The following is a 72089-nucleotide window of genomic DNA, read 5'->3' on the forward strand; positions in this document are numbered from 1 at the left end:
GTTGATTATAATGAAGGTGTTGAAGGTGATGATGATGAAAATAGCAGCAGCCAACAATGATGGCACTTACTATGCTCCAGTAATGGAACTAGATATGTTATCTCATCTGACCCTCCTAACAACTCTGTGAAGTAGGTATGTATTATCCCCATCTTGAAGATGGGAAAACTGGGACTTTGGAAGGTTAAGCTACTTCCTCAAGGTCTCAGAGCTAATAAGTTGAAGGCCACCATTGAAAGCCTGTTCTATCTATCTTGCAGTCCATGCCCTTAATCATTACATGACATGGACTTAACTGTTTTATGAGACAACATATGGGTGTGTAGTAAAATTCATATTTCTGCTGTGTATACTAGTGTGTATATTCTATATTTCTACAATGCTGTCATCTCAGTCACTGCCTTACTGATTTAGACAAGAGGCAAACTAGCTTTCCCAGGGTAAGAAGAATTACATAAAGTGAAAGTCTGGCTCTAAAGTCACGGAGAAAGTAGGCACTCAAGAGAATGTGGTCTTCTAGGTCAGTGTTCTCCAGCTAGAGGCTAAAAAACCCCAAGGCAATTAGCTCAGCAACTTAGGCACCCCTCTTCAAGTTTTAATTCCATATTTGAGTGAGGGGTAATTTTGTCCAAATATTGTTTCAATTATTCATTTTGATATGCTAGTAAAAGGAAGCAGACCTATTTCTAAAAATCTGATAACTAGATCATCCCACCACCCTACTGGGCTCTGAGATTTGGGGTCAGACTCCAAGGCCCAGTATGTATGTATGTGTGTGTGTCTGTGTGTGTGTGTGTGTGTATATATATATATATATATATTTTTTTTTTTTTTTTTGAGATGGAGTTTTGCTCTTGTTGCCCAGGCTGGAGTGCGATGACTCCATCTTGGCTCATTGCAATCTCCACCTCCTGGGTTCAAGCGGTTCTCCTGCCTCAGCCTCCCAAGTAGCTGGGATTATAGGCATGCGCCATCATATCCGGCTAATTTTTCTTTTCTTTCTTTTTTTTTTTTCTTTGTATTTAGTAGAGACAGGTTTTCGGTATGCTGGTCAGGCTGGTCTTGAACTCCTGACCTCAGGCGATCCATCTGCCTCGGCCTCCCAGAGTGCAGGGATTACAGGTGTGAGCCACCATGCCCGGCTGGCACCGTGTATTGTATAAGAACTCTAGAGTCAGGTTGTCTGCATTAAATTACCAGCATCATCACTTGCTAGTTGCGTGATCTTGGATAATTCTTAACGTTTCTTTATGTTTCAATTCCATTCTCTTAAAACAGGTAATAGTTGTAACTCCTCATAGAGTTGTTGGGTAGATTAAATTAATTCATACATGTAAAACACTTGAAAGAGTGCTTGACATACAGTGAGAGTCCTTAAGTACTAGCTGGCATCATCATTATTGTCAGCATCACCATCACCATCATCATCGCCATCACCATTGCAGGAATCTAAGTGTTTGACCCCTTTGTTTTCACTATGGAAAACTACATAGTCCCAAAGATCTTCATTTATAGTCCCAAATTCCTTAGGGAAGTTATAATTGGTATTAGGACTTTAGTAATTATTTATGTTTGTACTCAACAGCAATAATTTTCAGGATAATGTGATAGGCCCCAAATCTAATTTTTATGGAATTATCTTTTTGAAAAGTAATCAGTAAAGAAGTTTGTTTTTTAAGAAATTGCTTTTGGCTAAGGATAATGTTAATAAATCATACAGCACAGCAGCTGGCACATAATAGGCACTCAGCAAATGTCACTGTCACTGCGATTAATGTAGCATGTTCATGTCTGTTTTGTCTTCCTTATTAGTACTTTATCACATAGGTTACTTTTCTGTTGTGAATATAGTATTTGGTAGAATTTCTGAACACTGAAAATGCTGACTTTTTAAAATAGAGGAATCATCATTTCTCCTTCTCTAACTTTCTTGCTAAAATATCTCCCTTGTCCTCTTCTATAAGTCTAGAATTAGAGAAAGTGAACCTGGGTGTGAAAGAGTAAATCAATTAGAGCACATACACCCTCCACAATAGCGTTTTGTTGGGAGGTGCTTATACCAGAGCTTCCAATTTCAGATTCATCAACAGATCCTGTCTCCTATGTTATTGTGGACATTGTTCTATTAACATCAGCTCAAAGTAAGCAAGCACATAAAAGGATTCAAGTTTCAGCCCTTTTTTCATTATGAGAAATGGCAAGCTCTAGGAATAGGCCCACTGGGATAAATAACCTGCTATAAAGACATTTCTGGCCGGGCGCAGGGGCTCACGCCTGTAATCCTAGCACTTTGGGAGGCCAAGATGGGCAGATCACCTGAGGTTAGGGGTTTGAGACCAGCCTGGCCAATATGGCGAAACCCTGTCTCTTCTAGAAATACAAATATTAGCCGGGCATGGTGGCGCATGCCTGTAATCCTAGCTACTTGGTAGGCTGAGGTAGTAGAATCTCTCTGACCTAGGAGTTGGAGGTTGCAGTGAGTCAAACTCATGCCACTGCATTCCAGCCTGGGCAACACAGCGAGACTCCGCCTCAAAAAAAAAAAAAAAAAGAAAAAGAAAAAGAAAAAAGAAAAAAAAGACATTTCCTTTACATGAGCAAACGTATTTTATCTTCATATTTTACTGGAAAATACTGTTTCTATGGTGAGTCTTTTGACTGTTGCATTGCTCATTACTTTCAATGTAATTTAAAATAAGTTTGTTGCTAAGTATTGCATATTAGTTTCAAGAAAAAACAAGGAAATAAGAAAAAGAACAAAATTATAATCATGTGTAATACCACCATGAAAACAAACTACTGTTAACATTATTGTATATAGTCTTATAGATTATGTGTGCATGATCTTTTTATTTGTTTCCATTATGCATATTTTGGGACATTTTGAAGGTTTTAATTTTTATGTGATCACCCCACTTCTCCTTTATAGCCTCTCCATTTGTATCATACTTGTCCTTGCCCACGTTAAGATTGCAACACTATTCAGTTGTATTTTTATCTACTACTATTATGATTTTTTTCCTTTCATTAAAATTTTTAATCAATTTGAAATTAGTTTGGTTTATGAGCCATAAACCACATTTTAAGTTTATCCAAATGGCTGGCCTGTTGCTTAGGCACCACTTACTAAATAATCCATCGTGCCCTGTTGACTTGAGGTGCACCTTGATAGAATAGTAAGTTCATATGTAACCTAAGACTTGTTTTGGTACTTTGTATTTATTCCATTTTATTGATTCATCTGTCTGTTCCTGCATAGAAGCACATTTATTAATTATTATTAATTTAGTGGGTATTTTTATGAAAATTTGGCAATTATATTTATACAGGTTTAATCATGGGTATTCTACCTTTCCCTTGTTAGAAACATTAACTCACTTCAGTGTTTTCACAGGTAATATATGCACAGTGTATACATTCAAATGATACAAGAATGTAAAATGTGATAAGTGAGTCTTCTTCCTTTACTTTCTCTGCCAGTTACTTCCCCACTCTGGAAGCAATTGCTATTTTTCATATATCTTTCTAGTGCTATTCTATGTGTATGTAAGCATAGAAATAAGATATTAAGATGACACTTTCAGCTAAGACTCTAAGATGACAGATCTTAGATATTCAGATACCAATGTGAATGCCGTATAAAAATAGAAATACTCAATGGAAACACTCAGAAACCAGTTTCATGAGCCTTAAATTTCTTAGCCAGACTGAGGATATGCAATGGTAGGCTATCGGCAAAGAATAAAGTGAAATAGAGCTATGATTGTGAAGATAATTTCTCTGGATAAAACTGTGCTGTGTGTTGCATTTCCTACCAACGTCAGGCCTAGAGAGAAGAGCCTTCCACAGCAGTACTTTTGAGAGTTTGATTTGTGGCCTTGCTGAGTGGCGGACACCAAGAAGACTGTTTCACTATTGCCTGAGAACCAGGGGCAACAGATGGGCTGGCTACTGATAGTGAAGCCATGCGAGTGTGGGCCATGTGGGTTGGGTTTGCATGCTCAGAGCTTGTCAAGGCAAAATATGTGTGAGTGATTTTCCTGCAGCAGATGTGAGCCATGCAGGGGAGATAGAGATAGAGAAAGAGAAAGTTTTGTAAGGTCATTAGTCCATTTGTGCTGTCATAACACCAATACTTAAGACTGGGTCATTTATAAACAATATATTTTATTTCTCACAGTTCTGGAGGCTGAAAATCTAAGATCAAGGTGCTGGCAGGTTTGGTGTATGCTGAGCACCTGGTCTCTCTTCTTCCACTATGGTGCCTTTTTGCTGTGTCCTCACATGGTGGAAAAAGGAAGGGCAAGAGAGGCACACACTCTCTGAAACCTCTTTCTTTTCTTTGTTTAAGATGGAATTTTGCCCTTGTTGCCCAGACTGGAGTGTAATGGCGCGATCTTGGCTCACCGCAACCTCTACCTCCTGGATTCAAGTGATTCTCCTGACTTAGCCTCCTGAGTAGCTGGGACTACAGGTGCCACCACACCCGGCTAATTTTTTATTTTTAGTAGAGACAGGGTTTCTCCATGTTGGTCAGGCTGGTCTTGAACTCTTAACCTCAGGTGATCTGCCTGCCTCTACCTCCCAAAGTGCTGGGATTTGAAACCTCTTTTGAAAGGGTATTAACCCATTAGTTAGGGAGGAGATGTCATGATTGAATCACTTTACAAAAGACCCTACTTCTTAACACTACCATGCTGGAAATTAAGTTTCGACATTTATTTTGGAGGGATCACACATTCAAACCAGAGCAGTCATGCACATGCACAATAGTCTATCCAGATGGGCAAGAGACTTTAGCAGTTAAAAGCTGAGAGTGAACTGCAAGTTTCCCAGGAGGAAGAATAGGCAGTGCTCCTAAGAGTACATCATTGTATGCATCAAGGGAATGCAGGTGAAGTATCTCCATCAGTGAGGGAGATGCCTCCAAAAGGCAATAACAGTGTTCCTTGAGTAGGAAGACCAGCCATCCCGCATTGCCCAGAACTTAGGGTGTTTCAGAGACACAAGACTTTCAGTTTTAACACCAAGAAAGTCCTGGGAAACCCAGGGTAAGTTGGTCATCCTGCCACTAAGTAAAAATGTAAGCTTTAAATACTTGTCATACCTACAGAGTGTAAAGCTATCTTAAGACAGTAGAGTCAAGTTCTTACTTTCGGGCTCTCTTACTTCTTGTCATTTCACCCTCGAATGGTGAGAAAAGACTAGCAGAAATGTCCAGCTAGAAGAAGCAAACCTTACCTGGGGGAGGAGTGTAAGGGTAACTTCGAGTTGGCAGCTTTGACTATGACATGAGACTGGGCATTTTAATTTCTTAATTGAGATGAAGTTGATGATCTAAAGTGATACAAAAGTGTGTATTTCTCAAGTGATTAGAAAAGTTATAAAACTTTCTGAATTTTCATTCAGAATCAGGAGAACTTCCCCACTGAGTGTATTTGAGTGGGTCAATGGGACACAAAATAAAGTTGCTTTGTGATTTCACTCCATGAGTCATTCTTATTCAATATGTTAGTTTTATATTTGTGGGTTTAGAAAAACCCACCAAAGTGTAGCATTTTACACATCCTACTCCTCTTCACTTTTCCCACTTAACACAATATACTTCAGAGCTTATTCTACATCTGACAGATTGGGGGACTTCTTCTCTTTTAATGGTTACATGCTATTCCAAAGTTGGATGTTCCATGTTTTATTTAACTAGTTCCCTCATGATGGATATCCAGATTATTCCCATGTTTTCCTATTAAAATCAACTGTCAGTATCAATTTCACATGTCTAAACATAATCTAGATGTGAACATTCATTTCAATTTTTTTTTTTTTTTTTTTTTTTTTTGGAGATATGGTCTCACTCTGTTTGCCCAGGCTGGAGAGCAATAGCGGGATCTTGGCTCACTGCAACTTCTGCTTCCCAGCCTCATTTCAAATTTTGTTATTATTCATGAATTTCCATCCAAAGAAATTACGCTAATTTACCATTCCACCCAAAAATGTATGACAGACTGCATATTTCCCCACAAACTCACAACAGCCAATTTGATAGATGAAGAAAGGCATTTGATGGTTTAAATCTACATTTTCCTTGTTCTTTTTATTCATGTATTTATTTATTTTTCTTGAGATGGAGTCTCACTCACTCTGTAGCCCAGGCTGGAGTGCAGTGGTACAATCTCAGCCCACCACAACCTCTGCCTCCCAGGTTCAAGCAATTCTCCTGCCTCAGCCTCCCAAGTGATTGGGATTACAGGTTGCCACCACCATGCTCAGCTAATTTTTGCATTTTTAGCAGAGACGGGGTTTCACCATGTTGGCTAGGCTGGTCTCGAACTCCTGAACTCAGATGATCCCCTCCTCTTCAGCCTCCCAAAGTGCTGGGATTGCAGGGGTGAGCCACTGCCCCTGGCCTAAATCTACACTTTTCTCATTATGAATGGTATTTTGTGTGTTTAAGAGCCATGTGTATTTACTTCTTTGGAACTGTGTCTTTAGTTGTTTTTCTGATGGGTATTTGGATTTTTAAAAATTGATTTTTAGGAACTATTTAAATATTGATATTAAGGAAATTGGCCATTTGTTATGTTTCTACCAGTATTTTTACCTAGTTAATAATTTTTCTACTTATCTTGTTTATGGTCTATTTTTACAGGAAAATTTTGACTTTTATGTATTCTAATTTTTCAGTTAAAAATAGTTTCTAGGTTTTGTGTCATAGTGAAGCAATTAGTGCTCTGAGATTATAAAACCATTTTATAGGCTGGGCGCGGTGGCTCATGCCTGTAATCCTAACAGTTTGGGAGGCTGAGGCGGGCAGATCACCTGAGGTCAGGAAGTTTGAGACTGGCCTGACCAACATAGAGAAACCCCATCTCTACTAAAAACACAAAATTAGCCAGGCATGGTGGTGCATGCCTGTAATCCCAGCTACTTGGGAAGCTGAGGCAGGAGAATTGCTTGAACCCAGAAGGCGGAGGTTACAGTGAGCCATGCTCGCACCATTGCACTCCAGCCTGGGCAACAAGAGTGAAACTTCCAGCAGGTGGAGCTTGCAGTGAGCTGAGATCCGGCCACTGCACTCCAGCCTGGGCGACAGAGAGAGACTCCGTCTCAAAAAAGAAAAAAAAAAAAAAAAAAAGAGTGAAACTTCTTCTCAAAAACAAACAAACAAACAAAAACATTTTATAGTTTATTTTGATATTTTTATTTATTTTTTACATTTAAATCTTTGATTTCCCTTAAACATGTTTTTAATGTAACAAGCAAGGCATTGACTGAATTTTTTTTTCCTCAGGTGACTACCCAGTTCTCCTTACACCATTACATAAATAATCTTAATTTTTCCTCGCACTGATTTGTAATGCTACTTTAACCATAATTTGATTCCCTAAAGAATGTGATGTCCAAATTAGGTTTTATAGCTGATTTTTATGGAACTATTGTGGAATAGATAACCCCAATACTATTTAAACTCATCTGAATAGGAAAAAAAAAAATACCATAACAATAAAAGGATTTGTTTTTTTTTTTGTTTGTTTGTTTTTTTGGGGAGTGGAGTCTTGCTCTGTCACCCAGGCTGGAGTGCAATGGCGCGATCTTGGCTCACTGCAACCTCCTCCTCCTGGGTCCAAGCAATTCTCCTGGCTCAGTCTCCCGAGTAGCTGAAACTGCAGGCTCTCTCCACAACACCTGGCTAATTTTTCTATTTTTAGTAGAGATGGGGTTTCACCATATTGGCCAGGCTGCTTTCAAAATCCTGACCTTGTGATCCACCCGCCTTGGCCTCCCAAAGTGGTGGGATTACAGGTGTGAGCCACAGTGCCCGGCCACAGGATGATTTAGGGAGTAGCTCACAAGTATTCCTATTTCTCTTTTAGAAATTAGCCTATTTGATTTTTTTCCCCTTTCTTTGGGAGTCAACTCTAGAAAATGATACATTTTATCCAGATTTTTATTTCTACTTACCTTGGGTTGAGTTTATTATTTTTTGTATTGCCTTTGTAGTGGGATTATTTTTCATTCATTTGTTCTTGAATATATTTTCGCTTGCTTAATTTTGTTCTTTATTTTTATTTTACTTTTTCAACTTTTATTTTTGATTCAGGGGGTGCATGTCCAGGTTTGTCACCTGAATACAGTGCATAATGCTGAGGTTAGGGTACCAAGCATTGCAGCCAGTAGTTAGTTTTTCAACTTCTGCCCCTTTTGCCCCCACCTTGCACCTTTAGTAGTCCCCAGTTTCTATTGTCCCTGTCTATGTCCATGAGTATCCAATGTTTAGCTCTCACTTATAAGTGAGAACATGCAGTATTTGGTTTTCTGTTCCTGAGTTAATTCACTTAGGATAATGGCTTTTAGCTGCATCCATATTGCTGCAAAAAACATGATTTAGTTCTTTTTTATGACTGCATAGTATTCCATGGTGTATATGTATCACATTTTCTTTAATCCACCATTGATAGGCACCTAGATTGAGCCATGTCTTTGCTATTGTGAATAGTGCTGTGATGAACATATGTGTGCATATGTCTTTTTGGTAGAACAATTTATTTTCCTTTGGATATATACCCTGTAATGGAATTGCTGTGTCAAATGGTGGTTCTGTTTTCAGTTCTTTGAGAAACCTCCAAACTGTTTTTCAAGTGGATGAACTAAGTTACATTCTCACCAACAGTGTATAAACATTCCCTTTTCTCCACAGCCTCATCAACATCTGTTGTTTCTTGACTTTTTATTAAGTCATTATGAATGGTGTGAGACGGTATCTCATTGTGGTGATTTTGATTTGCATTTCTCTGATGATTAGTGATGTTGAGCATTTTTTCATATGTTTGTTAGCTGCTTCTATGTCTTCTCCTTCTTTTTTTTAGACAGAGTCTCGCTCTGTCACCCAGGTTGGAGTGCAATGGCACAATCTTGGTTCACTGCAACCTCCACCTTCCCGGGTTCAAGCGATTCTCCTGCCTCTGCCTCCCAAGTAGCTGGGACTACAGGCACTTGCCACCCACCTGGCTAATTTTTGTGTTTTTAATAGAGATGGGGTTTGACCATCATGGCCAGGCTGGTCTCAAACTCCTGACCTCAGGTGATCTGCCCACCTCGGCCTCCCAAAGTGCTGGGATTTCAGGTGTGAGCCACCACACTTGGCCATTTCTATGCCTTCCTTTGAGAAGTGTCTGTTCATGTCATTTGTCCGTTTTATTTATTTTTCTAATTTCTTATTATTATACTTTAAGTTCGGGGGTACATGTGCAGAACGTGCAGGTTTGTTACATAGGTATACACGTGCCGTGGTGGTTTGCTGCACCCATCAACCTGTCACCTACATTACATATTTCTCCTAATGCTATGCCTCCCCTAGCCCCCAACCCCCTGACAGGTCCCAGTGTGTGATGTTCCCCTCCCTGTGTCCATGTGTTCTCATTGTTCAACTCCCGCTTATGAGTAAGAACATGTGGTGTTTGGTTTTCTGTTCTTGGGTTAGTTTGCTGAGAGTGATGGTTTCCAGCTTCATCCATGTCCCTACAAAGGACATGAAGTAATTCTTTTTTACAGCTGCATAGTATTCCATGGTGTATATGTGCCACATTTTCTTTATCCAGTCATTGATGGGAATTTGGGTTGGTTCCAAGTCTGCTATTTTGAATAGTGTGGCCATAAACATAGGTGTGCATGTGTCTTTATAGTAGACGTTTGCCCATTTTTTAATCGGGTTATTTGGTTTTTGCTTATTCAGTTGTTTAAGTTCCTTATAGATTCTGGATATTAGGCCTTGGTCAGATGCTTAGTTTACAAATATTTTCTCCCATTCTGTAGGTTGTCTGCTCACTCTGTTGATAGTTTACTTTGCTGTGGAGAAGGTTTTTAGTTTAATTGGGTCCCACTTGTCAATTTTTGTTTTTGCTGCAATTGCCTTTGAGTAGTTAGTCATAAATTCTTTCCTAAGGCCAATGTCCAGAATGGTGTTTTTTAGGTTTTCTTCAAGGATTCTTATAGTTTGAGATCTTACATTTAAATCTTTAATCTATCTTGAGTTAATTTTTGTGTATGGTAAAATGTAGGAGTCTGATTTCATTCTTCTGCATATGGTTAGTCAGCTGTCCTAGCACTATTTACTGAATGGGGAGTCCTTTCCCCACTGCTTATTTTTGTTGCCTTTGTTGAAAATCAGATGGCTGTAGGTATGCTGCTTTCTTTCTGAGTTTTCTACTCTGTTGCATTGGTCTCTGTGTCTGTTTTTATACCAGTATCATGCTGTTTTGGTTACTGTAGCCCGGTAGTATAGTTTAAAGTCAGGTAGCACGGTGCCTCCAGCTTTGTTCTTTTTGCTTGGGATTGTGTTGGCTATTTGGGCTCTTTTTTGGTTTCATATTGATTTTAGAATAGTTTTTTCTAGTTCTGTGAAGAATGACATTGTTAGATTGACAGGAATAGCATTGAATCTGTAGATTGCTGTATGACTATTGTAATGATATTGATTCTTCCAAACCATGAACATGGAATATTTATCCATTTGTTTGTGTCATTTATGATTTCTTTCAGCAGTGTTTTGCAGTTCTCCTTGTGGGACTCTTTAACCTCCTTGGTTAGATATGTTCTGAGGCATTATTCTGTTTTTGTAGCTATTGTAAATGAATTTATGTTTTTTATTTGGCCCTCAGCTTGAATGTTATCGGTGTTTAGAAATACTACTGATTTTTGTTCATTGATTTTGTATCTGAAACTTTACTGAAGTCATTTATCAGTTCCAGGAGCCTTTTGACAGAGTTTTAAGGGTTTTCTAGATGTAGAATCATAACCTCCACAAAGAGAGATAATTTGACTTCTTTTCCTTTCTTTCTCGTATCTGATTGCTCTGGCTAGGACTTTTTTTTTTTCTTTTTACTTTTTCTTTTTTTTTGAGACTGAATCTCACTGTCACCCAGGCAATTGTGGCTCACTGCAACCTCCGCCTCCCAGGTTCAAGCGATTCTCCTGCCTTAGCCTCCCAAGTAGCTGGGACTACAGGCACTTGCCGCCACACCTGGCTAAATTTTTGTGTTTATAGAGACGGGGTTTCACTATCATGGCCAGGCTGGTCTCAAACGCCTGACCTCAGGTGATCTGCCTGCCTCGGCCTCCCAAAGTGCTGGGATTACAGGTGTGAGCCGTGGTACTCAGCCCCTATTTTGTTTTTGATAAGATTAGCTAATGGGGCTGTCTCAGGAAACAAAAACAAAAACAAACAAACAAAAAAAGACTAGCTAATGGGCTATCTCTTTTATTGTTTTTCTTGGCTTTATTGATTGATTTAATAATACTTTTTGTTTTATAATTAATTGACTCATGCTTTTATTTTCACTTAGTCTTTCCTTGGGTTTCTTTGATAGTTCATTTTCTAAATTTTTGAATTATGTACTTACTTCTTTCTTATTTATCAATATTGTTAAAACAATTAATTGGGAGGCCATTAGGCTGAGATGGTTCCAGCACCTTGGGTTCCCATTTAGACAAACCAAAACCCAATCCCATGTAAATAGTAAAATGAAAGTTATAATTAACCAATCAAAAACTGCCAACTGACCTCTAAGTAGGGACTTTCCACTGGATCAGACCCAAATAAGACAAATACCAAGCTATAGCCAATAGAGTAATTTGATTACTTTGCTTCCCAGTTCAGCCTATAAAGGCCTGCAGCTCACGCAGGTTCAGTGGAGTTCTCTCAACCTCTTCCGGTTCTGAGTGTTCCTGATTCATGAATCATTTAATGTGCAAATAAACTCTGTTAAATTTGTTTTGTCTAAACTTTTTCTTTTAACTATATAAATATAAAATTTCCTCTTAGCATTGCTTTAAGTATATTCCATTAGATTCTGCTATGTTGTGTTTTATTATCTGCATTTTTCAGTTTCTGATTTGACTTATTCTTTGTTACAAGAGCTAAAAAAGAATATTTCAGTTTCTGGAATGTAGGGTATTGTTTTTCTTGCTTTGTTTCATTTTCTAGTTTTTAACATTAAAATCTAGTTTATTTGTGATAAGGCAACTGAAAAAAGTGCTTAGCGGGAGAAACATCTTTAAATTTCTCTGAAGGCTAGATATCCCTGGAGTGAAAGTGTGTGTGTGTGTTTGCATGTATGTATGTGTGTACATGTGTGCAGGGGCAGAGTATGGTGGGGAAGAGATGCTGTATGAATTTTTTGTTCGGAATCACTTCCTTGACCCCTTTTCCTCCTCCTTGAGGAGAACATGAAGAGAAAAAGGAGGTTAGAAAAGGGGTGAGGCGTGTAGAGTGGTTGTTGGTGCAACAACAGTGGATTTAAGGGTTGACCAGGTAAGGCTTTTGCAGTGACAGGAACTGAATCTCTGGAGACAGGCTTAGTACTGTTCAGCTAACCACTAGGCTTTCATGTTGCTGGTGGGGAGTTGAAGGGGTGGTGGGCAAGGCCAGAGTTGAACTGCTTCACTAGAAAAGGTTGGTAGACATATGCAAGGCGAGGAAAAAACATGGAAGAATCAGCTAGAAGCGGGAGAAATCCTTCAGGACAGAATCAAAATGTTTCATGATTCTCGTGATGAGTTCTACTCTGTGGAGGGTGATTCTCTGGTTTTCTTCAGAGTCTTCAGTAAAAGATCGATTTTTTTTTTCATTGTTGTGTGGTGAGGTTGGACCTTTTGGAGGGACTTATCGAATAGCTGGGAATTATTTCAGATTGTCTTAGGGGTGAAAGTAGAGGCTTTTTTCAGAATCTTTGCCGGGGTGAGACTTTTAAGATTTTTTTTTTTTTCTCTGTATAAAATTTTTTTTTAAAATTTATTTATTATTATTATACTTTAAGTTGTAGGGTACATGGGCATAATGTGCAGGTTTGTTACATATAAGATCTTGATATAAAAAATGCGGACCTGTAGCCCAAGGCATGAGGGAAGCGCTCTTAGTGGAGTACTATGAGAACCTGAATCTGGCTGAGGTTTTCCCGCTTTCTGTGGGCTCCGGGGGAGACTGCTGACACCAATTGAAGCTCTCAATTCTTCAGGAAAAAAATGTATGTGATAATAGCTTACCCTCCATCTCTTTCTGAAATACCGCAAGAATTCAGAGCTCTGGATAGGGTTGATGCACCTGGGTTTGCTGCTGACTCTGCTATTTAATTTTGACCTTGGTCAAGTTACCTAATCCTTTTAAGAATCCATTTCCTCCCATGTTAAATTAGAATAATCATGTTGCTTGCTTCATTGAGTCGTGGTGATGATTAAGTGAGATAATCCAAATAAACTTATTTATCAGAGTGCCTGATAAGCAGAGTATGCACCCAACCACTGGTATCTTAAGCAAGCAAACAGCTAAATGAAGGAATAAATGAACAAGAATACAAAGAGAAATACAAGGAGACCTAGTCCAGGCTGAGTGAGCATGGCTTAGCCTTGTAGTTGTGGGCAGTTCATGGAATTGATCTTGTCTTCAACCTCCTCATTCAGTTCAACTCTTAATTACTCAGAAGGTGTTCTGAGAGACATCACAAGTCACAACACGTCTAGTCTTCAGTTTCCCCTTTGCACAATGATAGGGTTAACTAGCTGGTTTTTAACATCCCTTTAATCTCTAACTTTCCATTAGATCATTATAGTTATTACCCTCAACATCTGTGACCCTGGACTTAGTCATAAATTCTGCTCCTAATTATCCATGCTTCAGACCAGCAAACAAAAAACAACAACAACAACAACAAAAAAAAAACCCCACAAAAAACCCACTGCTTTTTCACTTGTGGATGTTAGGTAATATTCACATTAGCTCAAATAGTCAAACATAAATACACCTGTGATGGTTAATATTAAGTGTCAACTTGATTGGATTGGAGGATGCAAAGTATTGTTCCTGGGTGTGTCTGTTGAGGGTGTTGCCAAAGGAGATTAACATTTGAGTCAGTGGACTGGGAAAGGCAGACCCCTCCCCCCCTTAATCTTGGTGGGCACAATCTAATCAGCTGCCAGCCAGGCCAGAATAAAAGCAGGCAGAAGAACATGGAAAGACTGGACTGGCTGAGTCTTCCGGCCTCCATCTTTCTCCTGTGCTGGATCCCTCCTACCCTCGAACATTGGACTCCAAGTTCTTCAGCTTTGGGACTCGAAACTTCAACCACAGACTGAAGGCTGCTCTGTCGGTTTCCCTACTTTTGAGGTTTTGGGACTCAGACTGGCTTCCTTGCTCCTCAGCTTGCAGACGGCCTATTGTAGCACCTTACTTGTGATTGTGTGAGTCAACACTCCTTAATAAACTCCCCTTTCTATGTATGTCTATCCTATTAGTTCTGTCCCTCTAGATAACCCTGACTCATATAACACCCATGCACATTTCACTTTTCTGTATTTATTCCAAGTTTCCTTTTGAAACTGATACCACTGATATAATCACTTCAAGAGCTTATAAACTGGATGGCCCCTAAGATCCATAGTCACTGAAAAAAGGATAATATGCTTGCAAATAAATCAGGGTGGACTATAATGAAAACTGTCATATGTCCTGTCTTGAATTAGGAGGTAAAGGTATGGTACAAACTTTGGTGCCAGACAGACCTGAGCTTAAATGGTGGCTGATGATGCTTACCAGCTGCATGACCTTGGGCTAGTTACTTAATCTCTTCAAATTTTAGTTTTTCATCTGTGTAATGGAGCTCATGAGATCCCAGTATATTGTTGAGAAAATTGAATAAAATAGTGATATAAAAGGGCTCGGCAGGCACAGCACACATTGCTTTCTTCTGTCTTATATGGCAGGCATAGATTATAAGATGTGTGCATCCAGGGCCCCATGACCTTGAGTTTTTGATCTGATACTACAACCAAATGGCAACATTATGTTTATTGCTAAATTTGAAAAAAATCTTTAAATTAAAAAACAGAAAATTACTTCCATAAATGAGGTCTCGAGTGGTTATTCACTGCAGTGTTATTCAGCATTTTGAAATTCTTTGACCTGCCCTGAATTTCTAATTATCCCATGTCATGCTGCCTGAGGAGGAAGTGCTTGTGAGGTCTCCCGGGAAGGCTGTGTGTGTTGGGGAGAGGAGAAGAGGGCAGTGAGGCTCCGAGGACCTGTCCACATGCTGGCATGAAGGAGATGGTGGGAGAATATGATGGTAAAGAGGAAAAATGAGAAGGTGTGAATGAAGGAGGCCAAAATGCTGATAAATAGGAAGGTAAACCTTATTTGCTCTTCATTTGTCATTTTGCTGTATCCAACTGGTAGTAGATAGTCTAACAAACAGTAGAATCTTTCAAATACTGACTAGAGAGAGGTTATTTTCAGGCTTGAGGACGTGAAAAAGAGAAGCAAAACTAAATAACTGAAAACCGAACAACCAAGTGCTGATTAACCGAGAGCTGGCTCTAAAAAGAATGAAAACATCTGCTGGCTTTGTTGAAGGAAAATACCAATCCCGTTGGGTTTTTACTGCAACAAATCCTGTTCACAATTTTCTGTTTGGGAGTGATCCAGGAAAAAAATGACCTCTCCCTTTCTGGTAATGAATTTCTATTCCCTTTTGAACTTTAAATATGTTAATTTAATCCCCAGATGGTCACCAAAAATGTGTATTGACCAACTATAGATCCTGATATACAGCTTGAGGCCTTGCTTCTACCCTGCTACTCCAATTCTGCTGCTTCTAAACATAGCGCTCATGAAGAGGAAGATTGCCTGGCCAGGCCCAGCCCGGTTCAGGACTGTCTCTCCAGTGTTTATAAGAAGTTTGCCTTTTTGTCATAATGTCCCTTCACTGACTTGAAGCATTCCTGACACACCAACAATTTCACAGATTGGTTAGGAACAGAAAGTCAGTGGAATGGTATCAAAACCACATTACTGGGCTTGAAATCACCAACATTTGGAACACATTATCCTACAATATAGTAAATACCTCCCAACTGGGAATTTATTTATCTACTTATAAAATAATTCAAGTGTCTCCTCTCATAAGAAAAAGATACACAGTAGGTTAATCAATCTTTTTTTTTTTTTTTTTGGACAGGATCTCAGTGTTGCCCAGGCTGGAGTGCAGTGGCATGATCACAGTTCACTGCACTGTCTTCACTTCCCGGGTTCAAGGGATCCTTCCACCTCAGCCTCCCGAGCAGCTGGGACCACAGGCATGTGCCACAACACCCAGCTAATTTTTGTATTTTTTTGTAGAGACAGGGTTTTGTCATGTTGTCCGGGCTGGTCTTGAGCTCCTGAGCTGAAGCGATCCACCTACCTTGGCCTTCCAAAGTGTTGGGATTACAGGCTTGAGCCACTACTTCAGGCCCATGGTAGGTTAATCTTAAAACCAAAAAAAGCGTTGTCTGAGCTTGCCTCTGTGCGCAGTAGTACTGAAAATGCTTGGAAGAGTGTGCTCCTGGTAATACCGATCTTCATGCTTCTCGATGTCTAGTTGGTTAGAAGCAGAATCTGTGTAAGGTGGGGAGTCATCTTTCTAATCTTGGACTCATTGGCATTTATTAAGTTCTGAGCCCTTACTGGAGGCGGGGTGGGGGGGAGTCTAGAAGCTACAGGAGATCTTATCTGTCTTCAGCAGCATCCACACCTACTCTCTTCACCATCCGGAACCCTCCAAATATGCAAGTGGGCTAAAGCTGCACATGTAGAAATCATTATGTGAACATTTGAGCATTAATGTAAGTACTTATCAAAACAGTATGGCTGGGCCTGGTGGCTCATGCCTGTAATCCCAGCACTTTGAGAGGCTGAGGCTGGCAGATTGCTTGAGCCCAGGAGTTCAAGACCAGCCTGGACAACATAGGGAGATCATGTCTCTACAAAAATACAAAAATGAGCTAGGTGTGGTGGCTCATGCCTTTGGTCCCAGATACTCAGGAGGCTGAGGTGGGAGAATCACTTGAGCTTGAGAGGCAGATGTTGCAATGAACTGAGATCGTGCCATTGCACTCCAGTCTGGATGATAGAGCAAGACTCTGTTTCAAAAAAATAAATACATAAATAAAGTATGTGAACATCTAAGGATGCATTAGAACCATTTGCAAACTGTTAATTCCATGAACAAAGTTTTATTGAATAACAGCATAGTGTAGGCAGCTGTGCTCAGAACTGTAATAGGATGCACAGACGATAAGGCATAGACCTCCCTTCAATGAATCCATAGCCCAGAAGAGCAGATTTTTAAATCCCCAAAATATTAAGAAATTAAGATCCCTCAACTACCTAATTCACATAGTTTTGGGCACTTCCTATATCCAGTAATGACTTTTATATTTTGTTCATCTCTCTGGCTCTCTTTCTATTTTATTTGTTTTCTTCCTTGCTCCACAAGTTTTGGAAATGGCTTATAACAAGAAGGCATGCGATAAAATAATGATACAATATTACAAGAAAAAAGAAAACATTGTCATCATTTTACATGTCTTCAAATCCTGCTGGTCCACTTTTTCAACAAACTAGCCTGAAGATTCTGGCATCTTCAACAGTTTATGTTCTCTCTGCCTCAGTCACTCATTCTCCCTGATAGATCCAACCTTGGTCTTACCAACAGGAGCTCCACCTCCTCCAATATCTTAAGCTCTCCTTTATCAATTGTTAACCAACTTTCTATCCTTTCTGTTCTCTGCCTCTCATATCCCCAGTGTGTTTGTTATTCAACCTCGTTCCATTTCAGTATACCAGCCCTTTAAATGCTCCTTTCTCTTCCCATTGAATATCCTCACCTGTGGCTTGTTTCCTTCCTTATCCAAACTAAATATAGGCTGTGTCACTTGAACCACTGTCTTTCTGCTGCACCTGTCTCTCCAATTGCCAAAAGTGGATCATCCTGATTCTTGCTGTCTCTTATTTTGGTATATCACTCCACTACTTATAGCTGTCCCTGTATATTCAGGGTCTCCAAACCCAGACTGGTCCTCAGAGCGCTCTGTGTCCTTTAAAAAATTGCCGTTTTCAGATCCCTCTCTCCTTCTCTACAGGGGCCAGACTTCCACTGCTCTCTTCAAGCTACCCTCCCCATCTCTTCTGCCCCTTATTTCATAGAAAAAATTAGAGCCATCATGTATGATATCCCCAAAACCCAAGGACTCCTTTTTATGAAATATCTACCTTCTCACTATCCCTACCTCCACACCTTCAGCTGCAATAGAAAAGGTGTTCCTTCCCTGAATAAAGTTTATTCCACTGGGTTGCTGAAGCAGTTTTCATGAGGAAAAGGGAGGTTTCCATGTGTCAGCTGGAATCTGTGCTTCTGCAACTCTCCCTTTAAGGTCATCGCTTGGGTAACTGTGTCCTAATATCTATCCTTATAATTGGATCTCACTGTTAAATCTAGGATCTCCTTCAGGGGTTCATTATTTAAAAATTTAGGGGCAAGTGATAAGATTTGTATGATGAGATACAAATGTGCTAATTTCTTGAATACCTTATTCCATATTCTATTTCGGATTCTGCATTGCTAACCTACTCCGGACTTGCGCTTTTTATTTAATTTCTTTTTTTGTTTGTTTGTTTTCTGTTAGTTCTTATCAAATTAGGATTTAAGAGAGCAAGGTTCACATTTACCCATACATGGAACAATCAGGGCCAATATCAACAATCTGTTGACAGGAGAAGAGGAGGAGAGAAGGTGCTCATAAAAGTTAATAAAAACAGAGCTTCAGATGATCCTCAACAAAGGAAAATGATCTGTGGAAACAGGAAGCTCTTCATTCCAAATCAATTTATTTTGACAGTGTTAGATTATATACACAAACGGGCCTGACTTGGGGTTTTTTAGTGTACTTGCTAAGTCTTCCCTAGAGGAATGGCCTTTGAGGAAAGAGCACCCTGAGTCAAGCTAGCCTAGGTAAATCCCCACCTGGCTCAGTGCCAAGCCTGGCATTCAGCACTCTGAAGAGGATTACCCAAATCATCAGGTGCACAGAATTCCTATCATTCAAATGATGGTCACTAAGCCAAACTTCTCAACCATCTCAGGGAGAAAGCTGTAACTCTCAAGTGTACTAAGCCTGCACCACCAGCACTTATGTGGTGGATTGCTCAGCGGGGGTCCTGCCTCGCTTCACCAAGATGCTCCTGCATAGCTGCAGACCTTGCTCTTGCTCAGCCAGAAAGAACTGAAGCCTTGGGAAAGAGGAGTTTACCACTGAGAATCCATGTCGTGATCATTTGCTAAATCTCCTGCAAGACACTCCCGCAGACAGAAGCAGTGTGGTGTGATTCATGTTAGGGAGTCAGGCAATCCTGGGTTTGAATCAAACTTTAGATCATTCTTTAAGTTTTGATTTTGTTATCTGTAAACTGGGGATAATAGCAATATTTGCCTTAAGAAGTTGCTTTAAGGGTTAATTATAAAGCCCTCAGCTTTATAGATAACCCTAAATGTTTAGTGTATTGTTAGTATTTCTGTCATTACCTCTAAGACTCCACTCAGCCTTATTTTGGAAAGAATCTTTGCCATTGGAAAACACATTCAAGGATCATGCAATGTATGAGAGAGTAAGAGGAAACCAGAGCTGGTGGTCTAATGTACTGGCTTGAAATTAGCAGGCCTTGTTCCCTTTATCCCAGACATAACAGGAGCAGCCAGTTCTCTGTGGTAGGAAAATCTGAGGACTCCCTGGACTGGGTTACCCACAGCAGAGCTGGGTTCACTGGAGAGGCCACGGCTAAAGATGGATTCTAGCTGGGGAGGGCAAAGCTGGACTGGGAGTGGTGGGGAACAACCAAGAATCTAAAAAGAATTTAGGATTAAACAAAGTGTGTCTTAATTTGAATGAATGAAAAAGGCAGATTATGAGTCAAAATAAGCCCTATGCACCCAATAAAGTGCCTTTACCCTAAGCACCCTCTGTGGCTGCATGAGTTAGCCCTGCAAATGTACAGATATCTGTATCTATAAGCATAGCTATGTCTATATTTATAAATGTAATTATACCCATAAATACATCTATAGCTATTGCTATAATCTATTATTTAGATCTAGGTCTATACATATCTGTCTAGATCTTTACAAGAAAAACAAAGGCTATACAACAAAGAGTTTACATTGGATATCTTTGGGTGTATAGGATTATGGATGTTAGGAAATTTATTTTATTTTATTTTTGCTGTCTGTGTTTTCTGATGAGTATATCCCCATTTGTAATAAGATAAGACAATAATAGAATGTTAATTTTGAAAAAGACATTGGGGCCAGGCACGGTGGCTCACCCCTGTAATCCTAGTACTTTGGGAGGCTGAGTCTGGCAGATCACTTGAGGTCAGGAGTTTGAGACCAGCCTGGCCAACATGGTGAAACCTCGTCTCTACTAAAAATACAAAAATTAGCCAGGCGTGGTGGTGCACGCCTGTAATCCCAGCTACTGGGGAGGCTGAGGCACTTGAGCCTGGGAGGCAGAGGTTGCAGTGAGCCAAGACTGTGCCCCTGTACTCCAGTCTGGGTGACAGAGCGAGACTCTATCTCAAAATAAATAAATAAGTAAATAAAAATGAAAAAGACATTGGAAGGAAGGAAAACAATATTGGGGTAATCTCAACCTTGGTCAACTTCCTTTTGTCTCTCATGAGAGGGAGAACTGGGAAGACGAGGGAAGGGAGGTGCTGTCAGTGGGGAGGGTCCAGATTGGTTTAGACTATAGACAGATGGCTTAAGGAAAGTCCCTTCAGTCTGCTCATGGATTCACTTCTCAGCTTTTATGCATGGCATTTTAGTTCTGAGTTGTGCTCTACATAATCCAGTTCATTATTTAAGTAAAACCAAGAGTGTTTTGATTGGGCCACTTTGTTCACCTCACTAGCCCCACCTCCATACCTTCAGCTGCAGTGGTTCAGCAAGGTAATTCATTCATGTGGTTCCTCTGACTCTCGATAAGTAGAGAGAGTGGATTTTAAATGAGGTCTTTCAAAAAGAACTTAGGTATAGGACACCTAATAAAGAAACTTATTTTAATTTCTCAACTGTACTGTACACATAGGTAAAGTCACTAGCATCCTGATAGTCAATTTTTAGACTGTATGTCTCCTGGGTTTCTCAGGTTAATATTTTGGTCAGGATTCAAATCTAGAAGGCACGGAAACTTTATTATGGGAAGGTGGATTAATAGGTACAGATCTAGAAAGAAATACATTTTTCTTTCACTTTGATGTGTTGTGTAGAATCCTGGACTCTGATTATGAAAATGTTTGAGGCTCACACTGGAGACAGGACCAGCAGCAGGTGTGATGAAAAGAGCAGAAAACCAAGGGCTTCACTATTCTTCTTGTCCTTGGGTCTCCATCTGAAGCAATCTTCCTCCAGCTCCAATACAATTCTCTACCAGAGCATGACCTTGCTTTCCATACCCATATATTTAGCCCCAGTGGACATTTACACTTTGCTATGTCACTGGCCCCTCAGATTCAAAATAACTGAAACTGGAATGTTTGGAAAGATCGGTATGGAATTCTTTATCTTTGCATACAGATCTGCTTTCCCTCCCATGTTTCTTGCCATGAACAATGACATTACCATACATCCACTAATTGGGATCACTGAAGTCACTTTTGACCTCCTCCTTGTTTTGTTCTCTATGTCCAACCAGCACATTGAAGATTGCAAATTTCAGTACAGTTTTTACCACTTTCTCCATCTGTGCCTTCATTTTTTTCTTGGCCCACTTTCAGTCCTAACCAACCTGGCTTCAGTCTATTTCAACTCTGTTCAAGTCTTTCTGGTTACATTCAACTTAATGTTATTGCACACCTTTTCATTGCTCAAAAGAATGCTAAATACTGGATGTGCAAAGTTTATAAAAACAGACCAATAGCTAATAATCGTAGATCTTTACTCTGTAATAGATATATCCTTCACATGTCTATTATTTAATTTCCAGAAATACCTGGATGAGGTAGGTGTTAGTATTATGTCCATTTTATAGATGAGAAAATCAAGGATTAGAGAGATTAAATAAAATTGCTGAAAGGTACACAGTGCTTGTTGGTGTTAGGTGTGGAGCTGGGCTGTCTGTTTCCAGAGACTGAACTTTTCATTTTTAATAAGAGAGGTTTCTGGTTTCAAGGAGTTACAGACTAGTGGGAGAGGCAACATACAAACATGAACTGATATAATGGACCAGTGGGAACATGAAGCAGGGTGTGAGGTCAGAGAAGGCTTTACAGAAGTTACATTTGACCCAAGTCATCCATGATGAATAAGAGTTAACCAGAAGACAATAATTAGAATAGCTAATACTTAAACAGCATTTACCACATGCAAGATACTGTTTTAAATGCTTTACACATATTTCCTAATTTTATCTTTATAAATTTAGGTAGTTGATATGATCGCCATTGCACAAATGAGAAACCTGAGATTAGAAGGGTTGCATGATAAATTTGAAGTTACACGACAATTGAATGGCGGATCCTGGATTCAAAGCTGCAGTTTTGTTCTAGAGTTAGTGCTATTAACCATTACATGTTACTGCCTCTCAGCAAGGTGTGATAAGGGCTTGATAGGGTGTGTCTTGGGAAGTGTGAGTGGTGCTGACTCACAGTGAATGGCGTGAGTGTGGGCAATGGCAGGAGGTGAGCCTTGGTAGGGGCTAAATCATGCCCTACATCTTCCCGAATTCACATGTTGAAATCTTCACCCCCAATACCTCAGAATGTGACTGTATTTGGAGATGGGGTCTTCAAGAGGTCATTAAGTTAAAATGAGGTCATTAGGGTGGACCCTAATCTGATATGACTGGTATCCTTATAAGAAGAAGAAATTAGATCACAGGGAGAAGAGGCAATCTACAGCCTAGGAGAAAGGTCTGGAATAGATTTTCCCCTCCCCACTTTCAGAAGAAGGCAACCTTGTTGATACCTTGATCTTGGGCTTCTTCTAGCCTCAGGAACTGAGAAACAATATACTTCTACTGTTTAAGCCACTCAGTCTTACTCTGGTACTTTGTTTTGCCAGCTCTAGCAAACAAATACAAGCCTATAGAGATTTGGTAGGGCCAGGTCAAATTGAGCCTGGATCCAAGAGGCATTAGGAATGGACTGATGGGCTTTCAACTGCACAGTCATATGATCTGACAATTGTTTTATAAAGCTTGTTCCAGTGGCAGTGTGGAAAGACTTGAGGCTTGTTGGGATTGATGTGGAGGTCCAGGCAGAGGATAGTGAAGGTCTCATCTGAGTCAGAAATGGAGTGGAAGGGACTGATGCAGAGACCATCAGGAAAGAGATGGCTACCCACTTCCCCTCCCCACCCTTTGAACCTGCATCTGAAGCCAGCTGGAATTTTCTGTCAGTTCCTGAATATGTCATGACCTTTTTACCCGCTTTGTGCTTCCACATCTTTGTACGTACTGTTGCACCTGCGGGAGAACCTTTAGCTGCCTCTCGTTGAATGATGCTTTGAGACTCAATGTGTCTTCTGTGATACCATCTCCACTTCTGTTTGCCACTCCTCATTGTTTCATGGCACTGTGAGCATGTCTTTGGTATGACTCTCACCCTCCAGCTCTGTGATTTTTATGTTCCCTGCCTGTTTCTCTCACTAGATGGTGAGCTCCTCAAGAGATAAGTACATGCCTTGTTTGTTCTAAGGTCTAGCTCACTGACTAACAAATAGAAGCCCACGACACATGTTGAATAAATGAACAAAACAAAGCCTTATGAAAAGATACAAAGGACCATAGGAATTTAAAGGAGAGGTGAATTCTGGTTCCACATGTTTGTATAAGCAACTATGTCATAAATCAGGCTTTGGAAGATATGGACTCTAGAGATATCACACGCACCTGCCTGCCAGATAGCCTTGCTCATTTCTGTGTATTAAGAAACGCTAGGAAAACATGAAACACATCTGATTACTCTAGTGGACTTTAGAGGAAACTATGCTTGGGGACAGCACAGGTGATTCAAAATGCTTACTTAAAGGGTGATAAGTGGATTGAATCATCCTAATGCTCAGTGGCCCCTTATAGATCTCATTCCCCTCACTTGTGAAAGTCAGCTGTTTCAGATTTGGTTTTTAAACTCACTTTTAGTTAAGGATCTAGAATTTGAAAAATGGCTATTGCCTCAGTAGCCTTCAAATTCATCAAAAAGTGTCATGGTTCTAGCTCTTACATTTGACTTAGAGTTGAGGAGTTAAGAACAGCTATCATTGGTCAGGATGAAGATGTGATTATGCTCCTATCTATACTGTCTCTTAGGTGCAGATAGTGAGTGGCCCAGATGCATTGGGTTTTTAATGCATCTCTCTCCTAAATGATACTCGTCTCTGAAGTTTAATTTTCCCCATGAGTTATATAATTTTTTTTGTTTGTTTTTGAGACAGAGTCTCGCTCTATCACCCAGGCTGGAGTGCAGTGGTGTAATCTCAGCTCACTGCAACCTCCACCTCCCAAATTCAGGTGATTCTCCTGCCTCAGCCTCCTGAGTAGCTGGGACTACGGGCGTGTGCCACCACACCCGGCTAATTTTTGTATTTTTAGTGGAGACAGGGTTTCACCATATTGGCCAGGCTGGTCTTGAACTCCTGACCTTGTGATCCGCCTGCCTTGGCCTCCCAAAGTGCTGGGATTACAGGTGTGAGCCACCGTGCCCAGTCTATAAACACTTTGTTTTAGGTTTGATGTCATGAATCCTTAAGAGGAGAAGTTGATTTTTATTTTTTGGCACAAATTCTTGATAAAATAGCTATCCTCAGAGGAATCTTTGGATATCAGATGGTGGAGGTGATGCTTATAGACTATTTATAAAGACAATGTTACTGACCTGTAGTAGTTCCCTAGCAGTGCCATAACAAATTACCAAAAGCTTGGTGACTTAAAACAGAAATGTATTCTCACAGTTCTGGAGGCCAGGAGTACAAAATCACGGTGTCAGCAGCATTACCCAATACCTTTTTCTAGGGACACATAAGAGGGGGAATTCTCTTTTCAGCAAAAGTGGTTTTAAGAGGCATCCACTGCTTTGGCATCTGCTCTTGAAGTCTAGATCATTCAGAGTCGAGAACAACCTTGAGATACAGAGATATATGGAGACCTTCAACATATAAGACTAATCTATTATTTGCAATCAGACTGACATTTGGCAGTGAATAACTAAGGAAACACTGACCTTGCTAGTGTTCCAACAGAAATATTTTCTCTGGGATTAACTGTTCTTGCACAATTTTCCCCCATGCCATCCTCAATCAATAAATACATAAATAAATAAAATAAAATAAAATAAAAGGCATGACTTCTGTCTGTAGCAGGGAGATATATTTTCATGCGTACTATTTTGTGAACAAAATTAGATTTCCTCCATATATTTTGTGCTTTAAAAAAATACACTCCCATCTAATAAAGATTTCTTTTTTTAATTACACACACATATACACTCACATTTCAATAGGTCAAACCTGCGACATCTTTGCACATCAAATTGATTTAATTTAACAGAGACTATGGTGATTTATTAAGTGGCAAGTTGGACACATACAAAAGCAACACTGGGGGTGTAATATATATAAAGCCATGACTATTTAAAACCTCCACCAAAGTACAGCCTACAGAAGTAGGGGTGTGAATGGCAAAAGACTGGATTCTAGCCTATTAAAAAGCCACCTGCTTTGGTGTTTCACTGAAGACAATTACTTTTTACTATGTAAGATACAGAAAGAAACAATCATTTTATGAATGATTAAATAGCAAGTCTTAAAAGGGACATCTCACTGTGTATGTCATTAATGATGCAACAGGGAGCTTAGCTGCCCGCTTACGTAACTCAAAGAGCACTGTTACCTGTTTCATTGATAATACCTTGGAAAAATTCTTCTAACTTAAGCAAAGCAAGTAAACTTACTTTTGATATTTTATTTGAAAGAGCTGAATGGTAGAGGTTGTTTGTGATTTTCTGAACACTGCCTTCAGATTTCTTTCTCTGTTAAGACTTACTATGAATAACGCTTACCTAAGATCATGGAGATCGGGCATAAATTGAGCAACAGGCAAGCGGGAGAAAGGAAACACTGATTAGTGAGGCCTGCTGGGCTGTAACCCTCTATCCTTGACATCTGTCACTGGTTTTTGTGAATAATGAATTCAGTTCCCGTAAATTACTTTGAAACAGTTACAAAGTCAGAAGTGTAATTAGTGGTGATAAATGGTATATCTGAAGATACTGCAGCTCAATCAATCTTCATTTTTCAAATCATTACTTCTTAGTAGAGTTAATAGACTTGCCATTAACTACTGGGAAGATGAGGTTGACTAAGCATAGATTGACAATGAAATGATTTACGAAATGTATATTTCATTACATATGGGCCATCGGCTTGTGGGTTCTTTTAAATTTATGTCTCCTAATAACAAGATAATCTTGAGCCATAAACTCTAGTGTCTGAAAACTGTTTCACTGAGAATATCAGATTTTAATAGCAAAATAAGTTGATTGGTTTTTAAAATGTCCTAATTAGTAATTTTTTCATTCTTTCAGCTACAATAACAAATGTTACAACCTCCAGTGACATAACATGTATTTAATAATTGTCTAATGAATACATGCTACTTAGAGAGATCAGGAAAGAAGAAGATTAACTAATATGACATGATCTCAGCCCCTAGGTAGCCTGGGATCTGGTGAAGATGGTGTAACATGCCAACAAAGCACCATTTAAATAGCAACATTTTAGTGTGTCTGAACTAAGTAGCAGAAAGACAATCACAGTGAATATCAGGAGAAGCTGGGAGGAGGAGATGCTGGTATACACAGAAATGGGGAAAGCACCTTAAAGAAGTGGGATACAGGTCCAAGAAATTTAGCAATAAAACAGAGTTGATGAAGAGCACAGTTGTTGGCCATGTGAACTCTGGAAAGCATTCTGCTTGGGAAAGTAATGTAACATCTCCAAGCATCAGTTTGCTGATATATAAACTGGACATAAAGATAGTCACTCTCTCCGAGGGCTGTTCTGAGGACTGAATGAGACAGCAAACATACAGTAATTAGCCTAGAGTCTATGCCACAAAGGCAATTATTATTATATTACTAATTATATGTTCCCCAGGTTTAGCAATAGTACCAAAATGTCCTCCATTACAAAAAAGTAACTATTTACTTTACAATACATGTTATAAATAAGTGCCAGATGGAATATGGTTAGGTGCTAACTCCTCCCCCAATTGTAGCATAAAATGCCTACATAGACCCTTTTGAAGTTTTCTCTTTTTTTTGAGACGGAGCTTCACTCTTGCTGCCCAGGCTGGAGTACAATGGCACGATCTCGGCTCACTGAAATCTCTGCCTCCCAGGTTCAAGCGATTCTCCTGCCTTAGCCTCCCAAGTAGCTGGGCTCACAGATACCCACCACCACACCCTGCTATTTTTTTTTTGTATTTTTAGTAGAGATGGGATTTCACCATGTTGGCCAGGCTGGTCTTGCACTCCTGACCTCAGGTGATCCACCCACCTCAGTCTCCCAAAGTGCTGGGATTATAGGCGTGAGCCACCACGCCAGCCGATGCCTTTGAATTTTTGTAAGTTGAAATTCTATAAGGGCCCTCTTATGAATCATTACAGATGGATATGTCTTTTTAATTTGGGTGCATACTGGATTTGATAGCTACCAAATTTGGCCTGGCTCCAGATTTGCAGATTCATAAACTAACAGCTTCTCAGTTCCTTCTCAGCTTCTGGCTCCCCCATCCCTCTAACCCCTATCCCTTTACTATTTTTTCCATGAGATTTGAAGGCTCATAATGTGAGCAGTTTTCCAAACTTATGGCATCTTTCCAACACAAATCATTGCTCCTGAGGGCTAGTAACAGGCCTCTGTTGTTACATGGAAATTCCTCTAATGCCACCACCTTTCTGAAGTGACAGCACACAAAGTGGTTATGACTTCGGCACAGATGACACACTCAGCTATTCCTCTCCCTTCTCGCCTCTTCTTGCCCCACTCCTCCGGTGGTTTTGGTCAAGTGGGTAGTTTGAGGCCCAGGGAGAGGTGGAGCCTTTTAGGAAGCCCAGAAGCAATGAACATAAAATAATACGGGGACTGTCTGATAAATGGGAGGGCAGGTTTGTGGTCTTCACAGCTTTCCACCTCTGTGAACTGTTTTAGTACCTTGCAGGTATTATTATTGTCTTTCCTCTTCCCCTGCTGTAGTACACAGGTGAAACTCTCCTTCTGGTCTGTTTGCTTCTTTGGACATGATTCTATTATATTATAACACTGGGCTTACGTGTGAGCTTTGGCTCAGATTGTCTCATGAGCTCGTCAGGTGCTAGCACACCTGCTCAGATGTAGCTTCCTTTCCTGGTTCCCAAACTTTGTCTGCTTTTAAGATTCAGCTGTTCAACATGCAGATTCTTTTTTTTTTTTTTTTTTTTTGAGACAGAGTCTCGTTCTGTCACCCAGGCTGGAGTGCAGTGGCATAATCTCGGCTCACTGCAACCTCCACCTCCTGGGTTCAAGCAATTTTCCTGGCTCAGTCTCCTGAGTAGCTGAGATTACAGGCACATGCCACAACTCTCGGCGAATCATTACATTTTTAGTAGAGACGGGATTTTACCATGTTGGCTGGCTGGTCTTGAACTCCTGACCTTAGGTGATCTGCTCACCTCAGCCTCCCAAAGTGCTAGGATTACAGGCGTGAGCCATGATGACTGGCCAACACACAGGTTCCGAGGCCCCTTCCCTGAAGATTCTGATTTCACAGTTCTGAAGTGGAGCTAGGGATCTGGCTTTTGTACACGTTCTGAGTGACTCTTATGAGCCAGAAATTTTAGAAAATACTACAGTCTTCTTGGGAGTGGTGTGTGTGTTTGTATGTGTGTGTGTGTGAGAGAGAGAGAGAAATAGAGAGAGAGACAGAGACAGAGAGAGAAATAAGTGAGAGAGTTACAACAAGCATCGGTGTCCTTTTTGGAAAAGTATCCGTTCATGTGCTTTGCCCACTTTTTATGTTTTTTTCTTGTAAATTTGTTTACATTCCTTATAGATTCTAGATTTTAGACATTTGTCAGATGCATAGTTTGCAAAAATTTTCTCCTGTTCTGTACATTGTCTGTTTACTCTGTTGATAGTTTCCTTTGCTGTGCAGAAGCTCTTTACTTTAATTCTATTCCGTTTGTCAATTTTTTGCTTTTGTTGCAATTGCTTTTGGCATCTTTGTCATGAAATCTTCTCCTATTCCTATGTCCAGAATGGTATTGCCTGAGGTTGTCATCCAGGGTTTTTTATAATTTTGGGTTTTACATTTAAGTCTTTAATCCATCTTGAGTTAATTTTTGTATATGGCGAAGAAAGGGGTCCAGTTTCAGTCTTCTGAATATGGCTAGCCATAGGGAATCCTTTTCCCATTGGTTTTGTCAGGTTTGTCAAAGATCAGATAGTTGTAGGTGTGTGCCTTGTTTCTGGGTTCTCTATTTGGTTTCATTGGTCTATGTGTCTGTTTTTGTACCAGTACCATGCTGTGTTGGTTGCTGTAACCCTGTAATACAGTTTGAAATCAGATAGTGTGATGCCTCCAGCTTTGTTCTTTTTGCTTAGGAATGCCTTGGCTACTCAGGCTCTTTTTTGGTTCCATAAGAATTTTAAAATAGTTTTGTATTAGTCCATTTTCATATTGTCATAAAGAAATACCTGAGACTGGGTAATTTATAAAGAAAAAGAGGTTTAATGGGCTCACAGTTCCATATGGCTGGGTAGGCCTCACAATCGTGGCAGAAGGCAAAGTAGGAGAAAGCCATGTCTTACATGGTGGCAGGCAAGAGAGAGCATGTGCAGGGGAACTGCCTTTTATACAACCACCAGATCACTTGAGACTTATTCACTATCGTGAGAACAACATGAGAAAAACCCATCCCCATGATTAAATTACCCCCCCGCCCAGGTCTCTCCCATGACATGGGGATTATGGGAGCTACAATTCAAGATGAGATTTGGGTGGGTATACAGCCAAATCAGGTAGTGTGTTGCCTTCATTCAGCTTTGTTCTTTTTGCTTAGGAATGCCTTGGCTACTCAGGCTCTTTTTTGGTTGCATAGGAATTTTAAAATAGTTTTCTCTAGTTCTGTGAAGAATGTCAATGGTAGTTTATTATGAATAGCATTGAATCTATAAATTGCTTTGGGTAGTATGGTCATTTTAATGATATTGATTCTTCCTGTCCATGAGTATGGAATGTTTTTCCAATTGTTCGTGTCATCTCTGATTTCTTTGAGCAGTGTTTTGTAGTTCACCTGGTAGAGACTTTTCACCTCCCTGATTAGCTGTATTCCTGGTGTTTTATTCTTTTTGTGGCCATTGTGAATGGGATTACATTCCTGATTTGGCTCGATGATCTGTCTAATATTGCTGGTGGTGTGTTAAAATCTCCCACTATTATTGTATAGGACTCTAACGCCTTTTTGAAGGTCTCTAAGAACCTGCTTTATGAATCCGGGTGCTCCTGTGTTGGGTGCATATATATTTAGGATAGTTAAATCTTCTTGTTGAATTGAATCCTTTCCCATTATGTAATGCCTTTCTTTGTCTTTTGTTGGTTTAAAATCTGTTTTGTCTGAAGCTAGGATTGCAACCCCTGCTTTTTTTTGTTTTTCATTTGCTTGGTAGCTTTTTCTCTATCTCCTTATTTTGACCCTATGTGTGTCATTGTATGTGAAATGGGTCTCTTGAAGACATTATACCAATGGGTCTTGATTCTTTATCCAGCTTGCCACTCTGCGTCTTTTAATTGGGGCATTCAACCCATTACATTCAAGGTTGTTACTGATACATGTGGATTTGATCCTGTCATCCTGTTAGCTGGTTATTTTTCAGACTTGTTTATATGGTTGCTTTATAGTATTACTGGTCTGTGTACTTCATTTTGTTTTTGCAGTGGCTGGTAATGGTCTTTCCTTTCCATATTTAGTGCTTCCTTCAGGAGCTCTTGTAAGGCAGGTCTGGTGGCTATGAATCCCCTCAGCATTTGCTTGCCTGTAAAGGATCTTATTTCTCCTTTGCTTATGAAGCTTAGTTTGGCCAGATATGAAATCTGGATTGGAATTTCTTTTCTTTAAGAAAGTTGAATATTGGCCCCAATCTCTTTTGGCTTATAGGGTTTCAACTAAGAGAACTGCTGTTACATCTGATAGGCTTCACTTTGTAGGTGACCTGACGTTTCTCTCCAGATGCCTCTAACGATTTTTCTCTTATTTCATCCTTGGAGAATCTGATGATTATGTGTCTTGGGGATGATCTTCTTGTGAAATATCTTACTGGGGTACTTTGCAGTTCCTGAATTTGAATGTTGACCTCTCTAGCTAGGTTGGGGAAGTTCTCATGGATGATATCCTAAAATATGTTTTCCAAATTAGTACCATTTTCTCTATCTCTTTCAGGGACACCAGTGAGTCATAGATTCAGTCTCTTTATATAATTTATTATTTCTCTGAGGTTTTGTTTATTTCTTTTTGTTCTTTTTCTCTATTCTTCTCTGACTATCTTATTTCAGAAAGCCAGTCTTCAGGCACTGATATTCTTTCCTCTGCTTGGTCTATTCTGCTATTAATACTTGTGATTGAATTATGAAATTATTATAGTGTCTTTTACAGCTCTATTATGTTGGTTATGTTCTTTTCTATACTGGCTATTTTGTCTGTCAGCTCCTGCATTGTTTTAGCATGATTTTTAGCTTCCTTGGATTGGGTTTCAATGCAGTCTTGTAGCTCAATGATCTTTACTCCTATCCATATTATGAATTCTATTTCTGTCATTTCAGCTGTCTCAGCCTGGTTCAGAACCTTTGCTTTAGAAGGGATGTGGTTTTTTTTGAGGAAATTAGGTACTCTGACTTTTTGAGTTTTCAGGGCTCTTGTGGTGATTCTTTCTCATCTTTATGGGCTTATCTACCTTCAATCTTTGAGGCTGCTGACCTTTGGATGGATTTCTTTTTCTTTTATCCTATGACTTTGAGGGTTTGATTTTGGTTTAAGGTGGATTCAGTTGACTAGTTTGGTTTCTAGAAGATTTTAGGGAGCCAACCCTTAGCTCTCAACTCCTGGACTGCATGCTGTAACTTTGGGGAACTTGTATTGGGCCCCAACTTTGTTCTCTGGCTCCTCGAGATTAGGAATGCACTGTGTTGTGGGGCTGAGGTATGGTAGCTGCAGCAGAGTGCTACCAGTTCCCAGGGTGCCTGCCTCCCTGTAGGTGTTCACCACAGTGGCAGAGGCAATGCAGCTGGAGGGGGCGTGGGGAGCCCCTGCTGGCAATTTTGAGCACAGTCTCAAAATTGGTGGTGTTGGCTCAGGAGCAGGGCACCGGCGGACACAGGTTTGGGTACCTTCTCTGTGCCCTGCAAGAAGGAGTGATCACTCAGGGCAGGGTAGGATCTGCTGTTCTCTGCACAGCGTTAGTGCAACTGTGGGACACTGGTGGGAGAGGGGCTGGCTGGCTCTGTGCCTGCCAAGGATCTGTTTGCAAAGGCGATCAGCAGAGGCAGAGGGGTGGGGTGCACTCCCACACTTGTAGGGCAAGGAAAGCAAGACCTGCCTGTGCAGACAGGTGCCAGCAAAGTGACGTGGAGAGTTTTTGAGGTCCTGTGAAAAGCTGCAGTATGGGGAGGGAAAGAGCAGTTTGGTGCATGGCCATAGGGCCACCCTTCTGGAGATCTTTGCTGGTCAGGCATGGTCCACCAGCATAGAAGCTATGGTGCAGGTCCCCAGGACACCCAAGGCTGCCATGAAAGCAGGTGTGGTCAGGCTGGGGCCCTGGGAGAGGCTAACAGACCAATAAGTGCTCAGGTCGGACCAGCATCTTCTGATGGCAATACCATCCTGCAGAGATCAGGTCTGACAGTTCCCTAAGGGCTAAAGTCTTCTATGGAGCAAGTTAAGCCTAGGCAGATGGCCATCCCTGGCTGTGCTCTGCTACAGACCCTCCTGCACCAAACCCTCTGGGCTCCATATCAGCTGACTTGCTGCCCCTACCACTTCTCTAAGCAGCTCTCCCTGCCAACTCAAGTGTCCATGGTGGTCTAGGTGTCTCCTACTAGGGTTCCAGAGGCCCATGGTGAAAGCAGGTAGATCCTTCCCAGTTCAACCCATCTATTCTCCCAGAGCCATTGTAGGTCAGGAATGAGTCCCAGTGCATGTTAGTTCCATTCAGGGTTCCCAACTTTCTTCCCCTTCAGCCCAGCTTCTGTGCCTTCCTTCTATCTACTCCTGGTGCCTTCCGTCTAAAGATCTGTTAGGAGGATGGCAGTTGTTTCAATCCTTCCATGAGAGCTGTTCCACCTGGCTCTATCTAGACAGCCACCTTGCTCTCCCTGCCAGTATTTTTCTATTTCTTTTCTTAATGATGTGGTAGAAGCTTTTTGTGTATTCTGGATATAAGCCTTTGCTTGTTGTATATATGTAAATATCTTTCTTCACTTTGTAGCTTGCTTTAACTTGGTTATGGTATCTTTTGACTGCCAGATGTTTTGCATTTAAGTAGTCACAATTTTCCACCTTTTTCTTTGTTTTGTACTTTTTGTGTCTTTTTAAAGACATCTCTACCTTTCCTAATGTCATAGGATAGTTTCTGATATTTTGCTCCTGAAGTTTCAATTTTAACACTTGTTTTAGTCTTTATGGAATTTTTGTTTGAATTGTTTTTGACTGAGATCATTTTCATTTGTCCTCTTGTTTTAGTTTATTGAATGGTTCATCCTTTTCCAGCTGAGTTTTAGTGCCACATTTTATAACAATATCTCATTTTTGCTTGGACTTTAAAAAAATTCTCTGTTCTGTTCTTTATCTGTCTATTCCTGAACAAATACTTCACTTTTACTTTTCCATAACTTTAAAATAAGTCTTTCATCCAGGCATGGTGGTGCACACTTATAGTTCTAGCTATGCAGGAGGCAGAGGTGGGAGGATTGTTTGAGCCCAGGGGGTCAAGGCTGCAACTTGGGAGACAAAGTGAGACCCTGTCTCTAGAAAAATAAAATAAGGAAAAAAAAAGTCTTGCATTCTTATACATCAAGACTTCTCTCCATTTTACTTTTCTTCAGAATTGTTTAGAACTCCCACCCTTTAATCTTTTGTATATGTTTTTCATTAGTTGTTAAATGCCATTAAACATTTCATTGTAGTTATTACACATTTTGGAATATTATTGCATTTATACATAATGCTGGAGGAACAGACTTCATGATATTGTGCCTTCCCATAACTATCTTATATAGAGTAAATTTATTTCTGGGATGCCTTGTAGTTTTTGTTGCTATTGTGAATGGCTTCTAAATTATATTTTATTATGCTTATAAATATTATGTATTTGGCTACTGATAACCACCTAGGAACACTATTGAATTCGTATAGTGCTGCTATATCCAGCAACCTTGCTGAATTTGATTATTAGAAATTTAGGTTTGCAACTCTTAATGCACTCTCAAAAATAAACAAAATGAGATGGGATCAAAGATTATAGGAGAATTTTTTAGAGACAGCTAGGGGTATGCTATAAGTCTTTTAACCTAAATGGAAGGGGTTGAGTGGGAGCTACTTTCTCCTTCACCTCAAGTTAAGATATGAGGGATTTAAAGAACCTAATAAACTGTTCTCTACAGTTTACAGTTCTAGGTGAACTGTGATCCTGAATCCTTTATGGAAAATGCAAAAGAGATGTCTTATCAAAGGAGAGATGGCTATGTTAGCGGCCTGGACCATTGGAGTTGGTCAGGACAAATGACGCTTGAATGTTTCTCATAGATCAGATATGGTTCAATGGGGAGAATGCCTGTACAGGACCACCCAAGTTTTGTTCAAGAGAACTGTCTAGGTGGGTACAAACCCTAACAGAAGGAAACTGTCAGTTACCTAGAAAGTAAAGGAAGTAGCTAATGATTTGGACTTGCCTTACTCAAGGGAACTGCAAGAAAGAAATCCCTGGTGGTAAGGAAGGAATTGCAAACAGACCACTAAAGTGCCTCTGGGAGATGGTTGGCTTTGAACCCCTAACTAGAAGGCACTCATACCACAGTGTTGTTAGCCATTCGCTGCCACTAGCTCCTCTTCACCCTTTGACCTTGGAGGTAGGGGATCAGAAACCACAGTAAACAAGGCAGGTCAGGAAGTATAAAAGTGCAAGGTGGAGAAGAGAGAGAAAAAGTCAAACTTCCTTCCAACTATCAGTTTCATAGGTTGCTAGGGTGATTAGGCCTGCACTGGAAAAAAAGAATCAGCTTTTGATGAAATTTAAATGCTACTTATTGCACTGGACTGGATGTGTATATTACTGATTGCAGGATCTTAAATTATTAAGTGTAACTCTAAAAGTCATAAGATTGCCCTAAATGTCATTCAGAAATAGGGATGAACTAGACCTACTGAATAAATGAAGTACAGTGGGAGATGAAAAGCAAGTTGCTTTCTGATTGTATTCCATGACTCTGGCTTATTTGGTATAATTGTGACATACATGACTAACATAATGTAATATCATAATTGTATGCAAGGCACTATATTATGTAGGTTAGAAACTGGGCCCTGGAGCCAGATTCTTGAATCCTAGCTTTGTCATTTATCAGAAGTCTAACCTCTGTGTGCTTCAGTTTTCTCCTTTGTGAAGCATGTAATTGCATTGTTATGAGCATTAAATGAGTTAATATATTTAAAATGCCTAAAGTAGTGCCTATCACATTGAAACCAGAAAGTAAATGTTAGGTAAGCTGGTTATGATAGCTTTATTTATAGTTAGTTGTAAAAATACTCAGTTACTACATACAATAAAGTGCATGTTTGGGAGACAATATATGTTTCTGAAAGTAGTTGAAAATCTGTGAGCAAACATTTTGAAAAGCATAACTCAATTTTTCTGAATATAATAGTTTATCTGGCTGAGAATGGACTTTAATTTTTTTAAAGGTGCAAACACTCTTTTCCCCCTCTGACAATGAAGGCTGATTGTGCCTCTGATTGAATACCACTAATATTGTTGAAAATTTTGTAAACCATGCTGAGGGCACTCCACAGAAATTCATGCTAGGTGAGTTCAAGTGCTGCTTCTGTGCTATTCAGCAAAGCTTTTGTTTTCCTTCCCCCCCCCCCCCACTTCTTGTTGACTCCCTATTGATTCCCCATGGGACTATTCCCAAATTCTTCTTTTGCCTCAAATCCCAGCTCCTTATTTATATTCTTTATCTGTATCTCAAGACTATTCCATTAACATGCCAGGAAAAAAACCATTTGCTAAGTGGTGCTCCAACTCCTTCAATATCCCTCCATCTCCTCCTCTATTCCTTTTCCCTAAACAAAAGTATCCTCCCTTCTTTCCAAGGCAAATGTCCCAAATTCTAATTTCTACCTACTACTAAACTGCTCTATTAACTATTCGCTCTCAATCTCATTTTCAACTTCTATACCTATTTTTGTTTTTTTACAGTTATAATGCCAGATTACCACCCTAAGTCAAGAGGAAGAAAGATATTAACAGAAGCTGAAATTCCTACCAATGAACTAAAATATCTCTGCTTCAGTAACAGCACTTACTAATCAGTGACAGAATTGGGGGCAGGAGGTGAGAAGAGGCAGAGATGGTGAAAAGAAATATGTAACTAATACAAAATAAGCATATATGTGATTTTCCCTCAGCTTCTATTATGTGAGTTAGTCATGTAGTGCCTTCTCAACCAAACAGCTCCTATAGAGCAAGGATATCCTTGCCAATCGTGTTTATTTTGTCCACATTCCCACATACAGTCTCCACTTTTAAAAAAATCCATTGTGATATAATTGAAATACAATAAATAGCACATCTTTAACATTGTATAATTTGATGTTTTTGCATATGCATATATCTATAAATCCATCACCACAATCAAGTTAGTGAACTTGTTTCTTTGTGTACTCAACCACTGATATGCTTTCCATCACTATAGATCAGTTCACACTTTCTATAATTTTATGTAAATGGAATCAGACAATATGTATTCTTTTTTTGTCTGGCTTCCTTCACTCAGCATAATTATTTTGAGATTCATTCATGTGATTTCACTGTATCAACAGCTCATTCATTTTTATTGCCAAGTAGTATTCCATTGCATGCATGTACAACAATTGGCTTATCTATTCACCTGCTGATGGATATTTGTGTTGCTTTTAGATGTTTACTATCATAAATAAAGCTGCTATGAACATTCTTGTACTATAAATCTTTGTATGGACATATGCTTTCATTTTTCTTGGATAAACATATAGGAGAGAAATGGCTGAATTACTATGGTAGATTTGCATTTAATTTTTTAAGGCACTGACAAACTGTTTTCCAAAGTGGTGTGCTACTCTGAACATTTTAAATACCCATTTTTTTTTTTTTGGTAAATTACATGAATGGAAAGTATGGTGGGTTAAATATTGCCAATAGTACAAGCTAAAGTTTCTTAAGAAAAATTATGTGTAGTCAGCTATGTCTGCATAGGAATATAAGTCATAGGAATATAATCCTTCTGTGTCTGCTTTGCTAAACTACACACTTCAGATAGTCAACAATGTGAGGACACATGCCAAACAGAAATGCATTAACCGACCAAATAGCAGCTGTCCTTGGAGGACTGCTGATTACCCAGCAGGGCTGTGATAGCACTCCAGCCTAAGCTGGTGGCCCCGTGCTAGGAGCATAACTATCTCATTCATTTTAATGGTTTTGGCAACATGCAATACTCATGTCATCTTATTTTGATGAAGCTTCCAATTTTCATTATGCCTTTCATAATGAAAATCAATTTCAGATAAACTGCTGATGGCACTGTGTGTGTGTGTGTGTGAATACATGTGTACACACACATATTCATACATAGAATTACATATATAAACCTAGACATTTTCTCTTGCTCCAATAAGAGTGAAGTTTGTAAATTGTTGTCCTAGTAATGATAATCTGAGCAACTTCTCACTTATAAGTTACTAACCCTGGTGAGAAACTTGTGACATTGATTTAGCAAGCTTGCAGATCCAGACCTAGGAGGAGCAGGAGGTCAGTGTGTATTGGTGGGAGAGGCCAGATGAATTCTGGACTGAAACTGTGGGAAGAGATCCTGCCGTCGCACAGTAACCACTGGGGGTGTGAACAGATCCGTGTGAGGGACAAAAGGTGCCAGGAAGGCAGCCCGTGTGTAGAAGGTGCTTTCCTGCGTACTGCTGCTGATTATTCTGGTAACTTTCTGCTATCACTACTCATTCAAAGTAAGAAGAAATTCTCCCTGAAAGATGGCCCTTTGAGGAGCTACAGACTTTCCCCCATTTAATTCTGCTGCAGAACTGTTCCCTAAACCGTGTAAATGAAATAGAGCACATTGCCTCAAACTATGATGCACAACACTTCAGGGCATCCAAGTAATATAGAGATTTGGTAAGATATAGTTTAGCACAGGCTTAAAATTCACTTAAAAAAAACTCTGGTCAGGACCTCCCTGTTCTGCTTCTTTCCAGCAAGAGGGTTCTTCCTCTATCTTTGACTTCTCAGGATCCCTCAGTTTTCGGCCTCAAACAAGGCAGGGATCCCCTTAGAGGATCATGGGCTTTCTCCCCCGCCCCCACCAGCTCTTTGGATTCCCTGCAGTTTCTGGGTAAAACGCTTGTCCTTTCATGGACCTCCACCTGGTCCTTTTAAGCAAAAGGGGAACTTTGTCTTACTCTCCCTTTCTCCATCCTGGGTCCACAGCTGCCACCTTGGCAACCCCAAGGACATATTCCAATCTTTGGGTAACTCTTCACAGAGAACAATGGTCACATTTGCCCAAATCCCCTGGATCCTTTCTAATTCTACACTCTATGCCCTTTGGGGAAAGTCTGAGTTCCCATCAACTTATACACTTCCTCTTTTTAGAAAACCACACCTGCAGGCTGTGCATTCTCAGTCAGTATCATCAAGATAAATTCAGTGGCTATGTACAAACCTGATATGGTTCACTGAGAGGAATGTTGCCCTAAATGTATTTTCTAGAAATAGCACGAGTTTTTATGCTTAAAAAGGCTGAATTCACCCACTGAGTGCTTTGGGGCAAGTCACATTGAATCTCAGTTTTCTTATCTGTAAAATGAAAATAATAATATCTACCTCTCCGGGTTGTTTATGAACTTCATGTGGGACCATCTGTTCAAAATTACTATAACTCGTAAGGTGCTTTTAATGCATATGGTTGGGGAATGGGCCACAGTAGTGTTAAGGTCTAGTTGATTCCTGATTGGTACGACCTGTGACCTTGAACTTAATTATCAGTTCTTGGAGTTTCAATTTCTTTCTCTGCATAATTAAGATAGTGACATAGGAATCTTACAAGGATTAAATGAGATAACATATATAAAAATGCCTAGAGACTAGTAGGCTTGCATAGAAATGACACAGATTCAGGCTGGGTGAGGTGGCTCACACCTGTAATCCCACCACTTAGGGAGGCTGAGGCAGGAGGACTACTTGAGGCCAGGAGTTCAATATCAGCCTAGGCTACATAGTGAGACCCCATCCCTACCAAAAAAATTTTTTAAAAAGGAAAAAGAAGGGACACAGATTCAAAAATTAGTATAATTAGAGAATTTGAATATCAATACTTCCTGGAATCTTCATTCTGCCAAAAGCAGAGCTAAACTAATTCTTTCTGCCTTACCTCTGATAATTCTCTGATCTAGAATATAGGAAAGCAATCAAGAAACATGTCGCTTTGTAAATAATTCTGAACAACTAAAACCAATTGGACAGAAATGTGAAGATGACTCTCTCCTGTTTGATTTATAGCCATGCAAGAAAATGTTGCATGTGGTCTGACAAAAATTTCAGGGAGTCAGTGACCCCACAGCCTGACTTTTCCATTACTCATGCATGGTTGACTCTTTTTCCAATTAGAAATGACTTTTATCTTTTCTACTCCTATCTTCACATTTGGAAACTTGTTTCTATGTAATTAGAAAAAAAACAGAGGTTACCCAGCATAAACTCCTTAAGTTTCCTTACCTTCCACCTTCCCTTGTTTATCTCTACTCGTTCTCTTTTCTCTCTGTTCTTCCCTCTAACTGCATGCCCATCATCTACCTCATTCTTTTACATGTGACCTCAGACCTCATGATAATGCTAATTTCTCTTGAATCAGCCATTCTTTTATTTCTACTTATTTCCCCTTTCTTGCTTCTTCCCCACAGGTGTAGACATTTTCTGATTTCTCCCATTAAAAAATTGCTGTCCCTTGTCTCTGCAAAACCTCCAAACTGCTTCCCAAAATTCTTCCTTGGATAGTCTATTCACACCAGCTTCACTTCATTAACTCCTTGTCACACTTGAGCTGCTTCTGGCCTCTGCTAGCACCATTTCCCACTTTCTGACCCCTCAAAAGACAAAGGTTTCATTTTGGGTTTTAGTGGCCTGGACCCCTTTATAAAAGGTGACACTGTGGATCCTCTCTTCCTTTTTTGAGCTCCTCCCTCACTTCCTACCATACCCCTGCTCATTGGTTTTCTTTATACTTTTTGCATCATTATTTCATAATTCTCCTCATGGACAATTCTACTTCTGCCAATACTTCCAAACTGGGTCTGCTAGGATTCTGTCCCTTGTCTTACCTTGTCTTACTGTGAGTCTTAATTTATTCACATCCCTTAAACAGTCTCAGTCACCCAGAACTGGCTACATAATTTGTGAGTCCTAGTGTAAAATAAAAATGCAAGGTCATTTGCTTAACAATTATTAAAAATTTCAAGATGGCAATAGCAGAACATTAAGCCAGACGTGGCCTCATCTGTTTATTTTGTGTTGCTATAATAGGACACTTGAAACTGGATAACTTATAAAACTTATAAAGAAAAGAGGTTTATTTAGCTCACGGTTCTGCAGGTTAGGAAGTTCAAGGGGTATGGCCCTGACTTCTGGAGAGGGCTTTTGTGCTGCATCATAACATGGCAGAGAAGGTTGAAAAGGAAGCAGACACATTGTGAACAAACAAAACTTGAGGGGCATGACTGGCTTATAACAACTCACTAACAATTATTTGTTATGGAAACTGATCCATTCCTGAAGAACAAATCCAGTCTCACTAGGGTGAGAATTCACTCACTACTGTAATAATGGCACCAAGCCATTCATGAGAGATCTGTCCCCATAACCTAAACATCTCCCACTGGGCTCCCTCGCCCAACATCACCACATTGAGAATCAAATTTTCACATGAGATTTGGTGGGGACGTAGCATTCCTTTACAACTGCACAAGTTGCACATCCATGAAGCCAAACCTGTATTCAGCTCCAGATCTTCAAGGAAATGTACTGCAGGTTCATGTTTCTAGCCTAGACCTCTCTCCTGAGATCAGGGATTAACCATTATTCCCAGAAATGAAGGAACAGATTTTGTTTAAATCTGGGAACTTTCACTTACTAGCAGCATGATGTTGAGCAAGGCATTCAATCTCTCTAAGCTTCAGTGTCTCAGTGTAACATTTGAAGGCTATGGGAAAGTTTGCAAACATCAAGCTGGTCAGTCAATAATATATTGATAATTACAGACTATACATAGGTCTAAACAGTCCATGTTCATAAAATGTAAAAAGCCTTGAAGCAGAAACAGTAGGTAGCGGCTGAAACACCAATATTTTCTGTTTATCTAGTTGTTTAAAAACCGTGAAAATTAGAACAAACAGGTAGTAACCTCTGCAAGGAGTTTAGGAATAATTTTTGCCCCAATGGGCTTATTTTAAAAATGTATGCAATATTGTATTTCCAGGCAAGAACACAAACCGTGAGAGTGAGCTCATTAGCAGGCGTTAGTCAATCTGGTTCTAAAAACTTGACCTCATGTGCTTTGAGCTGATGCCTGGACTCCAATCTCATGTAAACAAAAGAAAGTAGGCTCACACAGCAAAACTAGAATGTGAGCACCAGGCAGGGGCCGCAGACATTCATAAAAAGATTTGCTTCTTTGGGAGGCCGAAGCAGGTGGATCATCTAGGTCAGGAGTTCAAGACCAGTCTGGCCAATATTTTCAGCCTGGCCTGAAAATACCAAAAATAGCCGGGCATGGTGGCTGGTGCCTGTAGTCCCAACTACTCAGGGGGCTGAGGCAGGAGAATTGCTTGAACCTGGGAGACAGAGGTTGCAGTGAGCCAAGATCGTGCCATTGCCCCTCCAGCCTGGGTGACAAGAGTGAAACTCCGTCTCAAAAAAAAAAAAATTGCTTTTTGGTGAATGATGGGTATGTTTTCAACTTTGTACTGGCCATTGCAATCAAGATCTTCATCTGGAATCTGAAACCCAACATACCCCATACAGAACTCAGCAGTGGTTTTCCTTCTCAAGTCTGCGTTTCTTCCTCCATCTCCTATGTCAGTTAATGGTAACACTGACTGTGAAGTCACTGAAGCTAAAAAGCCCCGATCAATTTTTACCCTGCCTCCCTTCTTCACCCCAGCAGCCACCCCCCATGCACATCCAGAAAGCAACAGAGACAGTAAGTACATCTAGACTCCATAGACATGATGATGGACAGGTTGGACTACATAAAATAGAAAACAGCTCTGTATGACAGTAGGCATCATAAGTAAAATAAAAACACATATAACAGACAGACTGAAATATTGTTTATAATACTAATTTCATATTTATAGCCCCAATTCTATAATTATTATGTGATTGTTGGTTTTCTACTTTTCTCATCATTATTTCATAGATATTATTACCACCAAGACTATTTAAAATGCCCATAAATCAACAAGATGAACATAAACAGATGAATGGAAAGGTGAGCAAAGGACATGAGCAGGCAATTCACAAAAATAACACAGATGACCTATATTCTTCTCAAAAAAAATCTCAATTGAGTAATGATCAGGGAAATGCAGATTAAACTCATAAGATATAATTTCCACCCATTGAGTTGGTTTAAAAAAGTATATTTAGTTAGTTTGTTTTTTACAAAGATACAAATAAAGCTAAAAGAGAGGTCTGTTATTTGCTTTTTTTTTTTTGAGACAGGGTCTTGCTATGTTCCCCAGGCTGGCCTTGAACTCCTTGGCTCAAGGGATCCTCCCACCTCAGCCTCCTAAGTGACTGGGACTAGAGACTCAAGACATTACACCAGGCTTATTTAGCTTTTATTATGTGGTGGTAAAAGGGTAGTTTCTGAAGGCAATCAATACTTACAATGTATATACCTTTCGATTCAGAAATTCTACACCTATGTGGTTGTCCCTAAGAAATTCTTGCACATTTTCACAAAGAGGCATACATAAAGGTGTTTCACTGAAATGCTTTCTGTAATAGCAAAGGAAATAGATAACCTAAATGTACATTTGTTGAGAATAATTAAGCAACTTATGGTATAATTATTCTAGAATATAATAGAATAAATAAAAAGAATGAAATGTATTCATAAATTCTAACTTCAAAAATCTCCACAAATTTTTAAGTGAAAAATATAAAAAGCTTTATTTCTGTAAAATTAAAACACAGTAAATCTTAATTGTATCGTAGTTACAGATATGTAATTGTATAGCAACAGGCCTGGAAGGATCTGTATGCAGTGACCAAGTGCTCGGCCTCTGGGATGGAAAGTGGCCTAGTGGGAGGAGGAGGAAGGGGAGAGTGTTTGTTTTATGTAATTCCCTATTCGTGAATGTGTATAACAAGGATACATGGCCATGTTAATTGCAGAATATAACTTAAAACTATCACAACTTTAATCATTTAAAAAATGTGACTGAGACGTTTTATCACCTCACTCTTGGATCAAAATACCTGATGGTATCTGACTAACATGTACATGTTTGTATAACCTAAGGTGGTGTTCCTCAAAGTGAGGCTTATAAACTACCTATATCAGAATCCCTTTGGGGTACCTGAAAAAAACCCACCAGTTCCCCCGGCTCTACTCCCAGTGGATTTAATTTTATAGATGCGGGATGGTCCTAGGAATTTGCATTTTAAAAAAACTGATGGTCAGAGTTGAAGAACCACTGGAGCAGGAAATTCACTTTATTTGGGCTTTACAGCCTTTGGCAGGTTTGAAATTCCTAGTTCTCTTTAAGAAGGATAGAAAATAAGGCCAGACTAACATACGGTGGTATTTGGAAGGTAGAAACAGGAGACTGTAATTTAGTAGCTAAAGTTTCAAAAATGCTGCCAACCACCACCTGTGTTTGTGGCTGCAGGTGCTGACCCACGTGAACCTGAGGTGGTTACCTGGATGCAAATCCACACCCGCCAAATTTGCGCCAACTGTAGGCAACCGAATGTGTGTTCTACCTTGCTTCCTATTTACAAAGCTTGGATTCTGCTCCTAATTATGATTGTACCTTTCGTTGGTATCCTTCAAAGAAATTTATCTTGTGTAGCCAAAACAAATTCAAGAGAAATATTTCTCTGTACTTTAGGTATTGCAGCATTTATAGTTATTTATTTACCTTTCTCTTTCTTTCTGAAGACTGGGAGATTCTCAAGAACAGAACTCAGTAATTCTGTGTCTCTATCGGCCAGCATAATTCCACATGAAGTACTATGCTGTTCATAAATTATTTTTCCCATGAAGTATTTTTTGTAGTAAATAACATCTAGAAAATACAGTCTATGAAATAACAAAGTCCCCCCAATTTTAATTTTTTCTGCTTTTTACCATTTCATATAAAGCATTTATTTTGTCATTTTGACTTGGATAAGGACAATTAAAGTGATTTATTAATACTATTCTTTGGAAATGGTGCCACAGAATATTCCAGATTACATAGATAACTGTTCTTTCGAGATGTTTAACTTCCAATTCTTTTCACAGCATTTATGTACCAATATTGCAATATTTACCACATTTTATTGAAACACTTTATTAAATATTTGTTCAGGTGTCTTTTTTCCTTTATGGGTTATTAGTTCCTTTAGGTCTGGCAATGAACCCAGTGTCAGGCACATAGATCATGATTAAGAACAATTTGATCAATTAATGTCTCATGAGAATTTTATATGGCTTAGGAGTTTTTCAAATAGTCATTTCTATGCCTCTTCCTGATAATGTAACATTTTCCTTTTCTAAAAAAGGTTATAATTTAAAGCATACAGCATAATTTCAGGGAAAAAAACTGAGTTGAATTTTATATAAAGATGGAATCTCAATTAAAGAAATCCTAAAAATAATCAATGGGATAGCTCCAAGAGAACTTGCATTTAAGAAATAAATACTGCATTCATTAAAATGATAAGTTCACTTCAGCTGATCATAAGTTTCTACATCCAGAAAAGAAGCAAGTTGGATTAAGTGGATTTTAGTTTGCCCATTCAATTCTCAAATTCCGATTTTAATAACTAACATGTGACATGTTGACAACAATTTAAGAAAAGTGACTCAGACATATGCTCTTGTTTTTTTTTTGTTGTTGTTGTTCTTAACTTGCAATACATTTTCTACGCTTTTCTCTGACCCTTTAACATTTGAAGGCCAAGGAAAGAGAGAAAAATCGATTGTCCAAATATTGACCCACTTTACAAAGTTGGTGCCACCTGACTCTTTAGCCGCTTGAAAGCTGATAATCCCCCTTTCACCACCTGCAATTACTGCATTGTCCTGAGCTGAAGGCCAGCGATTACGTCCCATGCAGTGCCGATTTCATGAAAAAGCAGTTCAGAGTCACCTCTGAGGTAACTTCCCCAGTGAGGATGGCTGACTCAAATTTCAGTTTGTGCTTTGATTATGAGTTTTGAAGTACCAGACGTGCTAAGCATAATACAACATATTGTTATCTTTATTTATTAGTCTCTATGAGAATTAATCATCTTTCACTGATACCAATCTCTCCGTGGTTTATTGCCCCTCTCAAGCTTTGGCTCTCGTCTGCCACTCAGAATTTTATCTTTTTTTTTTTTTTAACTGTCTTTTTTTTTTTATGCTTTAAGTTCTAGGGTACATGTGCACAACGTGCACGTTTGATACATAGGTATACGTGTGACATGTTGGTTTGCTGCACCCATCAGCTCATCATTTACATTAGGTATTTCTCCTAATGCTATCCCTCCCCCAGCCCGCCACCCCCCAACAGGCCCCAGTGAGTGATGTTCCGTGCCCTGTGTCCAAGTGATCTCATTGTTCAATTCCCACCTATGAGTGAGAACATGCGGTGTTTGGTTTTCCGTCCTTGTGATAGTTTGCTGAAAATGGTGGTTTCCAACTTCATCCATGTACCTACCTGCAAAGGACATGAACTCATCCTATTTTACGGCTGCATAGTATTCCATGGTGTATATGTGCCACATTTTCTTAATCCAGTCTGTCACTGATGGACATTTGGGTTGGTTCCAAGTCTTTGTTATTGTGAATAGTGCCACAATAAACATACGTGTGCATATGTCTTCATAGTAGCATGATTTATAATCCTTTGGGTATACACCCAGTAATGGAATCACTGGGTCAAATGGTATTTCTAGTTCTAGATCCTTGAGGAATCGCCACACTGTCTTCCACAGTGGTTGAACTAGTCTACACTCCCACCAACAGTGTAAAAGCATTCCTATTTCTCCACATCCTCTGCAGTACCTGTTGTTTCCTGACTTTTTAATGATTGCCATTCTAACTGGCATGATATGGTATATCATTGTGGTTTTGATTTGCATTTCTCTGATGATCAGTGAGGATGAGCATTTTTTCATGTGTCTGTTGGCTGCATAGATGTCTTCTTTTGAGAAGTCTGTTCATATCCCTTGCCCAATTTTTGATGGTTTTTTTTTTTCTTGTAAATTTGTTTGAGTTCTTGGTAGATTCTGGATATTAGCCCTTTGTCAGATGGGTAGATTGCAAAAATGTTCTCCCATTCTGTAGCTTGCTTGTTCACTCTGATGGTAGTTTCTCTTGCTGTGCAGAAGCTCTTTAGTGTAATTAGATCCAATTTGTCAATTTTGGCTTTTGTTGCCATCACTTTTGGTGTTTTAGTCATGAAGCCCTTGCCCATGCCTATGTCTTGTATGGTATTGCCTAGGTTTTTTCTAGGGTTTTTATGGCTTTAGATCTAATATTTAAGTCTTTAATCCATCTTGAATTAATTTTTGTGTAAGGTTTAAGGAAGGAATTCAGTTTCAGCTTTCTACATATGGCTAGGTAGTTTTCCCAGCACCATTTATTAAATAGGGAATCCTTTCCCCATTTCTTGTTTTTGTCAGGTTTCTCAAAGATCAGATGGTTATAGATGTGTGGTGTTATTTCTGAAGCCTCTGTTCTGTTCCATTGGTCTATATCTGTTTTGGTACCAGTACCATGCTGTTTTGGTTACTGTAGCCTTTTAGTATAGTTTGAAGTCAGGTAGCGTGATGTCTCCAGCTTTGTTCTTTTTGTTTAGGATTGTCTTGGCAACGTGGGCTTTTTTTTGATTCATATGAACTTTAAAGTAGTTTTTTCCAGTTCTGTGAAGAAAGTAATTAGTAGCTTGATGGAGATGGCATTGAATCTATAAATTACTTTGGGCAGTATGGCCATTTTCATGATATTAATAATTTCTGTCCATGAGCATGAAATATTCTTCCATTTGTTTGTATCCTGTTTTATTTTGTTGAGCAGTGGTTTGTAGTTCTCCTTAGCCACAGACAGTTAATTATTGAGCAGCTATTGGATTAATGCTGGTTATTATTAATAGAAGAGAGTATTTCTGTAGCTGAGTGCAATATCCAAAATTACTAGAAGAATCATGCAAAACATTCTTTTTCTGATAGTGGAATATTAATTTTTGCTTTTGTTAGTGAAGATAGAGTAAGAATATGTAGAAAGAAGTATACAAAGGTACAAATTGCTATCTAGTCAGCATCACTTCTTCTTATAAAAAACTCAAGGAAAACTTGAGGCTCTTTGCCTTACTTTTCTTCCTCCTTTCCCTCTCCCAAATCATTGCAGGAACACTGTTGGAAAACTAGAGAAGTCAAACAAAAAGATAATTTGGTATCTCCCCAATACCTCCCTTGTCCTCCCCTTCCACCCCCATATAACTACTGTTAAGTTTATCCAGCTACACTCAGATCTTTCTAAAATACAATAGTAACAAGTCAGTTTCCTTCAGGGATTCTCAGATGTTCTCAGGATCAAGTTCCGACTCCTTAGCATGGCTGAGATAGGCCATGAGCTGGTCCTAGCACATGGCTCTATTCATCATCTCTTGCTTTCTAAGTCAAAGTCACCAAACATCGATTCACTAGAAACGAATTTGATCAAAAAATCTATTATCCTTAAGATACTCCAAATACTAATTTTCCAAAAAATGTGTTAAAAAAACTATAAACTTTATGGCAGTTTATATTAGATGGGATTTTCAAACAACTTCTGATGATTTCTGCAATGCTTTAGTTGACTGGTTTTCATTTTATTGTTTTCATAGCAGCATTTTAGGGAATTGAAATTCAATTTTACAATTATAATTAATTAATCTACTGATTTAATATGGCATAGGATGAGGAGAGGCAGCTTTTCATTGTGGGAGGTGTGTGTGGTGCTGGGATCAGGGGTTTTAGGAAAAGATCTCTAGCAACTGAGTAATAGGAGGGAGCCAGCCATGAAAAGCTCTAGGGGAAGAATGTTTCTAATTCTTTGATAAAATTTAAGGAGATTTAAAAAGTAATGTTTATAGCATTTGATACCTTTGATAGCAATTCGCATAGCTCTGCCCTAGCTGTAAGGAAAGCAAGAGAATAGAGTAACTGGAATTTTTACCTTTCCTAGCAGGAGGCAGGTTCTCTCTCATTAGAAGACATCCCCGTTGAAACAGGATTCAGATGTAAGTTGCCAAAAGAATAATAAATGTCAATGTGGTAACAATTGGGAGAAATAGAGGAAACCAAAGGGTAAAGTGATTTAAAACCACATATAAACACAGCTTTTCATTAGTTTTCAGTTAGTTTAACCTCACAAAGTCAATTTACTCAATTATCAGCAGTGAGCCAAAGTTCTGTATTTTAGGTACTTTAAATTTATGATTTGGAGAATGAAGATTTCTTGTGAATTTCAAACTGCTTCAACTAAAAAGGTAAACTAAATGGTGAAAAAAAAATCCTTAAAGGCTGTTGCAACCATTTAAGGGAAATGATTTGCTATAGTATTTGGAGAAAGTTCATTAAGTTTTTGGTAAACTGAAAAATAGGCAAATTGCTCAATATTGATCATACTGAGTGAGAACTGAATTTTGGCAAATTCCACAAGTTGCTCTCTTCTCTGTGCCATAAGGCAGGGGTCCCCAGCCCCCGGGTCATGAACTGGTAGTGGTCTGTGTCCTGTTAGGAACTGGGCCACACAGCAGGAGGTGGGTGTTGTGGGGGGAGGGGAGGTGAGTGAGCCAGGCTTCATCTGTATGTACTTACAGCTGCTCCCCATCACTTGCATTACCTCCTGAGCTCTGCCTCCTGTCAGATCAGTGGCAGCAATAGATTCTCATAGGAGTGTGAACCCTACTGTGAACTTCAGATGTGAGGGATCTAGGTGGCACATTCTGTATGAGAATCTAATGCCTGATGATCTATCACTGTCTCCCATCACCCCCAGATGGGACTGTCTAGTTGCAGGAAAACAAGCTCAGGACTCCCACTGATTCTACATTATGGTGAGCTGTATAATTATTTCATTATGTTTCATAATGTAATAATAATAGAAATAAAGTACTTAATAAATGTAATGTGCTTGAATCATCCTGAAACCACCCCCTAACCCTGGTCTGTGGAAAAATTGTCTTCCACAAAACCAGTCCCTGATGCCCAAAAGGCTGAGGATGGCTGCCATAAGGCATGCTTTTTTCTCTGGTAAAAAAAATCTCTGACCTCCTTCCTGACCTCTGCACATGATGTTTGCAGACCACAGGTCTCTTCCCGTGACCCATCTCTATTTTCACAGCTCTTCCATTTCATATCTTTCCTACCCAGTAGGCCAAGTGTATGTACGTTTCCATGTTATGGAGTTGCTGGGGGTAATAATCCCAATCATTTGAGCTTGAGCAAAGAAACAAATGATTTCTTTGAACTAAAAAAGCATTCAATAAAAAGAATATTATATATGTCAAGTGCCAGAGGATCTCAGTTTGTGGTGCTCTCAAGTAGGCTGTCCATATCTCCCAGATTCCCAATTTGCTGGGACAGCAGAGTCTTGATGGTCTAAGGCCTGGCTTCTAGAATAGGAAGAGAAAGGCCTTCAGAGGGTGGGACACTTAGAACTATCTTCCCAAACCCTAGAGTTTTTGCCCGTTTCTTTGGCAGATGGTCTTAGCTCCCAAGCACATGATACAGATGTTCTTTCAATGGCCAAGTGGCAAGGAGTTGGTGGGGAAGTTGGCTACTGGCTGGAACACAGGCAGCAGACTGGCTTGGACTGGCTGCTGGCATTGCTGCCCTGATGAGCCCCATAGCAGGCCTAGGATTGAGATCAGGGGATTGAGTCTCTAGTTGCTCTGAACTCAGGTATCTGTCTCTAAAGGTCATTAATGATACAATAGCACTATTGCAGAGGGTATATGTCTGTCCTTAAAGAGGAAAAAGGTGTGCGTGTGTGTGTGTGTGTGTGTGTGTGTATATGAAGGAGCTTATAGTTTAATTGCATATATGAGTATATACATATATAATTATGTATGTGTATATGTATAATTATATGTATATAATAACATATGTATAATTGTTTATGGTATGTTGGTCTTCTCCATTAGACTGTAAGCTCCTTAAGTCATATTTATTTTTTTTTAAACTTTATACACTGAAGGTCTAAAAGCATGTTTGACACGTAATAGATGCTTAGTAAATACTTAGTGAGTGAATGAATACACCCCAAACAACCTCAAGATTCAATACACAATTCAGTGTATTGTTCAATTGATTTAATTGAGAATCACTTACGATGAAAGTTATTGTATTAGTCTGTTTTTATACTACTGATAAAGACATACCTGAGACTGAGCAATTTACAAAAGAAAGAAGTTTATTGGACTTACAGTTTCATGTGACTGGGGAGGCCTCACAATCATGGTGGAAAGTGAAAGGCACGTCTCACATGGTGGCAGGCAAGAGAATAGAGCTTGTTCAGGGAAACTTACCTTTTTGAAACCATCAGTCTCATGAGACTCATTCACTATCATGAGAATAGTGCAGGAAAGACCCACTCTCAGAATTCAATCACCTTCCACTGGGTTCCTCCCATGACATGTGGGAAGTGTGGGAGTTACAATTCAAGATGAGATTTGGGTGAGGACACAGCCAAACCATATCAGTTATCAAATACATACACACTGCCAATAACTTAGAAAAATTGTTATAAAAATAAATTATGCATGTATATTAAAATATAGGCAGACATACACTATGATGCTGCTAACAGTTTTAAACCAAGTCATTTAAAATGCAATACTTCTATTTCTCTAATGGTTCCTGGTGCCCAGAAGATTGGGGACTGCTGTCATAAGGCATTCTTTTCTTTTTGGTAAGAACTTCTACTAGTTCTCTAATGGTCTGACTAGTTTAAAATGTTAAAAAATATCAAATTCCAATATTTTTACTCATTCCTACATACACAGTTCCCAAGGTATCACCTGAAGGTCAATAAATATTTGTTGAAAGTATAAAATAGTTTTATATGACTGCTTAGGCAAATCACGCATAGCCTGAGGGTGTATGAATTTGGCTTTTAGAGGTAGGAAGAAAGAGTTTACTTTTCCATGTGCCTGACTATGCAGAATCAAATTACAAACATCTTTCTTATTTCTTCCCTGTATTAATTTTCTATTGCTGGGTAACAAATAACAAGTTTAGAGGCTTAAAACAATACCCATTCATTAGCCCAGCTCTGTAGGTCAGAAGTCCTTCACAGCACAACTAGATTCTGCTGAAGAAGACTGAAATCAAGATATTATTCATACTGAGTTCTCAAACAGAGACCCTGGTAGAAAATCCACTTCCAAGTTCATTCTCTTAGTTGGCAGAAATTAGTTGCTTGAGCTTGTGGAACTGAGGTTTCCATTTCTTTGCTTGCTGTCAGATGGGGGCTGCTGTCAGTCTCTAAGGTCACCCACTTCCTTGACACGTGGCTCCTTCCATCTTTAAGCCTGCAATGACATGGTACAGTAAATTCTTCTTGTGCTTCAAATCTCTGACTTCTTCTGTCTCTCATCTCTAGATGCAGATTTAAAGGGCTCTTGATGAGGTCATGCTCACCTGAATAATTTGTGTCTCTTAAGGTCAACTGATTTGGGAACTTAATCACATTTGCAAAATCCATTTTGCTATATATGTAACATAGTCACAGGAGTGGTATCGCATGAAAATCATGTGCCTCATAACTCTTCAGTCAACAACAGACTGCGTATCGACAGTGGTCCTATCAGATTGTAATACTGTATTTTTATTATACCTTTTCTATATTTAGATATGTTTAGAGGCACAAGTACTTACCATTGTGTTGCAGTTGCCTACAGTATTCAGGACAGTAATATACTATATAGGTGTACAGCCTAGGAGCAACAGGTTATACTATATAGCTAGGTGTATAGTAGGCTACACCATCTAGGTTTGTGTGAGTACACTCTATGATGTTAGCGCAAGATGAAATCACCTATCAATGCATTTCTCAGAACATATCCCTGTCATTAAACAATGCATGACTGTCTATTCACAGACTCTGTCCACACTTCAGAGGAGGAGACTACATAAGGGTAAGGGTCATTGAAGATCTTCTTAGAAACCTGCCTATGGCATTGCCTTACATCAGGGCATTGGCTTGAGCTCAGGTGTTGTCAAAAGTGTGTGTGTGTGAGGGGATGTGTGTATGTGTGGTGTGTGTGTGTGTAAGAGTCTGTGATGTGTCATACATGTGATGTGTGAGAGGTTGGATTATTCTGACCTCTGAGGTCAGTTCAATTGGTCCATAATCCAAGGATCATCTGCAATGGCACCATTTTAAAATATGAATATATTTTCATTGTCTGGTCTCTTGGATGGCTTCTGCTCTTTTTTTTTTTTTTTTTTTAACCCACTACTCTTTCTTTCCCAATTTAAAATATTTTGTGGTCTGAAAGCCTTTCACGTTTCCCTTGACTGTCTTTTCATATAAGAGGACAATGACACATACTTCTTCTGGTGGAAATAGCAGGGTTTAAAAATTGGAGGCCTAAGAATATGAGCACAATGTCTCTTCATGATAATCCCTTTGGAAGCTGTAGTGCCTAGGGGAAATTTGTTAATTAGTTTTTCATGGAATTAAAGTTCAGTGATTTCAAGATCTGTACAGAGTTTTGATTGCCAATATTTTTCCTGAGATATATTCCTATCAGCATATTTGGAATAATAAAAGGTCATTAGAAAAAGTGATGAAAGATTAGTTATAATCCTGGAGGTGTGAAATGATATGTTATCTAGGAAGAGACTTTAATCCTGTTATTTTTGAGTAGAAGATCATCTGTTGGTAGTGGGGTCTAGAATTTCAAACTAGTGAAGCAGAGAGCCTTATTCTAGCATAAGGGTTCTTTACTCTCATCCATGAGCCTTCAAGGTTCACAGATGGGCTTCAAGGAAAGCCAGGAACTTTTTGAAATTGAATGTGAAGTCTGAGTTTGCATGTGTGTGTTCATGTTCTGGAGAGGAGCTAATGATATCCTTAGATTGAGTCATAGGTACTGTTCACCAAAATGATTAAAAGCCACCAGACTAATTGGAGGACCATTTTTCAAGGAAATTAAAGTTCACAAAGGTAAAATGACTTGCCTGAAATCACAAAACTAATTTGCTTGTTGCATAACAGAGATTACATTTCTAGGCTCCTGATGCCCATTCTAATCATTCTAACGTATTATTACTGCATTTTATCCTGAGAGAGCCTTTTAAGGCCACAGATGCGTGACGGTTGTATTTTAACAAAACCAGGGTTACACTGTTCCTTTGGAAGCAGTTGCTTAGATACATGGCATCCTTTAAAAAAAAAAAAGTGAACTGAAAGTGGGGAAGGGTGGGAAAAGGCATACTGGACTGGGACATACATATATATTGCCTTACACATAATAAAATGCAAACAATAGCTGTTGAATAAATGAGTAGTATGGAGTGTTCTGTTCATAAAACAAACGTATATGAGGGGGGCCTGCTTCTTCACTAGAACCCTGCTAGTTACTGCTGGAACTGCTATGAAAATTATTTTTGAGGAAACACATTTTTTAGATAAAAGGAGGTGAAGCACATGAACTAATTATGAAAAGTATATTAGTAATGATGATGATAATGATAATAAAAATATTTGAGTGACTATGGTGTTATGATGTACCAGGTATGGCTATGCTAAATGATTTATCTAAATTAATTTAATTTATTGCCTACATCCCATGATCTAGATGTTATCACCCTATCTACAGATGAGAAACTGGGATGCACAAATGTTAATTAACCTCCCAGGGTCAGAGTTAGTATATGACACAGCAGAATTTCTAACCTGGATGGATTGACAAAAACTTGTGCTCTAACCTGTATGCACAAGGTTCACTCCCAATATATTGGAATTTAACATTGGGATAGTTGAGTTTTTAAGAATTGAATAGCAAAAGCAATATTATTTTCAAGACAGCCTTACTAAACTCCTCTCTCTGAAATATACACATACAAGTTTGTACAAGTTTGTACAAGATACAAGTTTATCTTCAGGATTTTTGTCAACATTCACTGTATGTTTTCCTTTTGTTTACAGTTTTCCTTTGAGTTCAGGATCAGCTGAATTAACAGGAAAAAATATATTATTACTGAAGCTTGTTAATGTAAAAAATAAGTACATGGAGAAATCCCTAGAAATATCAAAACCATCAAATGTTAGTCCTTGGGATCAAAGGTGGTGGAAGTGGGTACGTTTTCAAGCTGAAATAACTGTCTACTCCTATTTGGTGCAAGAAATCTAGGTTCTCCACTCAAACGACATGTGGCTTTCCATTTGTTCTTAGTGCTTACATGTGACATAGGCATTTAATCTATAGATTTTATTTAAACCTCTCTTTATATACAAATAAAAATGCATGCAATAAAGTACACAACTCATGAGGGTTTTTTAAAGTTTTGTTCTGACAACTTTCAGGACAACTTGAATTTGGGTCCAGGGATAGGTGTTTGGCAGATAGTGATGGCAGAGTGGATTCAACAGTGACCTAGTTATTTGGTGTGGCTTTACCTTTGTGTGCCAGTAATAGGAACCAACAGCACGGCCAACCTGTTCAGGCTAGTTTATATTCAAAAGTATCACGAGGAAAACATGGGTGAACCAGCTGTTCTAGTGAATTTACACAACATCGTCAGGAGACCTGGTGTCCCCACTGCCGTGGGAGACATTAAAATACCATCAACAGCTGTCTGAATGTTCCTGAAACAATGCAAAAATAGCTGTGAAAAATGGTGATGATTTGCTGCGACCAATTGTGAATTCCAAACCAAGCTTGGCTATTATACAGGCAAGGAGACGGTGAATGGCCTGGGTTCCTGGCTGGCCTTTGCTTCACAAGATGTGTTCTCTGCCAGGTACTTTACTTCCCCGTCTCCTCACTCCCCTAGTGAAAGGGTGGGACAGGATTCATGACTTCAGTGAGGAGTTGCAGGGAGTGAGGTCAGCCTCCCTCTGCCACCCGCAAGTTATCAGAAACAGGATGAGGGGAGAGTAATTTAAAAATATATGTAATTAATAGTTAAGTAAAATTATTGTAAAACATCTAAATGTTTTTATAATACACAGTTTAGAAAAAGTATGAGATATTCATGTTTCTCAATAGGAAACACGAGTTTTCAAGTTGAGAATTGGCCCATTAAAGAATTCATTTTAGTTCTGAGTTGAGAGTTTGACCAGCAGCTGGGGGAAATGAATTCCCTTCCCTCCTTGAGCCAGTACATAAAGGAATTTGGAATATTCTTAGATATTTATCTTGTATCCACCATGTATCAGGTACTATGAAGTTTGAGGATATAGTAGTGAACAGAAGAGATCAAAATCCCTGCCCTCAAGAAGCTAACATTCTAGATAACAACTACAATAAAGACATAAATTAAGTGATATGTTAGATAGGGTAAAGGATGCTGTGAAGTCCTGCCCAGGTCTCCCTTCAATGAAGAACCTGCTGATGGCTGCTGGTAGGGCTGCCACAGATGACTTTAGTACTTACAGGGATTGCCTCAGCTTCAGAGAGCTGCCTTGTCCAGTGCAAATCCAATGACTGATTTAGGACTGGAACAATGACTGATTTAGGACTGAATGGCATGAACCCGGAAGGCAGAGCTTGCAGTGAGCCGATATTGTGCCACTGCACTCCAGCCTGGGTGACAGAGCGAGAGTCCATCTCAAAAAAAAAAAAAGTCATTATACATTTGTCAACACCTATAGAATGTATAACACAGAGTCAACCCTAATATAATCCATGGACTTTGGGTGAATGATGTGTCATGTGAGTTCATAGACTGTAATGAACATAACACATACCATGGTGGGGGGTGTTGATATTGGGGGAGGCTCGGTGTGTCGGGGGTGGGCAGAGGGCACATGGGAACTCTGTACTTTCTGCTCAGTTTTGCTGTGAACCTAAAACTGCTCTAAAAAATAAAATCTATTAAAAGTAAAAAAAAAAAAAGACAGGAGTAGAGGAAGTAAAAATATTGTGATGAACTGATTCATTGAACACACACAGCCTCCAGACCCACTCTGACACTGGGAACTCATTGATCCTTTGTGCTTCTCTCCTTTACTCTCCACCGTGACTCCTCTAGGCCCCTTTTTCTCTTAAACTGCTGTTTCTGCTTCCCATAACCATAGTCTCTTCTCAACGAAAGCCTGTTCTACTTTCCAGATGGTCAGACTCTCTTCTCACTCTCACACTCACTGGCCCTGAATCGCCGCTCATTTTCCCTAGAATCCTGGAGGAAGAGACTCTTCCCTTGAGGTCCTGTAAGGTTAACCCCTTCATATGCTTTCTGGATTGAATTGTAATCCCCCCAAATTCATGTCCACCTGGAACCTCAGAATGTGACTTTATCTGGAAATGGGATCTTTGCTGATGTTATTAGTTAAGAAGCAACATACTGGATTAGCGGGCATCCTAAGTCCAAAGTCACTACCTTTCTTGCAAGAAGAGGAGAGGACATACAGAGTCACAGGACATGGTGGGAAGTAGCCCATGTGAAGATGGAGGCAGAGACTGGAGTGATGCTACTACAAGCCAAGGAATGCTGAGGATTGCCAACCACAACCAGAAGCCAAAAGAGGCAAGGAAGGGTTTCTTCCTTAGGGCCCACAGAGAGAACACAGCCCTGCCAACACCTTGGTTTTGGACTTAGAACCTCCAGAACTGGGAGAGAATGAATTCTGTCATTTAAAGCCACTTAGTTTGTGACATTTTGTTATGACAGTCCCAGGAAACTAGTATAGAGTTTAACAATAGTAGTGATTCTTTAGAACTCCACATCCATTATTACTATCCTTTGCACCTTCAATTTTTCCTTGTGCTCTTTCACTGGTCTTCATTCATGTTCAGTCTATCCTAATATAATTATTTTTCTGTGAGACAGGGTCTCATTCTGTTGCCCAGGCTGGAGTGTAGCAGCACAATCACTGCAGCCTCAACCACGTGGGCTCATGCAATTCTCCTGCCTCAGTCTCCTGAGTAGCTGACACCACAGGTGTGTGCCACCACACCTATTTTTTTAAATTTTTTGTAGAGATAGGGTCTGCCTATATTGCCCAGGGTGGTCTTGAACTCCTGGACCCAAGTGATCCTTCTTCCTTGGCCTCCAAAAGTTCTGGGATTACAGGCATGAGCCACCAGGCCTGGTCATAAAAAAAAAAAAAAAAAAAAAAAAAAACCAAAAAACTCTCAATTTTGGCTTGTCTTGATAGTCCTTCAATAAACTGCTTCCATTTCTCACTTCCAAACACCTTCTTTTCTTTGTAATACTAAATTCCTAAATATATTTAAATCCCCTTCAAAACTATCGTGTATCATATCAAGTTCTCACTCACTATTCTGGTTTTCTGTTCTAGGCTTGCCTTAATTTCATCCTGAACTTCTCAGACTCCTTTACATGTTTGCTGTAACCAGACAATACCACTTCCGAGTCTTCTCTCATGCTATTTCCCTTTTATTTCTGGAATGCCTGGAAGCTCTCTGCAGTCTTCCCTTGGCTCTGTCTCTATAAAGCCTACTTAGGTTTCAAGACTCAACTCGAGGGCTCTCTTCTCTCTGAAGATTTGTCCTTCTTCTAATACACTTGTTTCTTTATATTGTGAACTCCTTTTATAGTGTTAGTCACCACCACATTTATGTATCTTCTTGTTTACTAATCATTTTGTGACTCCTTTTAACCCATCTGACTTGATTTCAAGGTGTTTAGTACCAAAGACCATGCCTTTATACTTCTTTCTCTCCCCTCCTAGAGTTGAGCACAATGATGAACACACATTAGGATTTAAATAAATTCACCTTCGTAAGTTCCAGGGCAGTCATGGACTATTCAGCAAACATAGACAATGATTTCTGTTAGGAGACAATATGCTTTATCTACTAGAATTCTCTGAGGGGGTCAATAAGCATACGGACATCATTTCTTAGACTTTTCAAAAGCCTTGACAATGTTCCACACCAGAAGTTATTTAAAGATAAAAATGAGTCATGATGAGATTGTGGGGAATGTTTTGTCATGGTGAGGGAACTGGCTTAGGGATCGGAAACAGCCTGAACCACTGCTTCTAGTAACGAATTCCATATGTTTACAACCTTCCACCCAGAGAAAATGGGGCCCTTCTCTGAAAAGGAAGGTCATATGGAGGGGAACCTCAAAAGGGTGCACATCTGTTTTATTTAGCATGTTTGGGAAGAGAGCTCACAATGAAATCTTTCTCAGAAACAGAGTGTCAATCAAAAGAGGGAACAGTTGAGAAAGCTTTGGTAGGGTACAGGTCATCAAAGATGTGACCAATGAGTCTGTGTCCTGGCAATGACAAGAGAGAACCTTAGAGAAAATGCAACACAGGCTAGTTTTAGGAGGTGATGAGTTCTGACCTATCTGTTACTAGCAAGCAAGGGAACCAGGACATTCGGTTCTCTGGAGAGGCTAATCATTTGGCACCTCTTCAAACAGTGTTAAAGTATTTGCTAAACACTTACTTAGAAGAAAGGCCTAAGGCTGCCTGGGGAAAGAGCCAAGAAGGTGGAGCTCTAACTTCTTCTCTGTTGTCCTGAGACATTCATTTCAACCCCAAAGTTGCATATCCATATCATGGAAACAAAACAAGCTCTCTGCAGTTGACTGAACCCACCTACCTCAGGGAGTGTCTACTGTAACTCTATTAGGAGTTCTGGGCTCTCACCTCCTCACCATTGCTATTCAATAGTGTACTATTGCTATTCCAAATGGACTTCTATTGCTATATTGCTATTCCAAAGAATATTGCTATTCCAAATGTACTCCTATTTGATAAAAGGAACTTTAACATAACAGTTGCGTGTTGCTAGAAATTAGTCTTGGGAGGAAAAGAGAATACACAAACAATTTGAAAGATTTGAATGATCCGAAAGAAAGAGGGCTTTATGGCAGGAGAAAGCATGACTCCCACCTGAAGTAAAAGATGGAATATAGAACCATCTCGAGCCACTGTACTAATACAGGTAAGATAGGCCTGGGATCACTAGAACTGATGTAGACATTTCCAGGGGTTGGCAAGATGTTGATAGCTGTGGGACTAGGTGTTGCAGCCTTTGCAGTTGTATATTTTACAGCTGCATATTTCAAGTCTGGAAACTTCTGCAACACGTAGTCACAGAACATGTGAAAATTTCAACCCCTAGCCTTTCATACTCCTATAAAAAGGATTTAAACAGGCAAAATGGGTAGGCGGGAAGCTAGTCTTATTTTAGGAGGAAGCCCATCTGCTGGTAAAGCTGAGATTAGAATGGTTCATATAAAAATCATGATTTCAAATTTAGCAGATAACAATGACTCTCTTGTTTAGCAACCCAAATATACAAAGCAGAAGTCATGCTAGATTGAGCACCAAACAGTGATGTGCAAGGAGAAAGCAGAGCCTTTTCATTCTTTGTTTTTATTGAAAAAAAAAAAAATCCTATACAATGATCACATCCATTTCTTTTCAGGCAAGTTAACAGCAAATGATTAGCATAGACAAAAGAATTGAAGGAAGGAAGAAGCCGAATCCTTGGTGGTGAGTGCAGAAGAGGAATTTGCCCTTGGCAGGGCCCTCGTGATAGAGGAGAAGCTGAGTCAGGGATTCAGGGAACTGAGCAAGAAACAGATGGCCGTGCTGAGAGCAGTAATGACTGGACTTTCCGATGGCATCGAAAAGGGCTTTTTTTCTTTACTCTCAATAACCATGAACAGATATTTTAACAAGTGGCAAACGTTAGAAAGAATAATTAATCTTTCCAGCTGAAAATAATTATAACAGGAGTACAAATAAGATCCCAAAAGTAGGAAGCTATACAATTACTTCCTCAATACAAGCACCTGTTTAACCTTGTAGAGCAGGCACAATGTAATAGTCAATGTGCTGCATCGCGGGGACACCCTATTGGACAAGGCAGTGCCCTCGACTTCATGGAACTCACCGTGAAACTCCTTGTGAGAGGGACAGAAGCACGAACATGCATATAGGAAGCCTTCAGTGGCCTCCTTTACCCCCATCCCCATTCACTATTCTCTCCACTTCAAGCCTGTGGCAGCTTAGTCCATCTTTCCTTATAGCACAGGTTACATTGAATTTCGGCTGCTTGTTTCCTTGGAGCTCCTTAAAGTTCTACACTATATTTTGCAGAATACATGTTCATTGGCTAGTTAATTAAATTAATGGAAGAAGCATATCTCTCAAGGGGATTTGAAACACCATACAAAAATACCTAAGAGTGACAGAGTAAAAACTAAAAGAGTGAATAAATAAATAAAATCAGTATACAGAGAAAACAGGTTAGAAAAAGTAAGATATATCCAGAGTAAGAAGACACTTTCTTAAAAAAGAACAAGAATATTAAAATTTGAATTTTTTATAGAGACAGATTCTCCCTATGTTGCCCACGCTGGTCTCAAACTCCTGGCCTCAAGCAATCCTTCCTTGACCTCTCAAAGTTCTGGGATTACAGGTGTGAACCACCACCCCTCACCGGAAGAAACTCTTAAACTGAATTTTGCAGGGTGGATGGAGGTTTTTGGGCAGAGAAGTGAGGTTAAAGGAATTCTAGGCAGGGAGTTCTGGCATGTAGCAAGTTTGAAGAGCGATGATGCTGGAAGCTGGGGTGGGCAGGTGGTACTGATGAGGCTTCAGATTAGTGGGAGCTGCACTGTGGAAGGCTCTACAGAACACGCTGTGGATAGGATTTTATCTTGTGGGAACCTGGGAGCCGAAAAGCATCATGATTGGATCCACATTTTAGAAATGTCTCTCTAGCAGCAGGGTGTGGGACAGATAAGAACATAAATTATGAAAGGCTGTCAGTTCCTTCTTTAATCTCAACTCTCCTCAAATCTCTCATCATGTTTTCTATGAACACCAGAAGGAGACCTCACCTCTTATTTTGCAATTTGTGAAGAGAACAAAAGAGACTCTTTGATGTGAACTGTTTGGAATACTTGGCTGCTCCCTCAGTCAACAAGAAGTACAACCACCCTCAAGTTCATTCCTCCTAGCCAATGAAAGAGATACCTCTTTTCCTACCTAAGACTCATTAGTTCACCATATTTGGTCAGGCATGTGGCTTCCCTTCTCTCCTATCATTTGCCCCTTCTTTGTCCTGGCTCCTTCTTTACCAATAAAGCATACCCTTCCTCAGATCCTAGGTTCCCCTCAAATCATAAACTCTCCTTTCTTCCACAGTAAAGTTGCTGGAGATTTTCTACATTCACAGTCTGTATTTCTTCTCTTCTAAGTCACTCCTCAACCAATTTTTATTTTGATTTGATAACAAATTGCTCTTGTCAAGATTCCAGTGACCTCCAAGTAGCTAAGACTAAAGAATACTTCCATTATTATCTTTTTCAATATGACTGTAGCATTTTAAACAGTTGACTATTGCCTCCTTGAAACTCTCTCTTCCTTCATTTCCTCTTTCCTTTTCCATACAAAAAACATTTTTGTATTTCTATATGGAATATTATGATTAAATATAAATATTATAATTACATCCCCAGCTTTTCTTGCAGGCTTAGAATCCCATGCTTATCTCTTAAATGTTTATGTTCTCTAGAAATACTTCTCCAGATCCGAGAAAAAAGATGGATTAAAGGGATACATTTAGGCATTATTAAAAGATGAGTCCATATGAAACCACCATTGGGATGACATTCAATAAAGAAGAAAAAAGAATAATGATACAATCCTGAAGAATATCAATATTTATGAAATTGGGAAGAGAAACCAGGTAACACAAAGAAGGTGCAATCAGAGGAGCAGATGGACAAAGTAAAGAGAAGCGTCGAAAAAGCCATGGATGAAGAGTTTTAAGAGGGAAGTGCCCTTTGGAAAGGTGAAGTACAATAATACATAACAAGCTCACTAGATGTGGCAATTAGGGTACCAGTGTGGCCTTTGAGGGGACAATTTCAATGGAGTAGTGAAAACGGAAGAACAGAAGCTCCCTTACACCACTTACACAGGTTACTGAGAGACTGCGAAGTTAGCAAATGGAGACATTAATTTTCTATTTCATTTTCAAAATCCTTGGATGACACAGAGGGAGGGGGAGGCAACAATTTGAGCAGGAATAATGTTAAAGGAGGTCCTTGTCTCAATCTTTTCCTGCTCCTATAACAGAAGGTCTTGGACTGGGTAATTTATAAACAACAGAAATTTATTTCTCACAGTTCTGGAGGCTGGAATGTCCAAGATTAAGGCAACAGAAAATCTGGTGTCTGGTGAAGACGCCCTCTCTGCTTCCAAGATGGCGCCTTGTTGCTGTGTCCTCGCAGGGCAGAAAAGCTGGAAGGGCAATAGGGACGAATGCTCTGTGAAGCCTCTTTTATATGGGCGTGAATCTCGTTCACAAAGATGGAGCCCTCATGACCTAATCACCTTCTAAAAGCCCCAATGCTCTCTTTTTAAAAAATTAATTAATTAATTAAATTAAAAATGTTTTTATTTCCGTAGGTTATTGGGGAACAGGTGGTGTTTGGTTACATGGGTAAGTTCTTTAGTGGTGATTTGTGAGACTAGGGTGCACCCATCACCAGAGCAATACACACTGCACCCTGTTTGTAGTCTTTTATCCCTCACCCCCTTCCCACCCTTTCTCCTTGAGTCAAGGCCCCACCTCTCAATACTATCACATTGGTGATGAAATTTCAACATATGAATTTTGGAAGAACACGTTTAGACCATAGCATCCCTTGATACTGGAGATCTGAATACACTTATAAACCCTAGGCAATCTTAGGAACTGACAAGAAGTAATCTTACAAAAAATAAAACAAAATGTTAGTTTATACAGAGGTAATTAATAAATACAGTCCTCATAAATGGATATTCATTAAAGAATCATTTAAATGAATTGAAGTGCTACCATTTTACCGGATTTTTCTTTGGTCAATGAATGTGACCAAATATTATAAAAATATTTTCTGAGCATTAGCAGGCTTTGTGTATTCAAAATATTAATGGGATATAACATCATGAAATGTAAGACGAGTTGGTAAGTGTTGATTTAGTGGGAAGGGTCATGAAATTGGAATCTGGAGACCCAGATCTGTCACCAACTAATAATTTAAGCTCTTCAGATCCCTAGTCTTCCATTTCAAGTTGAGGAGAGAGGTTGGCCAAGATGGTCTAGTCTTTCCTAGGTATTTTTTGGGTTTTTTTGTAATTTTTGTTTTAAGTTCTGGGGTACATATGCAAGATGTGCAGGTTCGTTACATAGGTAAACATATGCCATGCTGGTTTGCTGCACCTGTCAACCCATCAATTCCTAGGTATTTTGTAAGGGCTCCTTTCAACTCCAGTAAATTTGGTTGTTTCTTAAGCTAGAGTTATCTTATTCCAAGGTCTATGGACATATTCTCCTGGGTCTTTGAATTCACAATGAAAAATCCTGAATTTTATATTTTCATTTTAATAACAAAGAAAGGACTAAATTTTTGATAATATGGATAACAAACCCATGTCTGCTGATTTCAGCACCTGCATTTATTTTTGTATTTACAAATGTATTAAATACATGTAGGTTGGCTTTTTGATATCCTAAAAGGATTTCAAGTAAAATTTAGCATGTTGGAAAACTTCTCTAGTTACCTGTGATTGTTTGTTCAATTTTTTTTTTTTTTTTGAGACAGAGTCTCGCCTTGTCACCCAGGCTGGAGTGCAGTGGTGTGATCTTGGCTCACTGCAACCTCTGCCTCCCAGGTTCAAGCAATTCTCCTGCCTCAGCCTCCCAAGTAGCTGGGACTGCAGGTGCACGCCTCCATGCCTGGCTAATTTTTGTATTTTTAGTAAAGACGGGGTTTCACCATGTTGTCCAGGCTGGTCTTGAACTCCTGACCTCAGGTGATCTGCCTGCCTCGGTCACCCAAAGTGCTGGGATTACAGACGTGAGCCACCTGCTCAGGCTAGTTTGTTCTATTTTCAAACTTATAACCTACGTTCTGGATCTACCAATAGATTTATGTTGAATTATTTCATCTCATTAATAACAAAACTTTAATTTTACATCAATAATTTTCAATTAAAAGGTGTTTTCATATGGTAAGATTTTCATTTATTTCTTTTCTTTTTTTGAGATGGAGTCTCGCTCTGTCACCCCAGCTGGAGTGCTGTGGTGTGACCCGGGCTCACTGAAACCTTTGCCTCTCAGGTTCAAGCGATTCTCCCACCTCAGCCCCCCGAGTAGCTGGGATTACAGGCACCCACCACCATGCCCGGCTAATTTTTCTTGTGTTTTTAGTAGAGGCAGGGTTTCACCATGTTGGCCAGGCTGGTCTTGAACTCCTGGCCTCAAGCGATTCACCTGCCTTGGTCCCCCAAAATGCTGGGATTACAGGCATGAACCACCATGCCTGGCCAGAAAAGGTTTCTCTCTCTCTCTTTCTTTCTTTCTTTCTTTCTTTCTTTCTTTCTTTCTTTCTTTCTTTCTTTCTTTCTTTCTTTCTTTCTTTCTTTCTTTCTTTCTTTCTTTCTTTTCTTTCTTTTCTTTCTTTCTTTCTTTCGAGATGGAGTTTTGCTCTTGTTGCCCAGGCTGGAGTGCAATGGCGCCATCAGCTCACTGCAACTTCCGCCTCCCAGGTTCAAGCGATTCTCCTGCCTCAGTCTCCCAAGTAGCTGAGATTACAGGCATGCACCACCATGCCTGGCTAATTTTTTTGTATTTTTAGTAGAGATGGGGTTTCTCCATGTTGGTCAGGCTGGTCTCAAACTCCCGACCTCAGGTGATCTGCCCACCTTGGTCTCCCAAAGAAGACTTTCATTTCTTAAGTGATTTAACATATTGATACTTTGACGTGACACCATGGAAATAACATACGGCATTAGTGTAGCCTCGAGGGCTAGAAGAAGATGCTCAGATCAACCCAGGGTCAAAAGACATTTTATTGCTCTGAAGAAACAGAATCTTTGCAGAAATTTGAATGAAAAAATGTGGTGGCAAAATGGAGTTTTTACAATACAAACAATACTATAAGTGTGTGCAACTGTAAAGAACCTCTGCCGTTAACATCAGTACCCTTTTCACATCAAGCGAGAGGATTCCATTTTAATGGAACAACCTGGCTGGGCACAGTGGCTTATGCCTGTAATCAAAGCACTCTGGGAGGCCGAGGCAGAAGGATCGCTTGAGACCAGGAGTTCAAGACCAGCCTACAATAAATTACTTTAATTAATTATTATTATTATTATTATTTTGGTTTGTGGTTTGTACTTAATTTATAATTTTATTTTGATTTGTTAGTTGTATAAAAGCTATAGATATAAGGAGTTTGTGCATGGATTTATGCTTGCAGATATTTAAGTAACATTTTGATTAAATAATTTAGGTTATCATGTGTACCTTATTAATTTTTTAAGATATACATATATAAGGCTTGAGAATCTGGCTTGAATTATACAGCTCTGTCTATTTCCCTAAATTCCCCTAAGCTAAGAATTGGGAAGCAGACAGTATTGGTGGCTGGGGGATGCTGACGGCACACAGAAAAGCCTAAAAATTGTGAGGACTTCATGGAAATTGCTTCTCCATGGCTAGGCTCACATCCCCAAACAGGGAAAAGCCACAGGGAAAGGGAGTATTAGAGTTCAAAACCACTTGGCCAAACTGGAGGAAGCTGAATGAAGGGGGTAGGTTAGGGTGACAATGGAGCAAAGAGAAAAATCAACTGCACCAAAGCAACATTGGGCTTTTCAGGTGTTCAAAGAATCGGGTTTCAAAAGTTAAACATCGATCAGAAATGTACCAAAAGTCGTTTTCGAAAGAACGATTCAAGGCTGGCATGTTAAATGAAGCAGCCAAGAGGACATTGGACATATTTAGCAACGGTCAGACCCTTCAGAGAGGACAGTGTTTAGTTAACAGCTTCGCCATTCAAGAGAGGAGGAAAACAAAGCCTGATGAAGATAGTGGAAAATGGCATCCAGTAAAAATATGAAAACGGGTTAAGGAAATGTAAGGTGTTTAACTTGGAGAGGAAACATGAAAAAATGAGAAGATTTTTCTATGGACAATTCTGCAAAGGGAGATTACACAAAATTGGTGACAGGCAGTTATCCATCTTACGTAATAATAAAAAAGGCGGCCAGCCACGGTGGTTCACACCTGTAATCCCAGCACTTAGGGAGGCGGAGGTGGGTGGATTGTGAGGTCAAGAGTCCAAGACCAACCTAGCCAAGATGTTGAAACCCTGTCTCTACAAAAATTAGCCAGGCATGGTGGCAGGCACCTGTAATCTCACCTACTCAGAAGGCTGAGGCAGGAGAATCACTTGAACCCAGGCAGCAGAGTTTGCAGTGAGCCGAGATTGCACCACTGCATTCCAGCCTGGGTGACAGAGTGAGACTCCGTCTCAAAAAAAAGGTATACCTGCACGTCGTGGCTCACGCCTGTAATCCCAACACTTTGGGAGGTCAAGGCGGGAGGATTATTTGAGGCCAGCAGTTCAAGACTAACCCTGGGCAACATATAAATGAAAAGTAGGACACATCTCAAACAATAGTGATTTAGGTTGGTAACATTTCAGAGAAACCACCTTACAGGGAGCCTGTGGAGAACTCATGGGTTCTTGACAGAAGGTATAGAGATTGTCCCCAGGAGAGTTGGCAATCCGTTTCTTGAGATACAGTTGTGTCAGGATGAAATCTCAAGCCACTGGCTGTTTCTGTGCTTCTTTAAGAGGAAAAAGAGGTCAAGAGTTGAGAAATAACTGAATCCCAACAGGGTGTCAGGAGTGTTAACAGATAGGACTCCACTCTGGGATGTTGAGGAGGAAGGAAGCAGCCAGAGTGTGACTTGGCGAGAACTTCCCTGCTGGTAGGAAAGGGATGGGTCAATCAATCCCAGGTGGCCTGCTGAAAAGGGGAGGTCATGTTTGGAGTTCTCAGAGTGGAAGGCGCTGTGTAAATATTAGGCCATCTTTTTTATTAAGGTCCACATACAGCAAATTAGTTTGAGTATTTGCTAATACTTTCTACTCCAAGTGTAGAGTTAACCCCTCTTGCAGCCACTTCAGGCTCTTCGCAAAGGGCTTGGGTGGGGGGCGAGGTGGTGTTGTTCCTCCCCCTGCCCACCGAGTTTTTAATTCTAGTCGAAGGTTCAAATGCTTCTGTTTCACCAGAGAGCTCCTCAGAAAAAGCATTTAAAAAAAAAAAAAGAACCGGGCAAATGTACCAAAAATTTGGCTTTTTGAAAGGTAGGTTGAGAAATTCTTGCAAGTGTACCTCTTACAGTTTCAAGATGCTGTTTAACCATTGAATCAGTGACAATCTCACAGAGAGACCTGGAAAACATAGACCGGTAAAGTACAACACATTTTGGTAATGCTTTCAGTTCTTAAATGATCCTTTTTTTTTTTTTTTTTTTTTGTTGAGACAGTTTTGCTCTTGCTGCCCAGGCTGGAGTGCAATGGTGTGATCTCGGCTCACCACAACCTCTGCCTCCCGGGTTCAAGCGATTCTCCTACCTCAGCCTCCCAAGTAGCTGGGATTACAGGCATGCACCACCATGTCCGGCTAATTTTGTATTTTTAGCAGAGACGGGGTTTCTTCATGTTGGTCAGGCTGGTCTGGAACTCCCAACCTCAAGTGATCCACCCACCTTGGCCTCCCAAAGTGCTAGGGTTACAGGTGTGAGCCACTGTACCCGGCTAGGTTCTTAGATGATTATTCTAAAAGTTCACACACTGAGCACAAGTCTGTGAGGAGTTGAGAGAGAAAATCATTTCATGGGGATAGTTATTGTGTGAGATATTCTGTGAAAACATTGGAAAATGTGACTTTCCTCATGACATTTGCTGTCTCTGACTTTCCCATGAGGAAAATCTGAGGATCAATGAATTCCCATAAAGTGAACCCCACCACCGCCTCCCATAGGCCATCTGTCTGGACATATGAGTAAGCAAGGACCTTTCTCTGGGAGCAGGCTTTTCATTTGCATGTGTTTTATACTTGGAATTGAACTAGGGAGGCAGAAAGGCAGGCTATTCAGGCAAAGCTACAATAACATTTTTATTACCACATTTACTTGAAATTGGTGTTTTGAGTCTCACTGAGGATATTTTCAATAAACTCAGACTTTCAGAAATTAGAAACAAATTGTTTCTTGAGTAAGTTGGGTCTTCATACTTCGAATTCAAAATAGAACACATCTATAGCTCAAATTATTGATTGTTAACCTAAATCAATTAAAAATTAGTTTAAGTGCTCGCAATCTAAAATGATTTTTGACTTTTTGATGAGGTTTCCTGAGGGCTTTTCCTCCTCATACCTTCAAATGAGTAACAACAACAACAACAACAAAAAAAAACAGAGAGAAGAATAACTTACCAGCCAGTGACTGCGTGATGGAGACCCTATCTTGAGCTGTTGCTGCAAGGCAGGAGGGCGGAAGATGAAGGCAAAGGGTGTAGTGAAAAGAGCCCTGGACTAGAGTAACATACCTGGGCACAGCTGGGCCTTGAGTTCCTCTCTGCCACTCATCAGCTATGTGGAGTCGACTGATTCACGTAACCTCTTTGGGCACAAATTTCCCTGTTTGAAAAAGATCACCTCTAAAATCCTACCTCCCATCTCTGCCTAAGAGTCTTTCACTTAGCTCACTTTTACCCGATCCAGTATTGACCTCATCGGCTTGCAGGCTTGTCTCTACAACTTACTCTTCTCCTATCCTCCGGCACAGCGAAGGAAGCCATTGTCCAGCTGGCCATCCGAGAGCAAAGCCACTGGAGCTAACCTAACCTCCTTTCTTTTTTCCTGCTGTCATCTGCCTGTCTCTCAATCAGTTAATCACAAAATCTGGTCATTTTTCCTCCTGAATATCTCTTGACTCTGCATGTCCCGTCCCAGAGCCCTTGCCTCAGGGCAGGCCGGTACCTTCCCGCCACTGCACTCCTCCCTCTGGACTCATCTCATCTCCTATCACTTCTGTGCAAAACTTAATTAGCATAATGTTACCTTCGTGATCTGGCTTCTGACCCGCCCTATCTGTCAAAAGCTTTCTGCTTTCATTCTGCAGATAGGGGAAGGAAGTACTTGGAGCGCGTCAGGTATGCCGCGCATGCGCACATCTTCATATCTGGGTACATACTTCTTGCCAGCAATTTCCGTCCCACCATTTTGGGTCTGAATAAGCCCATTTGGCCTTTAAGAATCCACTAAGGGATTGCCATTTCTTCTGCGCCTTCTCCGCCTGCTGCCCGTCCTCACACTTCCCTCAGTCTGCATAGTTGCTTCTCTTCTGAGCTTCTAAACTACTTCAACTTTCAGGGCACATTGGACTTGCCTGTTCACCAAGTCTATCTGCAGCAGACTCTGAAGGCAACTTCTCTTTGTATCTCCTGCAGCTGGCAAGTTTCCTGACACCTAGTAGGTTCTGAAGTGTCAGGTCAATGAGTACAAGTAGGATAAAGAAAGAAGGAGAGCAAGGAGAAGAGGAGAAAGAAAGGGAGGGAGAGAGAAAAGAGAAAGGAATGAAAGAGGGAAGGAAAGCACAAAATGATTTAACCATTTTCATGGTATTGAGTAACAGGATTAAGATTGGGGAGGTAAGAAAGGTTATCTTGAGTGTCATAATGAGGAATTTGGATGTAATCCTCTGAGCAATGGGGAGTTATTGAAGGTTTTTGAGTGAAGAGGTAAATTTCGTTATTATCTACACAATTCTTTTACTTATTCCTGTCTCTCTCTCTCTCCCTCTCTCTCCCCACCACTGCCTCTGTCTTCTTTCTCTCAAATCTGTATTTACTGAACAATTAGCATGCACCAGGCACTGTGCATAGCACTAGCCACTGGGATCCCAGAGGTAAATAAGAAATACGCTTTATCTTCAAAGTTCTTATAGTCAATGAGAGAAGATGGAGAAGGAGACACACACGTACACTGTTTTGTCAAAGGTATTGTGATTGAAACATGAATAAGTAGAGTGGAGGCTCAAAGGGAGTGTGGTTAGTTCTCACTGGTTAATGTTGAAGCAGGGCCTTCAATGACTGCTGGCTAGATGCTTACCAAACTGGATCCTTCTTCTTGGGTGCACAGCTGAATTCTATCCCAGACTTTCTTGCAGATGGGGTAAGGATATGACTGAACTCTGGCCAATAGTATGTGGGAGGCAATATAAATTCCACATCCACCCCTGGCCCCTAAAAACTCCCATAGGTTTATAGGAATAAGGGGAGGTAGAGTGGCTGATACGTCCTGAGGGATTCTCTTGCTTTTCTGGGCTCAATGTAATCACAGAATGGTAGCAGTGATGGGAACCAGTATTCATCTAATACAAGCCCTACTTTTATTGAGGTAAGGAGACTGAGACCCAGGAAAATGAAATGACTTGGCTATACTTCTCATGAATGAATGGATTCCCAGAACTCTGGGCCCACAAAGAGTTCACCTCATCAGAAGACTTGCCTTTCCTCTAAGCTTTGGGCGGTTAGGAAGCTCGGAATGGAAGTTAATAATCAATTGCAATGATTCATTAATTGCAGGTGACTTGAACAACAAATCTCACATCCTACCTGGTTTTGTGGCTTTCTTTAAGTTGTTTTCTTCTTTTTCTCATCTTTTTCCTTCTTCTCCGCTTCCTCCTCCTCCTCCTTTTTCTTCTCCTCCTCTTGTTTCCTTCTGTTTTTATATAGTCAGCTAACTGCAAGAAGGCAAATTATTAGTTACGAGTACACATATACTCCCCTGGGACCAGTTGTCAGTGTCATTGTAGGCACTGCGGGCTTTTCTGTGTCTTTTATGGGAGCCGAGCAGAGCTCCTTAAAGTGGGCTTCAAGCCCTGCTTTCTTTTTTTTTTATTGAGATGGAAACTCGCTCTGTCGCCCAGGCTGGAGTGCAGTGGCGCGATCTCGGCTCACCGCAAGTTCCACCTCCCGGGTTCACGCCATTCTCCTGCCTCAGGCTCCTGAGTAGCTGGGACTACAGGCGCCCGCCACCATGCCTGGCTAATTTTTTGTGTTTTTAGTAGAGATAGGGTTTCACTGTGTTAGCCAGGATGGTCTCGATCTCCTGACCTTGTGATCCGCCCATCTCGGCCTCCCAAAGTGCTGGGATTACAGGCGTGAGCCCTGTGCCCGGCCTTAAAGACCTGCTTTCTAATGAAACAGACTCTGCCTGCAGGATATAGAGAAGGGAGTCCTGGCTTTTTCTGATGTTTCCCAGACAGCTGCTACCATTCAGGGACTCAAGTCAGGGACACTCTGTCACCTGTGCTTCCAGATAGTTTCCAAAGTGGTTGCGACAGAACCTCCCTTTAATTGGTACTCTCATCTGAATAGATTTGTGACCTATGGATCCCATTTCTTCTAGACCTTGGGAGGTGCTAGTTATATGGGTCTTGGCCTAGTACTGAAACTCAGGGTCTCTGGACAATAATTAATACTTGGATGTGTCCTGTATTCAGAAGTGTAGCCTTTCAAAACAGTCCTGACCCTCTGTCCACTTTGGATGACACAAGCAGGTACTGCGATCACTCCCCCAGTCCCTAACAGTGATTTGAGAAACATTTGGAA

The 72089-nt window shown here is 39.9% G+C and overlaps 1 long non-coding RNA gene across 1 annotated transcript; it reads left to right on the top strand.

The window, feature by feature from the left end:
* Positions 1 to 15019: 15019 nt before the first annotated feature.
* LOC105475206 (uncharacterized) lies at positions 15020 to 36632 on the top strand. The gene is made up of 3 exons (XR_983206.2): positions 15020 to 15176; positions 35849 to 35969; positions 36366 to 36632. It is a non-coding gene; the product is annotated as an uncharacterized lncRNA (long non-coding RNA).
* The last annotated feature ends 35457 nt before the right edge of the window (positions 36633 to 72089 follow it).

The sequence above is a fragment of the Macaca nemestrina genome, chromosome 6 (genome assembly GCF_043159975.1).
Source record: "Macaca nemestrina isolate mMacNem1 chromosome 6, mMacNem.hap1, whole genome shotgun sequence".
NCBI classification, from domain to species: domain Eukaryota; kingdom Metazoa; phylum Chordata; class Mammalia; order Primates; family Cercopithecidae; genus Macaca; species Macaca nemestrina.